Below are 72,089 nucleotides of genomic sequence, written 5' to 3'. Positions count from 1 at the left end.
ATGCCAGAATCTCATGTTAAACCTCACAAAATTTCAACAACCACCAAACAGCTAAGACAGTAAATGAGAGCAGGTACACGGATTCTGCACAAGGACGTAAACACACAGCGCGGACCAGAAGCAGTGAGATGTCGCCTTTCTCACCCGACGGGCGCTGCAGCTTTAAGCGGCTGCGCGGGCTCCCGCGGACAGCAATCACTTTCTGGCAGACAATCACTTTTTGGCACAACAACTGCACGGACACGGTCGGGGCTGAAAGCCGACAGCTCACTGATTCTGATGTTTCGGCAGGTCCGCGCTTTGTGTTCACGCCCTTTTTGCGCTGATTCTAAAGCTGTTAGTTTTGTCTCTCTCCAAACAATATTGACCGAACCAGCAGCAAAAGAAGATCCAAACTACGCTTCACATAAACATCGTCATGAAATCACTCTTTTACTGTTTTGCTTCCACCACGATAAAATCACACTTTATGCACAGCTCTCTCTCTCTCTCTCTCTCTCTCTCTCTCTCTCTGTACTTCAAGAACAGTTTCCTGTCTAAAAATCTGTTTTCTGCATTATTCACTTGCTTGTTACGCACAAGTCTACCGTTGTTTACAGCGCTGTCGGACGCTGTTTTTTTTGTTTTTGTTTTAAATACGTCCGAAAAGAAAACCTAATTTCTGCCGTTCAATACTGAACAATTAAACTTTTTAAAATTATGCAAAATGCAAAACGCTTAGCCGTGTCTCTAATAAAACCGCTGTAACGTCAGAGGTAACGTTCATATGTTGATTAATGGTTTTCTTTCGTTTTTGATGTACTGCAGAATATTTTTATAAAATCCCAGGCCAGGAAAACCACCTTCATGTTTTTCTGTGTTTTATCTTCAGCTACTTTGACACAAAGGCATCTGCTGTGACGCTCACACCTTTGATAAAGTCTTGCGTGTGTCAGCTTCCTTTTTATAGATATAAAAATATGTAAATGTACTGATCTGAATTATAATATTTCTGACTGTCAAAATTTCCCAGATTCAAATCGAATTTAATTGAATCGAATCGAATCGAATCAAATTGAATCGAATCGTGGATCGAATCAATTCGGGACCTTGTGAATCGAAACGAATCGATTCTAGAAATCAGTGACGATACCCAGCCCTAGTACTGAGGCAGTTTATTGGTCGGTAGTTGGAGGGGACCAGCCCCTTCTGGGGGTCCTTGAGGATCAGGACTGTCCCGTCTTCGGTTAGCCATTCCGTGTGTCTCTCGTCAACTATTAGTGCTGCCAGGCGCTTGTGGAGTGCAGTCAGCTTCTTCAGCCAGTAGGCATGAACCATGTCAGGGCCTGGTGCTGTCCAACTCTTCATACTGGAGACCCTTTCTTGGATATCTGCCACTGTGATGGTTACTGGACCCTGTTCAGGGAGGTCGCTGTGGTCTGCTCTCAGATCCACTAGCCACTGAGCATTGCCATTATGGGTTGCGTCCTTCTCCCATATGCTCTTCCAGTATTGCTCCGTTTCCAGCTTTGGTGGTGCTGTTCTCATATTGTCCCCCTGCCACTGAGAGAACACCTTGGCTGGTTCTGTGGAGAACAGCTGGTTTATTCTCTTGCCTTCTATCTCTCTGGTGTACCTCCTCAAGCGGGTGGCCAAGGTTGTGAGTCGTTGCTTGGCAGTTTCCAAGGCCTCAGGTATGGACAGCTTCCTGTACTTCTTAGGCACCTTCCTCATCGTGCCTTTCTGCAACTCCGATAGTTGGCTAACCTCCCTCCGTGCTACCTTGATCTTAGCCTCTAGCCTCCATCTCCATGGCTGTGGCTGTTCAACTTGTAGCCAAGCATCTCACTGATCACTGCTGCCATATTGTAGATCAGTCGGTAATCGTGGCTGTAGGTATCGTCCGTAGTGCTGCATTAACATCATCTAGCAGACCTTCATGTAATCTTGGTAACCGGCTACGGGGGGTCCAGGTTTCAAGCTTGGCCATGATCCTATCTTTCAGGTCAGTTCCTCTCGCACTCAACGATCCTTCTCCTATCGCACTTGGGGCTTGGTACCCAATCTCGGGTGATATCTCCCCCCCCCGACCTGGCATCCTGGCTTCCCCCTTGCCGTAGCATTTATGCTGTGTAAAACACAGCAGAAAATAAATAAAATCAAAGAATCAGTGGACTGGTTGCTCTATTTTTACCTGTATAGCAGGAGTGGGGCAGGCGGAGGTTTACCCTGGTGCAGGTGTGTCGAGGCCGTTATGGGCAGAAATCTGTGCCATCAGAAACTGAATTTGAATAAGTTAAATTTGAATTTGAATTACTTGGATTGAATATGAATTGTAACTTGAATGAAAGCTTTTGAAAACTGAATTTGAATTAGTCTAATTTGAAATTGAATTTATGGTTTGAAAATGAATTGATTTGCTTTGAAACTGCATTTTATCCTTTAAAAATTCAGCTCTCGAATAATTTCAGTTTCACTCTCACGATTCAGTTTCAGTTCTACAATTCAATTTCAGTTCCAAAATTCAGTTTTTTGGGACTTACATCCGGTTCCGGTTTGTTAAAATCTCCCAATTCTTTTAATCTTTGGGCTGAAGGAAGGACAATACTCGGTGTATAAATGCTCAATCAACAATTATTTATTTCCATACATTTCAACACTTAAGAGCATAAGAACCATCATGATGGGGAGACCTGCCTGCAGAGGGTCACAGCAAGTCTCAAAATGGTGACGGGTTACTCAGCCTTTTATAGCCTCTAGCAGCCCCCACCTAGTCGTAAACGCCTAAACATTCACATTCTTTCTCTCACACGGCGCCTAAGTTATGACCTCGGCTCCCTGTCTTTCTGCTCTCTGTAAAGGTGGGGGTATAGAATGTAGTCTGTTTCTCCCATTTATCAGTACAAGGTCTTCTGCACCCAACATTCTCTTCATGATTCAGCAGTATGAAATGTCAAGAAACAGTGTAACACATTCAACAGTGTTGAGTAATGCAGGTCAATCCAATAGATCTAATGATTTTCACACTCTTTTAGGTCAGAAGTATAATGCAAACTAAAACTACATACTGATCACACACTCTATATTAAGGGGTATAATATGATCTACAGCAGTATCATAATTCAACTACTTTGATTACATATATAAGGTAACGTATGATAACAGAATAATCTCACAGGTTCAAGCGCAGATTAATAGAACTACAGACCGAAAGTGTTACTGACGGGAATCTACAGCGTCTTGAGCTGAATTAAGACTTCAGAAGTCATTCGTCATGTCGAATGACCAGCGGATAAACTCTCAGGTTGGTAATAAATGTATTACATGTATAAGAACAAGCGTCATGTTAACAATTGATAGCCGTACAGTAACTTTTATGCTTATTGTAGCTGTTAGCTAAAAACGCTAATTTAGCCTAGTTTGCCCTGCTTTGACAAACAAATATGATCGACTGTTTCTAGTAGAATTCCAAAGTTGTCATCTTGTACCCTGTCAGAGCCCTGTATGCTTGCAGAGACCCCTACAGTAGGGAAACATGCAAAACAGTGTCCAAACCTTTGTATTTGAGCTTTATTTATGTCTTACACAGCATCCCAACTCTTTAGCTAACTTAATAACTTTAGCTAAAGTGAATAGTTAGTCTAATTCATTAGTGCAGCATTACTGGATCACCTCTGTTTGAAGTGATATAATATGATATACAACTATCACTGAAACAGCAAACTTTGTAAATAAACAACACTTCTCATTCTCTAAACGTTTGGCCACAGCTGTAAATTACACTATCAGTGCTTGTTCACTCTTGACAATAATTACATTTCTAAATTCTCTTTGTGCATTTACAGGTAAACAATATCTAATATTTTATCTAAATGACTGCTTTGTCTTTGAAAAGGTGAAGAGCCTGAGGCCGGTGACAGTCCAGTTCTAAGTACATCCTTATGGTGGCTCACAGGACAAGGCTACATTCCTGTCCTGCCAGAAGAGAAGAGAAACTTCAGAGTCTTCATGCAGTTCAACCACATCTGTCATATTCCGTATGACAGGGGTCTCAAACTCCAGTCCTCGAGGGCCAGTGTCATGCAACTTTTCCATGCCCTCGAGGACTGGAGTTTGAGACCCCTGCCGTATGGTGTTTATGCAGTTTTCTACCCCACAGTTACAGCATGTCTGACTGCCTGTTCAGCATATGCAAAAATATATGATGAGTTTAAGCATGTGATGACTAAGGCCTTCCATTATGGTGTTTGTCATCACATGTCACAGACATCTGGATGATCATTTGAAATAAACAAAAAACTAAAAACTTGTTACTTCATCTTTTATCTTTATTATTATTATTGTTCTTATTTTACATTTTTCATTGTTAGGCATTAGGTTTATTTATAATAGTCCTTTCCAACTTCATTCCCTCTTCCATGTTACTGTGTCAGCATCTATTTGGGGTTGGGAGTGGAACAGAAAGTAAGGAACAGAAAGTGCCATTTAAACCAGGAGAGGTTCTTATATTTCAGAAGAAGGGATTAATTTTAAAAAAAATGACCTCAATGCCATATTTTATTTAGGAACCCTAGAGAGCACTTTGCAAAATAACACATTCTTATAATTTCACCCTCAGATGAGCCAAGCTACAACTGTCAGGGAAGGTGATGTAGGTACAGAGCATGTGAGAGTGGTTAAGTTGATGTCTCTTGTCTAGATGAAGGCACAGGAGGGATCAATGGCACGGCGTAGAGATTCAGTATCTTCAGTCTTCAGTGGACACTCCATTTCTGGCACAAAACACCTGTAAAAGATGGTCGATTTAGGAGGTGACCCGACAACTTCAGCCTGTCAAACATAGCAATGGAGCAGTATGTTTTTAAAAAAAACAACTAATTAAGCATGCACTCAGTACCCTAAGAATTATTATGGTAGTTAAACACAGTGATAGTTGTATATCATATTATATCACTTCAAACAGAGGTGATCCAGTAATGCTGCACTAATGAATTAGACTAACTATTCACTTTAGCTAAAGTTATTAAGTTAGCTAAAGAGTTGGGATGCTGTGTAAGACATAAATAAAGCTCAAATACAAAGGTTTGGACACTGTTTTGCATGTTTCCCTACTGTAGGGGTCTCTGCAAGCATACAGGGCTCTGACAGGGTACAAGATGACAACTTTGGAATTCTACTAGAAACAGTCGATCATATTTGTTTGTCAAAGCTGAATTTAGGGCAAACTAGGCTAAATTAGCGTTTTTAGCTAACAGCAGGGGCGGATCTAGAAGGGTGGCATGGGGTGGCAAGTGCCACCCTAAAATGATCCCTTGCCACCCCAAGTGCCACCCCAGTTTTGCATATGACAGTGTTGTTTATTAAAATAAGATAGCATTAACAGTTTGAGCGTAGTTACAGTCAACAGTGAATATAAATGCTAAAATTGAATATATTGGATAGTGTTCCCCCCCTCCACCGTTAACAAATGGTTCAGCCCATAGCAGGACAGGCTTTTTTCTTGTTTTCAGCAAGCGATGCTTATGATTGTGCCAGAGCACATTTTGATAAACACCATGGGAATTTCAGATTTTATACAGGTGGTTGGATGTTACACTGTGGAAATGGAAGGAAGGTGAGTGTTATTAACCCTCTGTGGTCCACGGACACGCTGCACCTCCAAATCACATGACTATTTTAAGCTGACATAGCAACAAGCTGCAGCCATGCTGAGTCTCTATTTCTACCCACATTGAAAGTTCGGACTTCAAAGTTTTAAAATTTTAATTACAGGCCAGTAAATCCATAGTTATGATAATATATATAAGCCACACTTTTTTCTAAATACTGTCGTCACCTTTTGTGTGTGTGTGTTTTTAATCGTTTTCAGCGCAAAAACAGTAAAGAAAGAGAAAAAGCCACCTCTTTCCTATCGGTGGAAAAATGTACCATGGACCTTTTTTTTTTTTAAAAAAGTCAACACGTGGGATTTGGTTGTTTAGGAAGAGGGGAGAGTTTGGGAGTGACGATAACGGCAGCGAGACAGAGCGAGCGAGGGAGAGAGAGCGAGAGAGAGAGAGAGAGTTTTTTAGATGTGGGAGATTTGTGACGTTTAGTGTGGAGTGTATACTTAGTGTGTTGTGTTGTCTTGTGTAGTTGTTCTGTTGTGCAGTCATTGTTTTGTGTGTCAGTGAGGGCACTAATGAATGTCACTAAGGCACATTTGCAACGTAAACACTGTCACTAAGTAGAAAACCAGCGGAGTGATACACCTCCTGTTGTCAGGCCTGCAGGTTTATCCCTGTGCTGTTCTCCTCTGTCTTTTGGTGGACAAACTTTTTTTTTTACTGGCACACATCATTTGTGGGACATCTTATTGCGAAACCTGATTGTTCTCTCATTTTAGTTTCAGTAATATTTTTAAATGGTTGTAGAAAATGAAAAAAACGGCAGGTGTATTGGCTGCATTTTTAAATAAATAGTTGTATATGTTCACAAAATGTACTTTTTATATTTGCATTTCAAGTTATAAAAATTTACTCAACATGTCTGTGTGTTTTTTACAGTAAAAAAAATACTACTAGGGTTTAAAGTTCTTTGTGTGATTTCAGATCAGTAATACTAATGCAGTATGTCAGTGAAAAAAACAACTAAATTCAGTTGAGCTGAAAAGAATGACACCAAACAAGGCAAGGGGAAAAAAATAAAATGAAACAATTTGAGGGTGAAATACAAATGTAAACTCCTAACAAAAAACAGTGTGTAATTTAAGTTAGACTTGTGTTTGTAAATGAACCGCCCCATGTTGTGTAGTTTCTGGATTTTATACTTATTGGGCTACATATGTATTTGTTATACAGGCTATACAGTACATAAAATCAAAACTCACATGTTTTATGTAACTAAAGTGTGTAATTATGTGGGCTACAGACGATAATTAAGTTATAGACTATATTCATATGAAAAACGTGTATACTTACTGCATTTGAATAATTTTAACCATATGTAACCACCTGCATATGTGTTTGGGGGGAAAAAAGGCTTTGATTTTGCCACCCCATTTGATTTCTTTGCCACCCTTATGCCAACCTAAGAAAATTTCTCTAGATCCGCCCCTGGCTAACAGCTACAATAAGCTGTTAAAGGTTCAAAAGTTGGAGATAAAGGAGTACGAAGGGCTCACAGGCAAATAACAACTCTGGTCCAGAGGATGTGATCAAAGCGAAGATTTATTGATTACACGCGTGGAGTTCAAGCTGGGCAAAGTCAGCAATTGAACTGGACTTACAACAATTTAGACAAAGGTTTTTATATGGGGACAACAACAAAGCCCCCCTCTTTTGCAAAACAGACAATAGTACAGCTTACGTCAATCCAAACCACAAAATGTTCCGTTACCTTTTTACCATAGTTTTAAGAACATTACGTCTCATCTCCATCCCGGTGTCGCCCCATGTACGCATCCTTATCTCTTCAACATCAGGCGCACTTCCTATAAGCATCTGACAATATGCCGGCAGAACTTGCACTTGCAGCCAAAAATACATCTTGACTTTTTACCTACTCAAGTCAATCTACTATGGTGTGTACGTGTGTGCGTGAGTGTGTGTGTGCCTGGTGTGCAGGCTATGTCTGTGTCATGACCTCAGCTCACCTCACACCTCTCGTCTTAACCAGACCTAAGGCCCTGAGCTCATACAGGTTAAACTATGAATAACTTTTGACCTAAATGTCACACTCGAATGATACTCAAACCATGAAGGAAACTTACTTAAACTGAAGATAAATGAACCTTAAAACTTACTTAAAAGATATACGTGATAAATGATACAAACTTAAATCTTAGCTCTAAAGGATATAAGTAATAACTAATCAGGTGTGTTGCAATTCCTTTCAGAGCTCCTGTTCTTCTCACCTTGTATTGGCTGATCATAGCGCCTGCCAAGAGTTTCTGACCTTCACTTGACCAGGAGCCACAACTCTTTAATAAGCTCAAATGCAATCATGTATAAAAGATTAAAATCATTTTCATAACACAGGTTTTTTCCTTCTCAGATCTGCTAATATGTTTGCTCGTCTCTATTACAATTTTATCATTGACAATTACACTGATCAGCATACTATGTGGAAGTTACAGATTACATAATGGCAAAAGCATTTTGTCTGACCCCTCAAAGCATAAAGGTTACTGTACGGCTATCAATTGTTAACATGACGCTTGTTCTTATACATGTAATACATTTATTACCAACCTGAGAGTTTATCCGCTGGTCATTCGACATGACAAATGACTTCTGAAGTCTTAATTCAGCCCAAGACGCTGTCGATTCCCGTCAGTAACGCTATCAGTCTGTAGTTCTATTAATCTGCGCTTGAACCGGAACCGGATGTAAGTCCCAAAAAACTGAATCACATGACTTGGACTCGAGTCAGACTCGAGTCATTAATTTTATGACTTTAGACTTGAAAAAATGTTCTAAGACTGTGACTTGACTTGGACTTTTACACCAATGACCTGGGACTTGAATTGGACTTGAACCGGTTTACTTGAAAAGACTTGATATTTCACCCCCAATATTTAACACGCATATTAAAGTGTGCACAATTAATTCAATTCATTCATTCATTTATTCAAACCACACTCCGTATGTATGTGTGCGTGAGATGAAGCACAGCCAATCAAATTAACCAGATTTTTTTTTTAAAGAAAAAAAAACGCTCAAAAATGCTGCAAGGAGTTATTTTTTTCAGGTACATAAACTATGAAGTAGTCAACAAAAAAACGAAATGCAATATGCAAAACATGCAAGAAGAGAATCACAGACAGAGATGGAACAACTTCCAACTTTCTCCGACAGTTGAAGTTGCATAAAGAACGGTAGGTGGTGCTTCTCTTTTGCTACGATGAGATAGCTGACTTCATCTTACTAGCAAATGTTGTCCAGGCTCTGTTGGTGATACAGATTTTTTTAGTGTGTAGGATATTTTTGTCATGCAATTTTAAAGCTGGTCCTACAAGCGCATCCAAGAATAACATGCAGCTTATCTCAGAACTGTCGGTGAAAATTATTCTTGGAGCTAAGTTTAATTGAGCTGCATTTTATAGAGGTGCAATTTCACAATTTGTGTATATTTTCTAAGTTAAGGATTTCGTCATCTGTTGAGAAAAACACAGATTTAAAAATCACATGATCTAATATTTACATTTAGCATATAACTGCAACAAAGACTCGAAAGGACTTGAAATTCAATTTACTAAGACATTTACACCAGTGACTTGAGACTTGACTTGTGAGTTGAGGATAAAGACTTGAGACTTACTTGAGACTTGCAAAAAAAAATGTCTTGGTCCCACCTCTGGTAGGCTGTGAAAAGTATCTGGACATTGACAACTTTACATAATACATTTATGTATCCTCTTCTCTGCCTGACAGCTCGTCTGACTGTGAGTCCCAGCAGCTCTCAGTTCTTTATTAGAGACTTTGTGTCTCTGAGCTGTGAGGAGGACGACAGCTCTGCTGGATAGACTCTGAGGAGAAACACAAGCAAACAACAGAGGACTCAGTGTGGAGATGGGTGGGGAAGAGCAGCTGGTTGTTCCTGTAACATCACTGTGTTCCCATCAGACAGTGGGGTTTACTGGTGTGAGTCCAGAGAGGGTCCCATCAGTAACATGGTTAACCTGACAGTCACTGGTAAGCTGAGTGTGTGGAGTTAGTGTTGATGAAGCTGTGTGTAAATGGATGAAATGCTGTAGTTTGTCTCTGTGTTGAGGTGGATCAGTGATCCTGCAGAGTCCTGTCCTCCCTGTGATGGAGGGAGATGACGTCACTCTGCTCTGTAAAACAAAGACCACTCCCTCCAACCTCCCAGCTGCTTTCTATAAAGATGGCTCCCTCATCAGGAAGCAGCCTACAGGTCACATGACCATCCAGCATGTTTCCAGGTCTGATGAAGGCCTCTACAAGTGTGACATCAGCGGTCATGGAGCGTCTCCATCCAGCTGGATCACTGTCACAGGTGAGGAGCTTCACTCTGATTTCATCTCTTATTTCATCCACATATTCACCTGAACAGGTGGGATTCTGTCTGCAGGTAAACTTACAGCCGCAGTGATGCCCGCCACCTCTTCACTACCCCCTGACTGCACCTTTCTCCAGCTTGCGTTCAGTGGTCCTCCACCTGGTGGTGTTCAGTCCATACTTCATCTCCACTCACTTCATGATGTCTTTATATCGCCACAGAGCCAAAGGTAACACTCTGAATCATTCCCTCACCTGATATGCTGATGATGAACTCCTCTCCATCTCTGGTTCACATCTGATACTTTGTCGACTTTTAATTTTTGCAGGAAACAAACTTTGCATCTTGATCCCTCCCACTCATCCTGAGCATGGATTGGATGATGAGCACAATGATGTAACTACTGATGTCACCACAGAGCATCACTTCTGAAGCAAACTTCTGTTGTGTCTCTGTGGATCTCAATAACTTTGTCCTCTTCACCTCTGATGTTGAGATCATCTAAATAGATGGAGGAGGATATCTATCATTTACTACATGTGTTACCACAGCTCTGTACCTAAGGTATTCTTTGAAGACTTTGGATTGTTTCTATATGAAACCTGTAGTGAAATGTGAGAAATACCTAAAGCAGTTATAGATAAGGACTGTTTTATTTTGGTATTTCCTGTTTTGTGATTGAATTCAGTCCACAACCTGGTTGGTCCATCTGCCTTTTACTCACAGATACTGACATGGTACTTAAATTGATGTCCAATAGAGGGCAAAAATAAGATCATGTGACTGAGAGTGGCTTCATGGATCACTTCTCATCTGTTCCTGGCTGAGCACAAACCCTTGTGAGCCTTGAAGCTTAACCAGACAACAGACCTTAAAAATGTAAGATCTACTTCCATCTATAAGTCATGCTGATTACAGCTTTGCCCTTAATCCGTCACATGGGATGTTCCTATCATTGACCAACTTGTGTGATAGAGGATCCTATGTGGATATCATCTTAATAAAAACAAATGTGTGTGTAAATGTGACTCTGTGTGTGTGTGTGTGTGTGTGTGTGTAATGAGATTTTAAATGTGTAGAGGAATCAACAAAGTTAAATTAAGTAAGTATCCATGTTTTGTATTACCTCTGTGTTTTTAACCATTGTTATTTCAGATATAAAGATACCCATGTCACACTGTTTACTATGAACATGTCATGGTCCTGCATCATTTGCCCCATTGTTTTGAATTTTCTTGTGTTTTTGTCATTTTGTATTATGATTTGTGTTGAAGTCCACTTTGTTAGTCTTGTTTGTTCTGTATTGCCGAGGTTGTTCTCTTTAGATTTTCATTATTAGATTCACTCTCGTGTCTTTGCCCTCTGTGTGTCTCTGTGTGTCTGTGTTTATATATGTTGTGTGAGTTCTTGTGTTTTGTTTCCCTCCTCGTGTTTCAGTCTATGTTGTCATGTTTATCCATGTTTCACCAGTCTGTCATGTCTGTTCTCTCTTCCTCATGTTCCTTCATGTTCCTTCGCTTCCTCTCTGTATTTCCTCCACTCCTGTGTCATGTTCCTTTGTTTCCTGCTTTATTGTGAAGGTCTCGTGTTTCCATGTTCGGTGTGTTTGGTTTTTGCCTCCCCGTGGCATCATGTTAATTTGTAACAGCTGTGTCCCATGAATTCTCAATTCCCTCGTTATCCTTCTGTGTATATGTAGCCGCTAAAACTGGTGGATCTAAATCTTCACGATAAAGTCCATTCACATACAAGAAGAAGGGGAGTGAGTGGGTCAGCCCTCAGGGCACAGAGTCTAAGTTGGCCTTAAACACACCATTTATTTCCATGAAAAAAAGGTAAAACCAGAATTACAAATACAATTTTAAAATACCCCTATTCAATAAAAAGAGCGTTCTCAATACACTAAAAACCCTGCCGGCAGAAATAATTATACACTATCCAAAAAAAGCTACAATGTTTACCATACACTAAAATTTTCCTTATCTGAAAGGCAAACAGGAGAGGTATTTCTCTTCCGGAATGGAAATAACGGCGGCCAGAAAAAAAGGAGGGGGCTCCTGTCGCAGACCTGTCTCCTCCTGACGGCACGTCAACACACAGTCCCGCCCCACTCCACACCTGAACACGGCCTCCCTCGTAGCACCGCCAGATGCAGGCAAAGGGACACCCCTGCCCTGCTGTGGATTGCACGCATCGCCTCCCACTGTCGCTATTCCTGCCGTCGGGGCTGGATGGCCATGTTCCGCTGGCCAGTCCGTCGCTGAACGACTGGTGGCACCCCACAGTCAGGAAGCAGGTCCTTCGACACATATGCTGGCTTGCACGCGTTTCTTTTCCTCCGGCTCAGTTTTCGTGCGTCACTCCTCTTGTCTCTTCTTCTTCTTCTTCTTTTACGTATTATTGGCGGTTGGCAAACAACTGCATGGTGCATTACCGCCACCACTGGTATGGAGTGTGGACAGAAATCACTCTCAAAAAAAAGAAAAAAAAAACCCACTTCATATCCTCCCAAACAACCTTCCTTCTCTCAAAAACTGAAACAATGCCTGATAACATCTATCCCCCGACTCCGTCTGTAGCAACCCTACAAGATCAAGTTTCATAGCAATGCTACTGAGATTTTGGACCAACCGTCTCCTCTCTACCGTATAATTCCGACACTGCAAAATAACATGCTCCAAGGTTTCATCCGCTCCACAATGATCACATTTCCCTGAGGCATGTTTCCCTATCAAGAACAGTGTGGAATTCAAACCCGTATGCCCAAATCTCAGTCTTGACACCACCACCTCCTCTCGCCTACTCCTTCTTGTGGCTCTCCTCACTCCCACCCCCCTTTGAATTTTATATAACCACCTTCCCCTCCTGTCTTCTTCCACTGTTTCTGCCATCTACCCCTCATTTCTAGCTTAATAATACTCTTTACTTCCTCCTGACCAAAATTCACCGCCAGATCAACTGTCTCATACTCCTCATGTCTCTGCGCTTACCATCCCCTTTAACAGGTCAGGGAAAGCCCCCACCTCCACAAGTGCCTACTATTGTCCGCTTAGTCCACAGTGGATTAAAAAAATATTGTGCAACAACATTAAAACACACAATATAAATATCAGGATAAAACCATGCAATATAAATATCACAATAAAGTCATGCAAATAAAATCAATACTCTATGTACCAATACACAGTATGATCCAAAACAACATAAAACCTAAAAACACAAATTTCCACTGTGTGACATATATGTGACATATAGGCCATATATGTCAGCGTCTACTTCATGCCTCGCTGTATGTTCTGTTAATAGTTTAGTTTGTAGGTTTTCCAGTTTAGTTTTTGTATAAAATCGTGCCAGCTATAAAGCAGAGTTTTGGTTTTAAAATCCTGTCTGTGAGTCTGCATTTGGGTGCAAGCCTGCCTAAACACACAGTTTCCTGACAAAACCTTATGGGGAGATAATGTGTGACTCAGTGTTTTCAGTGCAGTTACATTAACACAGCTCGCTGTATGCAGCACATCTGCTTCACACCTTCACAAATGTTAGGTTGTTTGCTTTCTGACCACAAGTCAGTGGGTGGGACAGAGAGAAGCACAAAACCAACTAGGGGCGACCGTGGCTCAGGGGGTTGGGAAGCGTATCTGCAACCGGAAGGTCGCCGGTTCAATCCCTGGGCTCTCTGTCCTAGTTGCTGTGTCCTTGGGCAAGACACTTTACCCTACCGCCTACTGGTGTTGGCTAGAGGGGCTGATGGTGTGATATGGCAGCCTCGCCTCTGTCAGTCTGCCCCAGGGCAGCCGTGGCTACAACAGTAGCTTGCCTCCACCAGTGAGTGAATGAATAGTGGCATAGTTAAAGCTTTCTACCTTGCAGTCAACTACAAGAAGACACAGTTTGTTTGGCTCGATCTGCAATATTTTTAACTAAATCAATGCATTTACTTAAAATGTAATTGTCAAAAAAGAGCTCGTTCCCTCCAAGGAGTTCGGAGAGTCAGTGAAGACATCATACAGGTACTAATGTTGCATTCAGGCTCTACTGTCAGTCATAGATATTGTTGCTTTTCATCCTTTCTTCATGTTCAGTTGAAACTTTTAAAACTTTGGTTTTCAGGAATCAGAGAAATAAACACAGAAAGTTTTTCACACAAGGTTTTTTCTAGACAGAGAAAGAGGAAAAGGAGGGTTTTACTGAGTGTGATGTTGAACTGATCTCAGTGTTGGTCTGATATCATTGAGCAGCAGGATGGAGGAAACGTCTCTGCTGTGTCTGCTCTGTAAGTTCACTCTGTGTTTTTCATGCCTCTGCTGTCTTGTTGAATGTGAAACTCTGAACAAACCTGAGTTTAATTTCTCTTTAGTTCTGATCTCACTGCTGAGCTGCACCACAAACCAAGGTCAGTAACCTTCTTCTGTCACACTGTAAACCTGACTCACTCTTCCAGGAGACTGTGGGACACATTTATTAAGACCATGGTGCAGCCAACTGCAGACAGACTCCTCCTCATTCACGTCCATAATAACTCACTCTTTCTGACGGTTTAAAGGATTTCAGGTTTTATGTCATTCAAACACATATAACTCAGATTGTGTTATGAATAATACCCATTTTATTAAGCATTCAGCAGCTGATGTGAGGAAATCAACAGCTGTGAAAAATATCTAGATACTGAATAATATTGAATAATATATATAATATATCTTCTTCTTCACAGCTCGTCTGACTGTGAGTCCCAGCAGCTCTCAGTTCTTTAAAGGAGACTTTGTGTCTCTGAGCTGTGAGGAGGACGACAGCTCTGCTGGATGGACTCTGAGGAGAAACACAAGCAAAAAACAGAGGACTCAGTGTGGAGATCGGTGGGGGAAACCAGCTGGTTCTTCGTGTGATATCCATAACATTTTCCCATTGGACAGTGGAGTTTACTGGTGTGAGTCCAGAGAGGGTCCCATCAGTAACATGGTTAACCTGACAGTCACTGGTAAGCTGAGTGTGTGGAGTTAGTGTTGATGAAGCTGTGTGTAAATGGATGAAATGCTGTAGTTTGTCTCTGTGTTGAGGTGGATCAGTGATCCTGCAGAGTCCTGTCCTCCCTGTGATGGAGGGAGATGACGTCACTCTGCTCTGTAAAACAAAGACCACTCCCTCCAACCTCCCAGCTGCTTTCTATAAAGATGGCTCCCTGATCAGGAAGCAGCCTACAGGTCACATGACCATCCAGCATGTTTCCAGGTCTGATGAAGGCCTCTACAAGTGTGACATCAGCGGTCATGGAGAGTCTCCATCCAGCTGGATCACTGTCACAGGTGAGGAGCTTCACTCTAAACCTCTTATTATATCATCCACTCATTCACCTGAACAGGTGGGATTCTCTCTGCAGAAAAACATACAACCACAGTGATCCCCACCACCTCTTCACTGCCCCCTGACTGCACCTTTCTCCAGCTTGCATTCAGAGTGGCCCTCCAGCTGGTGGTGTTCAGTCCATACTTCATCTCCACTCACTTCATGATGCCTTTATATCGACACAGAGCCAAAGGTAACACTCTGAATCATTCCCTCACCTGATATGCTGATGATGAACTCCTCTCCATCTCTGGTTCACATCTGATACTTTTTGACTTTTAATTTTTGCTGGAAACAAACTTTGCATCTTGATCCCACCCACTCATCCTGAGCATGGATTGGATGATGAGCACGATGATGTAATTACTGATGTCACCACAGAGCATCACTTCTGAAGCAAACTTCTGTTGTGTCTCTGTGGATCTCAATAACTTTGTCCTCTTCACCTCTGATGTTGAGATCATCTGAATAGATGGAGGAGGATATCTATCATTTACCACGTGTGTTACCACAGCTCTGTACCTAAGGTATTCTTCGAAGACTTTGGATTGTTTCTATATAAAACCTGTAGTGAAATGTGAGAAATACCTAAAGCAGTTATAGATACAGCCTGTTTTATTTTGGCATTTCCTGTTTCCTGTTTTGTGATTGAATTCAGTCCACAACCTGGTTGGTCCATCTGTCTTTCACTCACAGACACTGACATGGTACTTAAATTGATGTCCAATAGAGGGCAAAAATAAGATCATGTGACTGAGAGTGGATTCATGGATCACTTCTCATCTGTTCCTGGCTGAGCACAAACCCTTGAGAGTCTTGAAGCTTAACCAGACAACAGACATTAAAAACTTAAGATCTGCTTCCATCTATAAGTCATGCTGATTACAGCTTTGCCCTTAATCCGTCACATGGGATGTTCCTATCATTGTCCCACTCGTGTGATAGAGGATCCTATGTGGATATTATCTTAATAAAAACAAATGTGTGTGTGTGTACTGATCCGTGCGTGTAATGAGATTTGTAAATGTGTAGAGGAATCAACAAATGCGTAAGTTAAATTAAGTAAGTATCCATGTTTTGTATTACCTCTGTGTTTTTAACCATTGTTATTTCAGATATAAAGATACCCATGTCACACTGTTTACTATGAACATCTCATGGTCCTGCATCATTTGCCCCAGTGTTTTGAATTTTCTTGTGTTTTTGTCATTTTGTATTATGATTTGTGTTGAAGTCCACTTTGTTAGTCTTGTGTTTGTTCTGTATTGCCGAGGTTGTTCTGTTTAGTTTGTGATTATTAGATTCACTCTCGTGTCTTTGCCCTCTGTGTGTCTCTGTGTGTCTGTGTTTATATATGTTGTGTGAGTTCTTGTGTTTTGTTTCCCTCCTCGTGTTTCAGTCTATGTTGTCATGTTTATCCATGTTTCACCAGTCTGTCATGTCTGTTCTCTCTTCCTCATGTTCCTTCATGTTCCTTCGCTTCCTCTCTGTATTTCCTCCACTCCTGTGTCATGTTCCTTTGTTTCCTGCTTTATTGTGAAGGTCTCGTGTTTCCATATTCGGTGTGTTTGGTTTTGCTTCCCTGTGGCATCATGTTAATTTGTGTCAGCTGTGTCCCATGAATTCTCAATTCCGTTATTATCCTTCTGTGTATATGTAGCCGCTAAAACTGGTGGATCTAAATCTTCACCACAAAGTCCGTTCGCATACAAGGATAAGCGGAGTGAGTGGGTCAGCGCTCAGGGAACAGAGTCTAAATTGGCCTTAAACACACCATTTATTTCCATGGAAAAAAGGTAAAACCAGAATTACAAATACAATTTTAAAATACCCCTATTCAATAAAAAGAGCGTTCTCAATACACTAAAAACCCTGCCGGCAGAAATAATTATACACTATCCAAAAAAAGCTACAATGTTTACCATACACTAAAATTTTCCCCACAGTCCCGTAATCCCACAGTCCAGCCACACTTGGGCAAATGTTCCTTATCTGAAAGAGAAACAGGAGAGGTATTCCTCTTCCGGGATGGAAATCACAGCGGCCAGAAGACCAAGGAGGGGGCTCCTGTCGCAGACCTGTCTCCTCCTGACGGCACGTCAACACAAAGTCCCGCCCCACTCCACACCTGAACACGGCCTCCCTCGTAGCACCGCCAGATTCAGGCAGAGGGACACCCCTGCCCTGCTGTGGATTGCACGCATCGCCTCCCACTGTCGCTATTCCTGCCGTCGGGGCTGGATGGCCGTGTTCCGCTGGCCGGTCCGTCGCCGAACGACTGGTGGCACCCCACAGTCAGGAAGCAGGTCCTTCGACACATATGCTGGCTTGCACGCGTTTCTTTTCCTCCGGCTCACTTTTCGTGTGTCTCAATCCCCTGTTTCTGCGCTTACCATCTCTTTTGACAGGTTGTTTGGCGGCTGATAGGCCGCCTCGGGGAACGCCCCCACCTCCACAGGTGCCTACTATTGTCCGCTTAGTCCACAGTGATTAAAAGAATATTGTGCAACAACATTAAAACACACAATATAAATATCAGGATAAAACCATGCAATATAAATATCACAATAAAGTTATGCTGTCCTCGCCCTGAGTCTCTTAGTTTCACCAGCTAGACAGCGAGATAACGATGCTCCAATAACCAGACTTATTTTCCTTTTTGCGCTGATTTATTGAAGAATGGCCTCTGACCATTGCCTTCTCTTTGACCATCATAAAACTGAAAGTACAAAATACTGTATTAGCTAACTAACATTGTAAACTAGCTTGTTACACTCTTACTGCAAGCTAACAAGATGAAACTTTCAAATGTACAAATTATCGTACCATTTTTACACAAAACAAAAGATAATAATTATTTTATCGACACTCATACTTACAGACATATCTTGTCCAAGGCAACAACATTTTAAGGTCCGTATCAGCTTAGAACGATAACATTACGGCATCACTTTCCGCCATCTTTGATTTCTTCTTCACGTTCTCATTTTTTCCCTTCCCAAAGTAACCAAACCCATATTACAAAGTAGCCACTAGAGGGAGCTCTAGGGCAGTTTACAACTATAATATCCAGTTTAAGTTATAAAAGGCAGAACACTCCCCGCCTGGTACAATACAATTGTGCCACTACAACAAACTTTTCTGATAAACAATTTGAACAGTTTACAGCTATTACAAACACACTTATGTATCACTTGATAAAAGCAAAACCATATCAGCGATGGGTCTCAAAAACACTTTTTCACTTCCATCTTTCACAGTCTTTACTTTTGCTTTTCGCACCTTATTGTCCTTGCTCTCAAATGTTTTTACAACTTTTCCCATGGACCAGTCATTTCTGTGTGCGAGAGCATCTTTCAATAACACAACATCCCCAACTTTTATGTTTGTTTTATCATCAGTCCATTTTCTCCTTTGCTGTAGTGTTGAAAGATATTCACTTTTCCACTGTTTCCAAAAAGAGTCTGCCAAACACTGTACTTGCTTCCATTGCTTTGAGTAGAGGTCTGGCGGTACAAAGCTTTCTGTTGGTGCAGATAACGCATTGACCTTTTGTGTAAGGAGCATTGCTGGAGTGAGAAGGTTTGGTTTGTCTGGATCTGCTGAGACTGGTACAAGTGGTCTTGCATTCATTATTGCCATTACTTCTGCCATGAATGTACTTAACACTTCATGCATTAGTTGGACATGTACGGCTTTCAACAGAATACCATCTAGGATGCGCCTTGCAACTCCAATAAGTCTCTCCCACAATCCACCCATGTGTGACGAGTGTGGAGGATTAAACAGCCATGTGCATCCTTTTTCTTGCAGGTATGAGTTTAGTTCTGTGTCCTTGTGATTAATTTGCAACTCATTGCATGCTCCAACAAAATTTGTACCTCTATCAGATCTGAGTATTTGAGCAGGTCCACGGATGCAGAAAAATCTCCTTAACGCATTGATGAAGCTGGATGTTGACATTGATTCAATGAGCTCAATGTGCACAGCTCTCGTGGACATGCAGGCGAAAAGCACAGCCCAGCGTTTACTGTCTGCACTTCCTCCTCTGGTGCGACGTGTGGTGACCGTCCAGGGTCCAAAGACATCCAGTCCTACACTAGTGAACGGTGGCATTGGTGTCAGCCTGTCCATGGGTAAATCTGCCATCTTTTGGATCTGAAGTCGTCCTCGAAGCTTTCGACAGAGAACACACTCGTAAATAACCGAAGAGACGAGCCGTTTACTGCCAATAATCCAAAATCCAGCACCTCTGAGCGCTCCTTCCGTTAGGTGACGCCCCTGATGTGCTACCTTCTCATGATAGTATCTAATAAGAAGGATGGCTATATGATGAGCATTTGGGATAATGAGTGGATGTTTCTCATCTTTTGTTAGGTTAGCAGGTGCCAATCGACCTCCTAGTCTGAGGAGCCCATTTTCATCAATAACTGGATTTAACCTTTGAAGACGGCTTTGTTTTGGAAGTGGCTGATTTTCTTTTATGCATCTGTACTCTTCTTTGAACGTTTCACTTTGTACTGTGTGAATGATGAACTTTGCTGCTTTAGACACTTCATCTGCAGTGTTAGTTTCACTGAAACACTTCCAGCCTTTACCTTCTGTGTTTGTTTTCTTGAATGATGCTGCCACACGTTTTAGTGATGCAATAGTGCGACACAATCTCACCCAATGAGAGAATCTTTCAAAACGGCATGGCTCTAGCTGTGTTACTGAGGCTTTGGTAACAAAACTCGTTATATCAGGTCTGATCTCTGCATCTGTGTCAGGATCGATCAGTGTGAAACTATCACAGTGAGACTTCTCTATGTCGTGTCGTGTCAAAAAGGAAGGACCACTAAACCAGTTCGTGGAAGCCAATGCAGAAGCTGCAATCGGTCTAGTGGCTGTGTCTGCTGGATTGTCACTAGTGGCTATGTAAAACCACTGTGCCGGATGTGTAGTCTTTCTGATTCTAATCACTCGGTTAGCCACGTAAGTGTAGAACCTCTTTGTGTTGTTGTGTATGTAACCAAGAACGATTTTACTGTCTGTGAAAAATCTGACAGTGTCTACTTCAATGTCAATCTCATCTCTAATGAGTTCGTACATCTCTACAGCTAACACTGCTGCACATAACTCCAATCTAAGAACAGTGTGAGCAGGTCTTGGGGCTACTTTGGACTTGCCCATGATGAAACCTGTGTGCCACTGACCTTCACCATCAAGAGCTCTCAGATATGCCACTGCTCCTATGGCCATGGTGGAGGCATCTGAAAATATGCACAGTTCTTTTTTCACAGCAATGGCCTGAGAGAACGGGAGGTAGCACCTCGGTATCTGTAGCCGCTCAAGATCCTTCAATGAGCTTCTCCATTTGCTCCATTCATCTTCTCTTTCTGCAGGAAGTGATTCATCCCAGTCCTTTTGCTCTGAGGTCAATTCACGGAGAAGAGCTTGTCCCTGCATTGTGATGGGTGACACGAAACCCAGCGGGTCATATAGACTGTTAACAGTGGCCAAGACACCTCTCCTGGTGAACGGCTTTTGTTCAGTGGTGACGTGAAAGGTAAAACAGTCATTTTTAAGATTCCACAGTACCCCCAAGCTCCTTTGCAGGGGTATGTCATCCAACTCTAAATCCAAGTCTTTTAGATCCTTGGCTCTCTCAGCAGCAGGAAACGCTTCCACTACTTTGTGGTCATTAGAGGCTATTTTATGTAGCCTTAAGTTTGACTGTGCCAGCATCTTTTGAGCGCTTGTGAGGATGCGAGACCATCATCAACATAAAAATGTCTCATTACAAACTGCTTTGCATCATGTCCGTGCTCTTCTTCTCCCTCGACTGCAGCACGCCTCATACAATAAATAGCCACAGCTGGGGAAGGGCTATTCCCAAAAACATGAACCCTCATTCTATAGTCACAAATACCTTGGTCGGGATCATTATCTTCATACGAAAGGAACCTCAGATAATCCCTATGATCCTCTCTCACTTCAAAACAATAAAACATTTGTTGCACATCAGCTGAAAATGCCCCAGGCTCTTTCCTAAAACGCATAAGGACACCTAGTAGTGTGTTATTTAGGTCGGGTCCACTTAATAAGACTTTGTTAAGGGACTGTCCTTCAAATTCTGCACTTGAGTCAAAGACTACTCTCAGCTGATTAGGTTTTTGTGGGTGGTACACACCGAAGGATGGCAAGTACCAGTGTTCTTTGTTTGAGTCCAAAGGTGGAGCGACTTCTGCATGGTCATTGTCCAGCATGTTTTGAATGAATTCGATATATTGTCTTTTCATTTCAGGGTTCCGGTCCAGTGTCTTTCTGAGAGATTGGAGGCGCTTGAATGCTTGCTCTCTGTTACTCGGAAGCTCTGGTCTTGGAGAGCGGAATGGCAAAGGCGCCACCCAGCTGTTATATTCGTTTTGATATACCTCCTTCTCCATGATGTCAATGAAGTCTTTGTCCTCTACTGACAGTGCTGGTTTGTCATCTTCCTTTGTCCTGTCAAAAACAGTTTCTCCCAGTTGATTGGTGTTTGTGTTTCCCCTGTCCTTTTTGGGGTTAGGTGTGGTGTTTAACTGGTCTTTGATTTGAAACGTGTTAGGACATGGGCAGAGGTAAGAAGCACGGCCATTCTGAAGAATATGTGTTTTGAGAACACTCACATTAGGGGGCGTATGCGCCTTCCCCATGCAGGCTTCCCCAACTATAACCCAGCCTAAATCCAAACGCTGTGCATAAGGTGTATTGTGTGGCCCATTGATTCTCTCTCTGACTTTGTGTACCTGTATAATGTCTCTTCCCAAAAGCAACAGAATAGGTACTTGTTCTTCTACAGGAGGTACTTTTTCCGCTATCTTCTGTAAGTGTGGGAACTTCATGGCAACTTGTGGAGAGGGAATCTCTCTCCTGTCATCTGGAATCATGTCACATTCAATCAGGTTTGGGAGTGGGAGCTTCACTTTACCATCCATTGACTCAATCATGAAGTTTACTGCTGTTCTGCCGACATTATCTGACAGTCCTGAGCATGTTTTGAGATTGTAAGTCTCTGAGCGTGTCTCAATATTAAAGAGCTCAAAAAACTGAGACTTAGCTAGTGACTTGTTACTTTGTTCATCAAGCACTGCATACATCTTTCTAGCCTGTTCTTTTCCGCCTTCTGGATAGACTAACACAGGACTTATTTTTGAGCATGAATGTGGGCTATCTGCATTAACACAGACTCCTGTGCATTTGGAAACAACTGAGGCAATTGCACTATCCTGTGTCTCCCCGCCATCATCTTTATCAGCTTCAGAGCTCTCAGCTGGAGCAGGGGGTGGACCTGGATGTAGCACTGCTAAATGCCTGTCGCTACCACAGTCCATGCATTTTATTTGAGCCCTGCAGTCCCTTGCTAGATGTTGAGTAGAGCCACAGCATTTAAAACAGATTCTGTTCTCTTTTAAAAATGACTTGCGCTCATCTATGGGCTTTGCTCTAAAACTCTTGCACTTTTTAAGAGGGTGAGGCTTCTTATGTATTGGGCATACCTTGTCAGGGCTTTCTATTGGCTTGCTGTAACTATTTTGAGGTGAACTAGTGTCTGTAGGAATGTCCGTTTTATGTACACTAATCACTTGCCTGTTACTGCCTCTGAAGCTTTTCTCCTTCTTGAAGCTTGTGTCGGCAGGAGGTGTGATGACAAAGCTTGGGTCGTTTCTTATTTTGGCTTGTTGTCTTACAAACTTTGAAAAGACACCGAAAGGGGGGAAAGCAACTTTATGTTCTTCTTTATATTATATTTAATTTATCTTTTTATTTGCCTCCTCCTCCTGAGCGTCGTGCTCTTAGCTCGCGCGTCTTAGATTCTTCTACTGCTGCTAAATTTTCTGACGTTTTTAATTTGGTTCTGCCTGCTTCTAATGATGTTGATTTATTAACAAATCTTTTTAATAATTACTGTCTTTCTATTATCGATAATATTTGTTCTATTAAAACTAGACTAGCCCCCGTTATAAAACCCTCGCCCTGGATAAACGACAGCATTCGCTGCTTAAAGCGTGTCTGTCGTAAAGCCGAGCGCTTATGGAGAAAGACTCGTTTACAGGTTCATCTCTTTCATTTAAAAGACCTTTTGGTTTCTTTTAACTCTTCAATTCGTGATGCAAGGGCTGCTTATTTTTCAAACCTAGTCTCTAGGAGCAGAGGTAACCCTAAGGTTCTATTTGACACAATTAGGGATATTGTTGCTCCGGCTTCTGCTGCTGTCCCTATTTCTTCGAATGAAGACTGTGAAAAATTTCTTTCCTTCTTTGTTGAAAAGGTTAGCAATGTAAGGAGCAACATCTCTCCCTCCATGTACCATTTGCCTGTTCCGATTTTAATTAAGCCTGTCATATTTGAAAGATTTTCACCAGTGTCTTTACCTGAGTTGTTGAAGCTGGTCTCTTCAATGAGATCATCCTCTTGCCCCCTTGATATTTTATCTGGGTCTTTACTTAAAAATGTTTCTGAGTCTATTGGTCCTAGTGTTCTTAAAATTCTTAATGCATCTCTACTCTCTGGTCAGGTCCCTGTTTACTGTAAAAGTGCTGTCATTCACCCACTTTTAAAAAAACCTAAACTTGATCCTTCTTTGCTTTCCAGTTACAGACCCATCTCAAAACTGCCTTTTATTGCCAAGATTTTAGAAAAGGTTGTGGCCAAGCAACTCACGGATTTTCTAGATGAACACAACGTTCTTGATAAATTTCAATCTGGCTTTCGTAAGGCTCACTCTACCGAAACTGCACTTCTTAGAGTGTCTAATGATATTTTGATGAATTATGATGCTGGAGAGTGCACTGTTTTGATGTTGCTGGATCTGACCTCTGCTTTTGACACCGTTGATCATCTTATTTTGTTAGATAGATTAAACCACTGGGTGGGTGTATCGGGTACCGCATTGGAATGGTTTAAATCCTATTTGTCTAATCGATCTTTCTTTGTGGCTCCCTCTAAGTTTAGATCCGCTGTCAGCTCTCTCGCCTATGGGGTGCCTCAGGGCTCTGTCTTGGGACCGTTATTGTTTTTGTTGTATTTACTCCCTCTTCTGCAACTTCTTAGCTCTTTCTCTGATATTTCATATCATTGTTATGCAGATGATATTCAGCTATATATCTCTTTTAGGCCACCTGATGTCTGTAAACTCCAAATCTTGCAGTCCTGCTTAGATTCCGTTAGAGATTGGCTGGCTGGTAACTACCTTCAACTAAATGCTGATAAAACGGAAATCATTGTCTTTGCTCCTGAGAAGTTTGTTCCCCACGTGGTTAAAAATCTAGGCCCTCTTGCTTCTTATTTTAAATCATCCATTAGGAACCTTGGTGTTACATTTGATGCAGCTCTGACGCTTGACACACACGTTAAATCTTTGGTTTGCTCTTGTTTTTACCATTTAAGAAATATCGCTAAGCTGAGTCCCATTGTGTCACGTTCTGAATTGGAAATGATTATTCATGCTTTTGTTTCATCCCGCTTAGACTATTGTAATTCCTTGTTTACTTGCTTAAGTAATGCCTCCCTGGAACGGCTGCAGGGCGTTCAGAATACTGCTGCTAGGCTTCTGACAAAGCATCACAAACACTCCCATGCCACTCCCCTCCTGATTCAGCTGCATTGGCTCCCTGTCAAGTTCAGGGTCCAATTTAAGATCATAATCATGACTTATAGGGCCCTGCACAGTGTAGCTCCAACTTACTTAAGTGATCTTCTTCTTTCTTATCACCCCAGCAGGTCCCTGAGGTCCTGTGACCAGGGGTTGCTGGTTGTCCCGTATACAAGGTTAAAAACAAAAGGTGACAGAGCGTTTGTATCAGTGGCTCCCAGACTCTGGAACTCGCTCCCTTTGAATTTGAGATCTGTGGACTCAGTCATGTCTTTTAAAAAGCAGTTAAAAACCTATCTGTTTAAACTCGCTTTTGGTTAATTTTGTCTTGTTTTGGATTTTAATGTCTGTTATCTGCCTCTGTAAAGCACTTTGTGATTTTTATCTTGAAAGGTGCTATATAAATAAAATTTTACTTACTTTACTTACTTTACTTTGTACTTTGCTCCTGTTGCAATCCATTTTTCTTGCAGTCCATAGGGTAACTTTTCCACAATGGGGTTGACTCCGCGAGCTGTGTCCAAATATGAGAGGCCTGGTAGGTATCCTCCATCTTTTGCACATTCTATTTCCTGCAGAACATCACCCAGCTCTCTTAACTTTGTGTTGTCTCTGTTGTTTAGTTTGGGAAACTGTTCAATCTTTTTTAACAGTGCATTTTCTACCACTTCTGGAGTTCCATAACATCCCTCGAGTCTTTGCCACACAAGGTTGAGAGCTGCAGCTGGATTAAAGACATGGACTGATCAGATTCTTTTGGCCTGCTGACCAGACTCAACTCCAAGCCATTTGACCATTAAATCTAGCTCCTCTTGAGCTGTAACATGAAAGTCTTTAATAGCACTTTGAAATGACGCCTTCCATGCCCAGTAGTTTTCTGGGTGGTCATCAAACTGCAAAAGTCCAGTACTTAACATTTCCCTCCGTGTCAGGTACCTTGTAATATCCTGGACACCCTGTATCTCTGTTGATGTTTGAAGAGTGTTGTACGGATAAGGTTTGGGGGAATCCAGTCTCTCTCTCTGTTGTGTTTGGAGTTCCACTTTAACATTAGCCTTTTGAGCACTGTGTGAGCCGTCATTGTCTATATCTGCATTCATAGCCATTTCGCATTGTTCACGTGCAGCTTTGTGACAGGCAAGTGGATCTACTTCAAGGCAAATATCTGAGTGTTTTTGTACATACTCTGCTATGCGTTGTTTTGGACTAACGGGTGGTCCCACCAATGGATAGCGCAGTTCACTTTTTGAGAGTCCCTCCTCCTCTTCTTCATAAACTGCAACCTCTGCTTCTGCAACTGCAACAGCCTTTTGACAACTCAAAACATGTAAATTAGCCTCAAGTTCAGTTTTTTGTTTCATTATAGCTGCTTCCCTTTCTGAATACACCAGCTGTGCACGTGCAGCCTCTGCTTTTGCTCGTGCTTTAAGGGCTGCAGAACTTGTGGATGAACGCTTGGATGTACGCAAGCGTCTAGACTCCGCCTGTGTGTCTGCGTTGCTTGCATTATCCTTGTTCTCCATATCCTCTGCGTTGTGCACTTGTTCTGTGTATTTTTGGTCTGGTGTTTCTTCCTCTTCTGGAAGATCCAGTTGATATTGCTTTCCTGACCGTAGGCTCATAACTGATGCGCTGAAAATAGCTCCTCGTGGTTGTGCCCGCTGCGCTAGTGTCTTTTTACTATGCTGTCCTCGCCCTGAGTCTCTTAGTTTCACCAGCTAGACAGCGAGATAACGATGCCCCAATAACCAGACTTATTTTCCTTTTTGCGCTGATTTATTGAAGAATGGCCTCTGACCATTGCCTTCTCTTTGACCATCGTAAAACTGAAAGTACAAAATACTGTATTAGCTAACTAACATTGTAAACTAGCTTGTTACACTCTTACTGCAAGCTAACAAGATGAAACTTTCAAATGTACAAATTATCATACCATTTTTACACAAAACAAAAGATAATAATTATTTTATCGACACTCATACTTACAGACATATCTTGTCCAAGGCAACAACATTTTAAGGTCCGTATCAGCTTAGAACGATAACATTACGGCATCACTTTCCGCCATCTTTGATTTCTTCTTCACGTTCTCATTTTTTCCCTTCCCAAAGTAACCAAAACGATATTACAAAGCAGCCACTAGAGGGAGCTCTAGGGCAGTTTACAACTATAATATCCAGTTTAAGTTATAAAAGGCAGAACAAAAGTCATGCAAATAAAATCAATACTCTATGGTACCAATACACAGTATGATCCAAAACAACATAAAACCTAAAATCACAAATTTCCACTGTGTGACATATATGTGACATATAGGCCATATATGTCAGCGTCTACTTCATGCCTCGCTGTATGTTCTGTTAATAGTTTAGTTTGTAGGTTTTCCAGTTTAGTTTTTGTATAAAATCGTGCCAGTGATAAAGCAGAGTTTTGGTTTTAAAATCCTGTCTGTGAGTCTGCATTTGGGTGCAAGTCTGCCTAAACACACAGTTTCCTGACAGAATCTTATGGGGAGATAATGTGTGACTCAGTGTTTTCAGTGCAGTTACATTAACACAGCTCGCTGTATGCAGCACGTCTACTTCACACCTTCACAAATGTTAACCAGGGCGTGACGTTTAGTCTGATATTGTGCAGCCACTCAGGTTGTTTGCTTTCTGATAGCAAGTCAGTGGGTGGGACAGAGAGAAGCACAAAACCAACTAAAGCTTTCTACCTTACAGTTAACGTGCAGTGAACTACAAGAAGACACAGTTTGTTTGGCTCGATCTGCAATATTTCTAACTAAATCAATGCATTTACTTAAAATGTAATTGTCAAAAAAGAGCTCGTTCCCTCCAAGGAGTTCGGAGAGTCAGTGAAGACATCATACAGGTACTGATGCTGCATTCAGGGTCTACTGTCAGTCATAGATATTGTTGCTTTTCATCCTTTCTTCATGTTCAGTTAAACTTTTAAAACTTTGATTTCAAGGAAACAGAGAAATAAACACAGAAAATTTTTCACACACGGTTTTTTCTAGACAGAGAAAGAGGAAAAGGAGGGTTTTACTGAGTGTGATGTTGAACTGATCTCAGTGTTGGTCTGATATCATTGAGCAGCAGGATGGAGGAAACGTCTCTGCTGTGTCTGCTCTGTAAGTTCACTCTGTGTTTTTCATGCCTCTGCTGTCTTGTTGAATGTGAAACTCTGAACTAACCTGAGTTTAATTTCTCTTTAGTTCTGATCTCACTGCTGAGCTGCACCACAAACCAAGGTCAGTAACCTTCTTCTGTCACTCTGTAAACCTGACTCACTCTTCCAGGAGACATTTATTAAAAACATGGTGCAGCTAACTGCAGACAGACTCCTCCTCATTCACGTCCATAATAACTGACTCTTTCTGACGGTTTAAAGGATTTCAGGTTTTATGTCATTCAAACACATATAACTCAGATTGTGTTATGAATAATACCCATTTTATTAAGCATTCAGCAGCTGATGTGAGGAAATCAACAGCTGTGAAAAATATCTGGATAGTGAAAAATTTAAAAAATATATTTATATATCTTCTTCCTCACAGCTCGTCTGACTGTGAGTCCCAGCAGCTCTCAGTTCTTTAAAAGAGACTTTGTGTCTCTGAGCTGTGAGGAGGACGACAGCTCTGCTGGATGGACTCTGAGGAGAAACACAAGCAAACAACAGAGGACTCAGTGTGGAGATGGGTGGGGAAAACCAGCTGGTTATTTGTGTAATATCAGTGTGCTGTTCATCCAGGACGCTGGAGTTTACTGGTGTGAGTCCAGAGAGGGTCCCATCAGTAACATGGTTAACCTGACAGTCACTGGTAAGCTGAGTGTGTGGAGTTAGTGTTGATGAAGCTGTGTGTAAATGGATGAAATGCTGTAGTTTGTCTCTGTCTTCAGATAAATCAGTGATCCTGCAGAGTCCTGTCCTCCCTGTGATGGAGGGAGATGACGTCACTCTGCTCTGTAAAACAAAGACCACTCCCTCCAACCTCCCAGCTGCTTTCTATAAAGATGGCTCCCTCATCAGGAAGCAGCCTACAGGTCACATGACCATCCAGCATGTTTCCAGGTCTGATGAAGGCCTCTACAAGTGTGACATCAGCGGTCATGGAGAGTCTCCATCCAGCTGGATCACTGTCACAGGTGAGGAGCTTCATTCTGATTTCACCTCTTATTTCATCCACATATTCACCAGAACAGGTGGGATTCTCTCTGCAGAAAAACCTACAACCACACCACCACCCACACCTACAGTGAAACCCAGCACTGCTGTGCCCACGTCTTCATCTGCACTACCCCCTGACTACGGCTCCTTCCAGCTTGCATTCAGAGTGGTCCTCCACCTGGTGGTGTTCTGCCCATACTTCATCTCCACTCTCCTCATGGTGTCTTTATATCGATGCAGAGCCAAAGGTAACACTCTGAATCATTCACTGATAAATTAAAATGCTGATTATTAAATCCTGTCTCTGTCTGAACTCTTCTAGAATTAACAGTGGATAGACGTTCTACATTTTTATTTGTTCTTTTTACAGGAAATGAAATCAGTGATTCAACCAAACCCACTTGGTCTGATCAGGGATTAAATGAGCGTGATGATGTCACCACAGAGTATCACTTCTAAATCAGAGCTCTGTTGTGTCTGTTGCAAGTCTCACCATCTTCGTCCTCTCCATCTCTGATGTGGAGATTATTTGAATAAATGGACTCTGATGTTCATCTCTGGATGTTTTATGTAGATATACAGTAAATATTCCTGCTCAGAGGAGTTTTTGTCTTTTCACCTCTTGCTGAATCAACACAAGCTGAAAATTTTCAGTGAGCCTTGAAATTGTTCTTATTGGTGCTTTTTTGATATTAAAGTCACATCCAGTGAAACATCTTAAACTGCTCCAGTTGTTCGTGTTGCTCTTTAGTATCTGTACGTACAGCTCATGTGGTTTTAGCTGTGATGGGCCCCTGCCCTCTTGTTATCATAGCTTTAAAAACTGGGTTGTGGGTGAGAGGTCCCAGGTCTGAATCCCAGGTGAGCCCCCACATTGTCACAGCCTGCCTCATCTTTCATACTGTCACAGACAGCATGAAAGATCGATTGATTATGGATGACTTAATTTGTAGCTTCAATTTTTTTACAACTGTTGTTTTTTGTTGCCAGAAGCGATCACTGAGTTATGAATTAATGAAAACTGGAATTAGCTGCAACATGCTATACTAATTGTAATTTTTTTCTGACAATGTAGTTTTTTATTCTTTTTATCTTATCCTATTCCGTTGTTTTTCTTAATTTTTGCTCCTGTAACTTTGCACTGTCCACTTTCTGCTGTGACACAACAATAGGGTGACCAACCGTCCTCTTTTGTTGCACTTGTTGGCTTGTAAAAGCCGATATGACCTTTTTTATTTTCACCATTCATTAACCGCACAGACAAAGCATCGATTAAATATGTTAAAGTTTACTTTAAACAAACAGTATTATTAAAGTTCTTCATGACTGGGACAAGTGTTCTCTTTTTTGGAAATCAAAATATGGTCCCCCTACACAACAACTTTCCCACGTGTGGGACCAATAAAGGTTTGTCTTATCGTATCTTATGCTACATCCATAGAAAGTATGAGTAAAAAATACAGACACCTGCAAAATAGTATAATGTTAGGATCATAATATAAACAAAAATAATGTACGAATCAAACTAAAATTACATCAATAAAAATCTGATTGCACCAGGACTGAAATTCTGATTTTTACTGTTCATGACTGTCAGACATTTCTAAGTAGGTCAGGATAAATGTTTCCATCTGCTGTATGTTCTTCAAGCAGGATGTCCTCATGTACATCACATTTATTTGATAACAATGTTTTAATTATCAAATCACTGATTAATGAACATTTCTACTTCAGATACAGTGGCAAAGTATTCGGCCCCCTTGAACTTTTCCACATTTTGTCACATTACAGCCACAAACATGAATCAGTTTTATTGGAATTCCACGTGAAAGACCAATACAAAGTGGTGTACACGTGAGAAGTGGAACGAAAATCATACATGATTCCAAACATTTTTTACAAATAAATAACTGAAAAGTGGGGTGTGTGTAATTATTCAGCCCCTGAGTCAGTCAATACTTTGTAGAACCACCTTTTGCTGCAATTACAGCTGCCAGTCTTTTAGGGTATGTCTCTACCAGCTTTGCACATCTACAGACTGAAATCCTTGCCCATTCTTCTTTGCAAAACAGCTCCACAACTGCCTCAGAGGTTGTCTCAGAGAATATTGGGAGCAACAACACCATGAAGTCCAAAGAACACACCAGACAGGTCAGAGATAAAGTTATTGAGAAATTTAAAGCAGGCTTAGGCTACAAAAAGATTTCCCAAGCCTTGAACATCCCACGGAGCACTATTCAAGCCATCATTCAGAAATGGAAGGAGTATGGCACAACTGTAAACCTACCAAGACAAGGCCGTCCACCTAAACTCACAGGCCGAACAAGGAGAGCGCTGATCAGAAATGCAGCCAAGAGGCCCATGGTGACTCTGGACGAGCTGCAGAGATCTACAGCTCAGGTGGGGGAATCTGTCCATAGGACAACTTTTAGTCGTGCACTGCACAAAGTTGGCCTTTATGGAAGAGTGGCAAGAAGAAAGCCATTGTTAACAGAAAACCATAAGAAGTCCCGTTTGCAGTTTGCCACAAGCCATGTGGGGGACACAGCAAACATGTGGAAGAAGGTGCTCTGGTCAGATGAGACCAAAATGGAACTTTCTGGCCAAAATGCAAAACACTATGTGTGGCGGAAAACTAACACTGCACATCACTCTGAACACACCATCCCCACTGTCAAATATGGTGGTGGCAGCATCATGCTCTGGGGGTGCTTCTCTTCAGCAGGGACAGGGAAGCTGGTCAGAGTTGATGGGAAGATGGATGGAGCCAAATACAGGGCAATCTTGGAAGAAAACCTCTTGGAGTCTGCAAAAGACTTGAGACTGGGACGGAGGTTCACCTTCCAGCAGGACAACGACCCTAAACATAAAGCCAGGGCAACAATGGAATGGTTTAAAACAAAACATATCCATGTGTTAGAATGGCCCAGTCAGAGTCCAGATCTAAATCCAATCGAGAATCTGTGGCAAGATCTGAAAACTGCTGTTCACAAACGCTGTCCATCTAATCTGACTGAGCTGGAGCTGTTTTGCAAAGAAGAATGGGCAAGGATTTCAGTCTGTAGATGTGCAAAGCTGGTAGAGACATACCCTAAAAGACTGGCAGCTGTAATTGCAGCAAAAGGTGGTTCTACAAAGTATTGACTCAGGGGGCTGAATAATTACGCACACCCCACTTTTCAGTTATTTATTTGTAGAAAATGTTTGGAATCATGTATGATTTTCGTTCCACTTCTCACGTGTACACCACTTTGTATTGGTCTTTCACGTGGAATTCCAATAAAACTGATTCATGTTTGTGGCTGTAATGTGACAAAATGTCGAAAAGTTCAAGGGGGCCGAATACTTTTGCAAGCCACTGTATAAAGAGACCCATATCACACTGTTTCTTTTAAACATTATGTGGAGATAAATACTGACTCTGTCTGTGTTTTCACTGTAGTTGTATTAACACAGCTCAGTTTGTGTGATGTGGTTTCTCTGCAACACATTCAGTTGGATTTCAGTGAGATCAGAGTTCTGACAACATGCAGAGTAAACACTTAGAGGATTTACAAAAAGTCTGTTAGTGTGAGAGCAGAAGTTGTCTGATAGCAGCTCAGCTCTGCTTCACATCTTTAATGTTTCTTTCAGTCTGATGTTGTGCAGCCAAACATTTATTTACTATCTTTCTGACCACAAGTCAGTGGTTGGCACAGAGAAGCTAAAGCCCACCTCCAACTCAGACCTCACAGTTGGCTTACATTCAGCTACAGGAAGATGTAACATGGTAGACTAATGTGCCTGTATTAATTCATGTCCATATTATTGTGTGAAGTTGCACTGGTTTGGGAGTGGTTGTGTGTCACAGTGAGCCAATGGCTGTAATGGGGTTGGACTAATTGGAGGCAGGTGTAATTGACTGCACTGATACACTAGTCTACTTAGAGCCCACACTACAAACACTGCTGTATTACTTTGTCTCTCTGTGCAAGTATGTAATGTGATGAAACCTAGGATGACCTGATGTGTTTGGGACGGATGGTTTGTTGCTCTGCATGTTGTATAATGAAATGGTGTTACTTCGTCTCTCTCCGCATGTCAGGGCATACTATATGACGCAGCCTGAAGGCAGTTGAGTTTCAGAGGCCAGGGTGATTACTGGCCGTCTACTTATAGGGTTGTGGGTCTCGGAGGACAACTGCTATCTCTGCTGAAGTGTTCGACATGTGGATTGCAACTGGCTTTGTGGCATAGCTGGCTCTGGCCTTGGACTGTTTTTTATTCTATACCCAGGTGGGAAACTGGACTGTTTTATCTTATTTTTGGATTATTGCATTAATAAATTACCGTTTAGAATTATATTGCCTGTCATCTTTTTGCCCACGGCTGAGACAGTTGATCAGACCTAGAAACCTTTGTGTGTTTTCAGCTGGTTTCTAACAATCTGCAAGAGGATTGATAAAATCATTGAATGTATTGTCAATAATGGATTAAACAATTTTAGTGAATTTTATTTTATTTGTTTAAAAAAACAGCATCAGAGGGTCAATGAGATCATCACACATGTCCTTATGTTGCCCTATGTTGCCTTCAGGTCCTGATGTCAGTTGTTGCTAATTGTTACTGTTCCAGTTTGAACCTTAAAACTTTATTTTTAGTTTCTCCTGATGCTAAATGATACATGAACCACAACACTCACAGCCAGTCACAGGGGAGGAAGAGGAGGGTTTTATTTGTTGTGACTGTGAACTGATGTCAATCATGATCTGATTATCAGGAAGCAGCAGGTAGAAGTAAACATGGTCTTTAGTTCTAGGAGACTGTGGGACACATTTGTTTTATCTTTTGAGATTCAGGTGAAGGTCAACATACATTCTAGTGTTCATTTTTTCAGTGTTTGTGTCAGCTTGCCGGTGTTTAGTTGTTTGTGGGTTTAACACTTGTATTCTCAGAGAAAAGCACATTGATCCTCTGACATGTAACAGTGCAGAAAGATGAAGAAAGATTTTTTTATCACGTTGCACCACCTGCTTAGTACAGTTAGGCTAGGTTTATAAAGTAGATTCGAGAGGAGTAAAAGGAATTTGAAAGAATTGAACTTTGAACACGTAGCAGGTTTAGGCGATTAGGTTATCATCCGAGCACCCCTTACACAACTGTTTCAAAAGCTGCCAATAGAAATCACTGACTGGGACTCCTCCCCCTTTTACATCTTTGTCAAGGGTAGTCTGGAGCCTGTGCACATAGGCTGAAGGTTTTTCTCTGGCATTTTGGTTTGTACTCAAGAATTTTGTGAACAGTTCATCAAGGACATCTACAGTTCTGTTAAAGGATTTTTATATGTATTCTGCTTTATTGTAGTTAAAAAACCCCTAGTTGTTTAGCTTCATTTAAAACTCCTATTTCACTGTGTTTCATGACAAAGCTTGCATGAGGAAATACCACAGGTGCCTCCACCTTTGCTGAGTTTGCTGAGATAAGCTTGACCGGTTACTATTTTTAACAGTTTGAACATATGTTTCATGCTTATCACCTTGTAAGGAGTTGTTTTACACACAAGGGGCGCCGACCCGACATATTTTAGGAAGGAGCAGTGTATAAATAAAGAGGTAACTGATGTCTCAGTGTGAGTCTCCACTGAGATCACCCATGTATATACATGTTTGCGTTGTGTCTTTCTTTGCTTGCTGGAAACGATTCTTTGACATAATTTTTGGTCCTTCGAGCCGGATTCGAAAATAACAACTGTTTTGTTGTGACTCCAAAGCAGAGATCTACACTGATTCCCGACGCCGTGGGGAGCCCGCACTGAAGTCTGTCGACAGCCCTCTCTAGGTAGAGGTGAAAGCCCAAGAGCGTAAAAAATTCGGGTCTTGGCCAGTGTTTTTATCAGTGGTCCACGGCGGTGGGATTCAGTGGAACGATCTAACGAAACCGGCTGCAGCGACGTTTCAGTAAGGTAAAGAAACCCACACGTATACACTCGCGTAAAAGAGTTCGCCTATAGCACGGGCAGGTAGAATAAAGTGCAGGAGTTCGCCTATCGCACGGGCAGGTAGAATAAAGTGCAAGGATTTGCCCACCTGAAGGGCCGGTAGACTGATCCACTAAAAGGATCTGCGCGACTGTATAATAAATGTTGTGTTTTTTGTGTGTGAAGAGTAAATCGTTTTTAACAGCACAGTACGCTGCTGGATTACTCTTTTGTTCTGTCATTTTGTTTCCTGTCAGTAGCCAAAGTACTGGTGAGTAGAGGAGAAAGGTTGTGTTCATCACGTAAAACTTACACCGCTCCACGAATAGCGAGGGAGTAGAAGGCGTGTTAGTTACCACTCCTGACTCTAATACCAGAGACGGCTCTGCAGTTTTGTTGTAATGGGTAATAAAGCTACAAAACTCACTGCTGACGAGCAGAGGCTAGAGAAAAAATGTCCAGGTGCCGGACAAATTAGTGCATGTAGATGGAGGAATCCAAAGAAAACTAAATGTCCCACGTGGGAAGGCAAATGTAGTCCCTCCGCACTAACGCAACTATAAGAAACCCTCCAAACAGAAATAAATACAAGAGGAATGAAGTGGAATAAACAAAAGGTTAAATTAAATCAGAGCTTATCTGATGTATTCAAACTAATAATAGGCAGGATAACAACCTATAAACTGGTATTAACAATGAAATATAGTTGGCATGACTTAACGTGCCTAGAATGAATAGAGTAAATGAAACCAGATAATTCACACGAAAGTATATCAAATAAAAAGAGAGATGCATAAGGTATATTAAGGCTGTGTCATTGTTCAGCCAAGGAAAGTGTGTCTCCAGCTTGGGTAAGGTGAAACTGCAGATCACTCCCAGCCCTGATGGATACATAATAAAATATATATGAAATATTATAATAGACTATTGTATATTTGTAGTATAGTAGTATATTGTAATATACCATTGATGTTATATAGAAATAAGAGAAAATAATATTAATAATAATATTAATAGTGACATAATATTAATGAGAAGAAGCATCTTATTCAGTTATGATGTAAGGTGGATAATTGTTAAAAGTAGTCTGAATCAAGCTTAAGGTTTGCTCAAACTCAGTTCAATGGTATATGAGATGAAGAAAATAAAGAAAATACCTAAACTAATCAGGTGCATAGAGGCGCTTGACCTGATTGAAATCCTGTCATCCTAGATGAGACTTTGTTAAGATGAAGAGCAAACCTATACTAACAACTTTGCAAACAAAGTAGCTGCAAAACAAAAAGTGGACACACTGACACTTGACACCCCCACACCAATTCCACTGGATGTTTTGAGAAATGAACAAAAATCGGCGTCATTATTAGAGCAAAAGAAATGGTTGAGGTGCGGAGCAATCCTACAGGATGATCTGATGATATGTGATGGGAAACCAATACTACCAAAGTCTTTACACAAAACAGCAGCTCTTGTGACACATAGAGTTACTCATGTGTCAACAGGAGGGAGTATAATTAGTTAAAAACACACTTCTATACATTAAATTTCGAAACTTTGGCAAAAGGATTTATAAGGACATGCATGATTTGTCAAAAACATAATACACAAGGTAACCTAAGACCAAAAAGAGGTCATTTTCCTGCACCACCTCACTCATTTCATACTATTCACATGGATTTCATTGAGCTAAATGAATGCCAAGGTTCAAAATACGCCTTAGTGATTATAGATGTGTTCTCAAAATGGCCAGAAATTTATCCTGTAAAAAAGGCAGATGCAATCTCTGTAGCAAAATGCCTATGCAACCATTTTGTCCCAACATATGGCATACCGTCCCTGATAAGATCAGACAATGGAACACATTTTGTAAATGATGTGATTAGCAAGATCTCAGAAGCACTAGGATTTAATATTAAAAATCACTGTGCCTACCATCCATAAAGTGCAGGGCTAGTGGAAAGAACAAATGGCACTATCAAACAAAGATTAAGGAAGTGCATGGAAGAAACAGGGAGACCATGGCCTGAATGTATAGGTCTAGTGAAAATGTGGATGAGATTAACACGAGGTTCCCAAAACTTGATGCCGTTTGAAATAATTCATGGAAGACCTTTCCCCCTACCAATACTGAGTGAACCAGTAAACAAATCAGTTAGAGAGACCACTCTAGCAGAGTGGATGGCAAAGCTACTAGAAAATAAAGAAATTGTGTTAAACAACAAATTGCCGTGTGACTCTTCTCCAGTATCTTGCAGGGCCATACCAGGTGCTCCTAACCACGCCTACTGCATGCAAGATTTCTGAAAGACCATCCTGGATCCACCAAAGCCACTGTAAGAAAGTGAGTGAGACCATAGATTAACTAGACGCCGACGTCCCTGCCCTCTGGTGACCCGAAAGGTGGAGGAAGGGCTGATCGGGTATATCCCGCCCTTTGCTTCTTGCCTTTGGTCTACTTATCAGAGGGGTCAGGTGCGCCAGGTCATCATGAAGCTGCTCCTAGTCTCACTAACCCTAGCGGTGCTGGCTGCAGGATGCTTCCTACTATTCAATATGGACCAAAAGCATCACCAGAAGAAAGCTTGGACGCATGATAACTCACACCACTACACAATGACATTTCCAATGGCACCTATTGGGTGCAGGGAATGGCCTGGCTATGTGGACAGCGGGCCTATTTCACTCTCCCCCAGAACTGGACGGGTATGTGTGCTCCAATCTTCATATCTGATCACATGTTTAAGATAACTACCGACGATACATCACTTAAAAGAGGGAAAAGATCAGTTGACACTCCAGATCCGAAACCACATGACCCAATATGGGGCTCTGATGTCCCACAGGAATTCAAGCTTTGGACTACAGGACAGAAAGTGCTGCACTCACTCTTTCCGTGGGTGGGCACAAGGAAAATGCACTGAGGATCGAGACATTGAACTATCGATTTGGATTGTTCCTGGATACATCATGTCGAGTCAATGACCAGCAAAACGAGGAGATAGATGCCCTGCGAATAATGATCATGCAACATCAAGTAGCACTTGATATTGTGCTGGCTGAAAAAGGAGGATTATGTGTGCTTTTTAACACCACCTGTTGCACTTACATACCTGACAACATACATTCTAGTAACATGACGGATGCATTAAAAGTTCTAAAACGGCTTCAGAATGTGCAGTCAAAGGAATATGTAGACGGGGGTACAGATTGGGTGAGATGGTTGCTAAGTGGCCCATGGACTGTTTTGCTGTATAAAGGTCTAATATTCATAGGACTCTTACTTGTATTATTCTGTGTATTCTCCACATGTATTCTCCCTTGTCTCAGGAAGATGATTTCTAAAATGATTTCCACATCATTGACAGCTTATGTTACTGTACAGATGGATGACAAAAATGATCTGAGTAACAGTGAAGATAACTTTGAAGATGAAGATGTTTATGTGTGGGAAGAAAATCTTAAAGACGACCTGTAAAGCTAGATTGCAATATAAGTAACACATAATGATGACATGTTTGAAAATGCTAGATGCAAGAGAACATGTTCTGAAACAAAGTGTGAAACATGTTTAAATGAGCTAAAACAGGAGGGAATGTTAAAGGATTTTTATATGTATTCTGCTTTATTGTAGTTAAAAAACCCCTAGTTGTTTAGCTTCATTTAAAACTCCTATTTCACTGTGTTTCATGACAAAGCTTGCATGAGGAAATACCACAGGTGCCTCCACCTTTGCTGAGTTTGCTGAGATAAGCTTGACCGGTTACTATTTTTAACAGTTTGAACATATGTTTCATGCTTATCACCTTGTAAGGAGTTGTTTTACACACAAGGGGCGCCGACCTGACATATTTTAGGAAGGAGCAGTGTATAAATAAAGAGGTAACTGATGTCTCAGTGTGAGTCTCCACTGAGATCACCCATGTATATACATGTTTGAGTTGTGTCTTTCTTTGCTTGCTGGAAACGATTCTTTGCCAAGTTCCATATACAGAATCAAGCAAGCTAAAAACGTCTTTGCTGCTGGACAAAGGACCCAGTTGTTTAACAATGTTGGCAGCTGGTGGTGAGAGCATCCATGCCAACCCTCCCAATTTTTCCAGGAGAATCCCGAATTTCAGTGCCCCACCCAAAAATCTCCCGGAGCCACCATTCTCCCAATTTTCTTCCGATTTTCCACCCGGACAAAAAAATTGAAAAACCATATCCCAGATTGGCCCAGCCAATTCCAACAATGGCTACTACTACTGCAGCTACTTAGTTTTAATATTACTCTTTGTGGGTCGCAAAATAAACTTTTAACATATTTTCAGGAGAATGTAGCTGTGTAAACTTCAAATGTCTGAGCTGGCGAGAACAGCGGACTCCCGGCACATCGTTTCCAAACCGCTGCGGTCTTTCGCTACTCAGGTTAAACATGATATATAAGTCACTTACATAACTTAAACATGTTATTGTTTGGCCTTTTTCAGTGTTTTATTTGTTCCTTAATTAAATAGGTTTGGCTGAGATTAAAGTTATTAGATTAGATTAGATTAAATAAAACATTATTAATCCCTCGGGAGGATTCTTCCGGGGTTTTCACGCAGCTGAATAAACGTCAAACAGAAAACTGATTAAACAGAAGTGTGAGATGGTCAAAAATTTATGCTGCTTCTTGCTATTTAGATAGCAAGATTGGCCCAGCTACACAGTCTCTGTATACTACTCCCCCCCAACAGTCCTTTTGAATGTCTCCCTAATTCTGAGGTCTCAAGGTTGTCAAGTATGGGTGAGAGGCTTTCAATGAACTTCCGTACTAGTTGTCTTCCAGGAACAGATCTGCAAGTTAAACTCAACATGACTTTGCCAAATGTCATAGTCAGCTTCCATATTAGGACATGGAGTTTTTCCAGAAAAGGAGCTGAACTTTGCAGAGCTTGGATAAGTTTGGAACATGTCAGTACTTTTGACAATGTGCTCCACAGTGATCCTCTGGACTTCAGTGTGTTCAGGGTACAAAACTGGAACTGGTCTGTCAGTAGTGGGAGGACTGATGTTATTAGAGGTTGAAGTGGGTGTGATAGTTTCACTGCTTGGTCGTCTTAAAACAAAACCAGGTGTTAAAGGGGCCGGGTCATCTACAGAAATGACCTCAGAGGGGGCTGTACCCTCTTTCACCAGCAGAGGCCTGAAGTTTGTTGTTTGCAGGAAAACTTCCAACCAAATCCCCTTCTCATCTTTAATTCATTCTGTTTTTATGTTGACACAGGGCCACAGGTAACACTTGGAATCATTCACTGATCAGTCAGTATGCTGAGGATTAACACCTCTGTCTGTGTAAACTCTTCAGTTTTTCACATCTGATACATTTTTAATACTTTTGGTTTTTTTACAAGAAATTCCCTTTGTGTCTCGATCCCGCCCACCCTGAGCACGGATTGAATGATAAACATGATGATGTCATCAGTGATGTCACCACAGAGTATAATTTCTGAAACACAGCTCTATTGTGTCTCTGCCATGACTCACTAACTTTGTCCTCTCCATCATTTTTTCTCCTCTCTCATTATGTACTTTCACTCACAGATACTGACATGGTACTTAAATTGGTGTCCAATAGATGGTAAAAAAAAGGATCATGTGACTGACAGTTGATCCATGGATCACTTCACATCTTCTCATCTGTTCCTGGCTGAGCACAAACCCCTGAGAGCCTTGAAGCTAAACATAAAATGTAAAAACTTAAGATCTGCTGCCATTGATTGGTAATGCTGATATTTTACAGCTTTCCCCTTAATCTGTCACATGGGACGTTCCTATCATTGTCCAACTCATATGATAGAGGATTCTATGTGGATATTATTGTAGTAAAAGCATGTGTGTGTATACTGATCTGTGTGTGTAATGAGAATTGTAAATGTGTGTAGGAATCTGCAAATGCGTAAGTTAAAGTAAGTGTTTTGTATTACCTCTGTGTTTCTTTTTTAGGCAGATTTTATTTCAGATATAAAGAGACACATGTAACACTGTCTCCTACAAATATTATGAAGATAATGTCTGTTTCTGTTTTCACTGCAGCTGCATGAACACAGCTCGCCTGTATGCAGCACGTCTGCTTCACACCTTCACAAACATTAACCAGAGTGTGACGTGTAGTCTGATGTTGTGCAGCCACTCAGGTTATTTACTCGTTCTGACAGAGAAGCACAAAAGCAACTAAAGATTTCTACCTTAATGTTAATTTGCAGACAGTTACAGGAAGACACACGTTGTTTGCCTTAACCTGTGATTTTATTAATATAATCAATAATTACATTATCATACTAAATACATTTAGATAAAATTTTGTTGTGAAGAAAGAGCTCTTTCCCTCAAAGGAGGTCGGAGAGTCAGTGAAAGCATCATACAGGTACTGATGTTGCATTCATGGTCTATTGTCAGTTGTAGATTTTGTAGCTTTTGATCTTTACTTCATGTTTTAAAACTATAGTTTCAGAGTAGCAGACAAATAAACACAAAGTTTTTTCACACACGTTTTTTTTCTAACCGCAAGTCTGAAACCCAGACACAGAGAAAAAGGGAAGAACAGAAAGAGGAGGAGGAGGGTTTTACTTGACGTGAGCTGATCTCAGTGTTGGTCTGATATCACTGAGCAGCAGGATGGAGGAAACGTCTCTGCTCTGTCTGCTCTGTAAGTTCACTCTGTGTTTTTCATGCCTCTGCTGTCTTGTTGAATGTTAAACTCTGAATTAACCTGAGTTTAATTTCTCTTTAGTTCTGATCTCACTGCTGAGCTGCATCACAAACCAAGGTCAGTGAGTTTATCATGTCACAAGCTACAGTCGTTAAAGCCATTAGTATTACTACTGCAGCCAATGAGGAAGCAGGACCAGAATGTTTTCAAATTTATCTCTGAGCTGAAGTTATGAAATATCAGTACAATGAAGGTTTACAGTTGAAAAAGACTAACTTGACAGATCATTAATTTAATCAGCCTTTCACAAAGACGGACTGACAGATGTGTTGTAACTTTCAACAAATGACATGATAAAATGTAGATGAAGACATATAAGCATAAATTAATGTCCCGATAAGATAAACTCAATGAAATACTGTTGACCACTCTGTGATTTCTGTGCTGCAATCTCAATGACCTGAGGTGAAGTAAAAACGCATTTCATGTTTATCTGCCCTTTACACAACTAACTGAAAAATGTGATTATTAAATGTATGGAGTTTATTGAATTAAAAAATATCATTCATTAAATTATTATGTTAAAGACAAATGTATTGTAAATACTGTACTGTATTACTTATGGTAATGTCTTCTCGTTGATAACACTGACAGATTGTAAAACTCAGTAGGTCATTTTACTTTAGTCACAATGAACTGAATTCCTCACAGCTCGTCTGACTGTGAGTCCCAGCAGCTCTGAATTCTTTGAAGGAGACTTTGTGTCTCTGAGCTGTGAGGAGGACGACAGCTCTGCTGGATGGACTCTGAGGAGAAACACAAGCAAACAACAGAGGACTCGGTGTGGAGATGTGTGGGGAAAACCAGCTGGTTCTTTCTGTAACATCACTTTGATGGTGCCTCATGACAGTGGAGTTTACTGGTGTGAGTCCAGAGAGGGTCCCATCAGTAACATGGTTAACCTGACAGTCACTGGTAAGCTGAGTGTGTGGAGTTAGTGTTGATGAAGCTGTGTGTAAATGGATGAAATGCTGTAGTTTGTCTCTGTGTTGAGGTGGATCAGTGATCCTGCAGAGTCCTGTCCTCCCTGTGATGGAGGGAGATGACGTCACTCTGCTCTGTAAAACAAAGACCACTCCCTCCAACCTCCCAGCTGCTTTCTATAAAGATGGCTCCCTCATCACGAATGAGACTACAGGTCACATGACCATCCAGCATGTTTCCAGGTCTGATGAAGGCCTCTACAAGTGTGACATCAGCGGTCATGGAGAGTCTCCATCCAGCTGGATCACTGTCACAGGTGAGGAGCTTCACTCTGATGTCACCTCTTATTTCATCCACATATTCACCTGAACAGGTGGGATTCTCTCTGCAGAAAAACCTACAACCACAGTGCTGCCCGCCACCTCAGCTCTTCCCTCTTCCACAACACTGCCCTCTCACTCCTCCACCCTCCAGCTTGGCATCAGAGTGTTCCTCACCCTGGTGGTGTTCTGTCCATACTTCATCTCCACTCTCCTCATGGTGTCTTTATATCGACACAGAGCTAAAGGTAAAACTGAATAATTTCCTCACCTAATATGCTGATGATTAACTCATTTTTTTCTGAACTCTTCATTGGTTCACATCTGATACATTTTCATATTTTGTATGTGCAGGGAACAAACTTCCCATCTTGAACCTGCACACTCATCCTGAGCAGGGATTAGATGATGTACATGAGGATGTAATTACTGATGTCACCACAGAGCATCACTTCTGAAACAAACTTCTGTTGTGTCTCTGTGGGTCTCACTAACTTTGTCCTCTTCACCTCTTACGTCATTGGAGTAAATGGACTCTGATGTTCATCTCTGGATATTTTCATCTCGATAAACAACAAATATTCATTCTAAGAGGAGGATTTCCATGATGTACTGTGTGTGTTACTGCACCTTTGTATCTAAGGTATTTTTCACAAAGTATTCAGATTATTTCTGAATCAAACCTGCAGATGTTTTCAGATCTGATATTGGAGGAAAACCTAAAAACTGTTACATAGATAATGTTCATGTTTTATGTTGATATTTCCTCTGTCCCTGTCCTGCATGATTAAATGGCCGGACTGTTCATGGGCCGGGGTCTTTCCCCCAGCATGTTTTAACTTGAAATTTAAGTTATTTATATTATTGTGTTTTGTGTTTGGTATGTTGTTTTTTTATTTTTTTCTCATGTTCTGTTTTGTATTCTGCCTTAACTCTCCTTGTTCATGTGTTTACCACTGCAGCTCTGTAACTACTGTATTGTAGGAAGCATTCAACTCATTTCTAAATGAAACCTACAACTGTTTTCAGATCAGGTTTTAGAGGAAGATGTTATTCTACATCCTGTCTTATTTTGGTAATTCTTGTTTTCACCTCCTTTCTGATGAGGATATTAGACTCCTGATGTTTGACTGGAGTTATAACTACCAGGTGGTGACTCCATCTGAACCTTTTCCCCTGAAACTACCTGGACTTTGGTTCGCTGCTTTTTAAAAATGTAACCTTTGGAGTTAGTTGGATCGTTGCAACTTCATCCTCAATAAAGATTAACTTTGTTAATTCAGTCTGCCTTCGAGTCTGTATTTGATTTTTAATTTACATTGTATGTCAGAGCACTTGCCCAAGAAGTGAACCCAGGACTAGACTTGTAGTCAAGACCGCCTAATCCGAGACCAAGACGAGACCAAGACCACATAAAAGTGGTCTCGAGACATCCAGCTCTACCCAGGACTAATGGACTCCTTACTTGGCTAAAGGATTTTGTTGTTGTTACACTTCATGTCCCTTCACCTCCTTTGCTATGTTTCTTACCAGCTACTTCCTTGTGCTCCCCTCTTTCAAAGAGGAAACTGGACACTGCAGCTGCCTGAACCAGGGTAAGGTGATGCCAGACGTAAACTCACCCTCCCTTCGAGGACAATGGTCACTAGACCTCCACAGAGGTCTAACAAACCAGCAGACGACTCCAAGAAGGTCGTCTGCTGGTCGACCTTCTGAACTGTTTTCACCTTCAGACCATTCCCCTTCTGAACTGCTCCCTACAGCACTTGTTCCCCTGACATTTCTACAACTCAGTAACAGAGTTAAAGGAGATCAACATCCATGTTTTCTATCAGCTCTGTCGGATCTTTCGGCAGGATGTCCTTTATAAGTCTTCAAATCACTGATTTATGATCATTTGCATTTCATATATATAGAGACCTACACACTTTTTTTCTCTGAATATTACAGGGAGATGAAGGCCGATTCTGCATGTGTTTTCACTGCACTTATATTAACACAGCTCCTTGTGTCTGATGTGCTTTTCAGACGTGTAAAACCAAGTGGGATCATGACTAAAGGAACAAGGATTTTCAAAATGTACCAATGTGAAGGCAGAAAGAAGTAGGCAGCATCTTGATGCCTTGCAGGCACACAGTTTATTTCCTCTCTTTCTGACCACAAATCAGTGGTTGAAGCAGGGAGAAGTTGCCTTGGCCAAACCACATCTATCTCACTTATTGTAGATGAGTGAGATAGATGTGTAGTTATGTTGCCTTCAGTTTCTGCTGTTAGTCTGTTGTCTTTACTTTATGTTCTGGTTTAAAAGTTAAAACTTTATGTTTCTGGTTTATTTTGGTCAAACAAAGAAACTCTTCTCATGATATACAGTGGAGATGAAGTTATAACACTGACAGCCAGTCAAAGAAAGAGGAAGAGGGTTGTAGTTGAAGTGACAGTGAACTGATCTCAGAGCTGGTCTGATATCATTGAGCAGCAGGATGGAGGAAACGTCTCTGCTGTGTCTGCTCTGTAAGTTCACTCTGTGTTTTTCATGCCTCTGCTGTCTTGTTGAATGTTAAACTCTGAATTAACCTGAGTTTAATTTCTCTTTAGTTCTGATCTCACTGCTGAGCTGCACCACAAACCAAGGTCAGTAACTTTCTTCTGTCACACTGTAAACCTGACTCGCTCTTCCAGGACACTGTGGGACACATTAATCAAGAACATGGTGCAGCTAACTGCAGACAGACCTCTTTTTCGTTGAACTGAGTTGTTTGTATTATTTTCCTAAACCCCAGTCACTCCTTCCAGCAGTTAAAAGTCAAAGACTGGGTCAATTTACCTTTTTGAGCTTTTTGGACTTTCTTTGGACTTACTAGTTACACATACATGTATTTTTCCTGTTAGTGTGTAAGTTATGATTTGATTTCATAGTTGCATTTGTTTTGTTCCTCTTTCAGTTCCTCCCTTTGTCTTGTATGCTTTGATTTACTTCAGTTGTTTAGTTGTCTCATTCTCTCAAGTTTCCTTTCTGTGCTTATTGTCAAAGTGTCTGTACTCCCAATTATAATATGTCCAGCCTTAGCACAGGTTCCGGTTTTTAATTGTATTTTTTTGGTTTCATTAAGTTCATAATTTTTGCTTCATAATTTTGTACTTTATATTTTACCTTTTGTACTTCCTACCATCAGCCAAAATAAACGGCTTGCTTTCAGTTAAACTTAGCCTGCCTCGAGGCTTTGGGTCCTCACTCCTCACACTCAACCCCATGACACTAACTGACCATTTTGGACCCAGCAGATGCAGATGTAGTTTTTATGGAGGAGAATAAGGTGGAGTGTTCCAGGCTTTCAACCCTCTCACATAGAATAGACTAGAATAGAATAGAATAGAATAGAATTCAACTTTGTTGTCATTGCACATGTCACAGGTACAAGGCAATGAAATGCAGTTTGCATCCATCCAGAAGTGCTTTAGCCATAATATAGATATATTACAAAATATGTATTAGCAATAATATATATATGTAGATATACTACAGAAATGGGTCTATTATGGGTATGTTACAATGTACACGATATGAAGGTATGTTGTGAATATTCAATTTAATTGAATTGAATTGAATTTAATTCAATTTTATTTAAATAGCGCCAAATCACAACAACAGTTGCCTCAAGTACCTTTATATTGTGCAGTAGATTGTACAGATCTGCTGTACTATAAGTATGTACAGGCTATGAAAATCATATAAATATGAAAACTATACAGAAATATGAAATATGAGCTATGCAAGTTATAAACAGTTGTAAACAGTTGTAGAATTATAACTATCTACTATTGTACAGAATGATTGTGTATACAGTATTTACAGTAGTGCAGTTTAGATCAGTGAGATATGTGGATAATTCCTACAGAGGCTATATAAAGTGCTAGTGGTTGTGAGTGGTGGTTTAGTCCATGTTATTATTGTGTGTATGAGGGTACAGTTGTCCATTTGTTTGTTTTGTTTCTAATGTCTTGTTTAGACTACTGCGGGAAATCTGTGTTGCAACCTGTGAAGTAACCGGAAAGTCTCATTTAACCTCAGTGTCCTAACTTTCCAACTAGCCCGATGGACACCTCCAGAGAACTGTGACTACAAGTCGGGTCAATGCAGCTCACGACTATTGTAATTGGCCAGTTTAGCACAGCTGACTGCTCCTGTGCTTTTCTGGCTACTTTTTTTCCTACAATTTTTGAATTTATGAAAATTATCAGAATTAGACTAGGAATGCTAAAAATGCTGCAGATGAAACAAACCAAAGGTCAGCAGAAATTATCTTCCATTTTTAGGAGGTTAAGGGTTGTAAAAGATAGTGAGGCTTTGAGAAATACTGAAACCAGCTAGCTAAAATTATACTGATCTGTAGAAACAACCTGAAACCCATCTTTGTGCAAACTGAGAAATCCCTGTACAACAAGGAAAGAAAACATTGAGACTGTTAAAGAAAACAAGCTGACAAAAACAATGTACTTCAGCAAATACATATGTGAGGCTGTTTCAGTTGCTTAGTAATCCAGTACAATACACAATAAACAAATGTATGAATATAGTGAGAAAAGATGGGCATGTCTGTGAAGGTTCTCAGTCATCCAGGTGATCGTAGTCTAAGGAGCTTGGAAAGAAAAGCGTCTGGATGTTTCACCTCTCATCCAAGAAGCTTCTTCAGATCATGACAGATTCAGATTGTGACCTACATCTGTTTTCACACCTTGGCTCGTGTGATTAGGTAGAGGATCATTAGGGGGTCCATGACCCTCTTGCGGGACACACCCACAGAGCTTAAATCTGGGACTCTCCACCCTTTGACCTTAGAACTGAAGAAGCTTCTCAGATAAGAGGCAAAGTGTCTTCAAGCAACTTAAAGAAGTTCAGACGCTTTTCTTTCCAAGGTCCTTAGTAAAGATGGTCATTTTTTTTAATAACCACAAACCTTTTTAGCTGTTTTGGGGCTGAGTCATTTGCCTGCCCAATCTTTGGTGTCAAAGTTAGGGTGTTTTTGTTTGGCCTTTCAACTTTCTGGTAGGTAGTGTCATCGGGTTTGTTGTACACACTGTCAAAGAAAGCTAGAAGCAACTGTGGCTTTGTGCATGGGCCTAGGTGCCAGAATCCAAACACTTAAGCAATGGGCCAATCAATTTTCTCATGTTTAATTTTAAAAAATAATATTTTTTTTAATAAAAATAGTTTTCCAAGAGTCTCTTTCTGTCCCACTATATGTCAGTAAATGTTTGATTAAAGCAACTTTTATTGAACACTTTTGATCTCAGTGTTTAAGTAAATGACAAGGGTATATTGATCTTCACAGCAAAAATAACAGTGAATCAGATATTATCCTCTTAATTTATTCATCCAAGTGTATGTGCTTCCACATAAACCATCGATTCGAAGGAGCTGTTCAACATAGTGTCAGAATTATTGAAAAATGGCTATAATATATTATATATCATCTCTTGTCCCTCACAGCTCATCTGACTGTGAGTCCCAGCAGCTCTCAGCTTTTTGAAGCAGACTTTGTGTCTCTGAGCTGTGAGGAGGACGACAGCTCTGCTGGATGGACTCTGAGGAGAAACACAAGCACAGACAAAAGAACAGCGTGTGGAGATGGGTGGGGAGATGGACCAGGATATTTCTGCAACATGACTGTTTTCCCTGAATGGGACACTGGAGTTTACTGGTGTGAGTCCAGAGAGGGTGGCATCAGCAACATGGTTAACCTGACAGTCACTGGTAAGCTGAGTGTGTGGAGTTAGTGTTGATGATGATTATGATGATGACAAAGCTTTTATTTGTCACTTGCAGTTGCCTGCAGTGAGATTGGACCTCTTCCAACATATATCACACAAAAATCACATTGGCGAGAACAGGTCAGAACAGGTAGCGGAAAGAAAACAAATGAATTGTACAACACAAGAGGGCAGTGGTGGAGAGAAAAAGAGAACAGACTGAGCTCCTGGTAGAAGATCAGTATGAGAACAGAAAACAAAAACCCCTCAGCACAAAAAGCACATGAATCTTCACACCATGAACGAAAACACATCACATCATCAGGAGGCAAAAGGGGTGGGTAAATGGGGTGAGAATTCGCCGGTGTAGACAGCAGCATCCGGTCCAGCGGCATGATGTTGCACCCTTCCCATCGCTTCGATCATAGTGGCCAGCCTTGTGGGATTTTGGATTGTAGATGGAATCCAATAGAATGACGCTCCCAGTGGTTACACACGTTCCAGCCATGCTTTGGGGCAGGAGTAGCTCAGTAGGTGTAGAGTGGTGTCACGCTAGTCGGAAGCTCGGGGGTTCGAATCCACTGAACGGCTACTCTGAGGTACTCCTGAGGAGTGTACTTTTCCTACACACTGCGCCCAATGGCTGCCCGCTGATTCATTGAGTGAATCAGTTAAAAGCAGAGAGGAATTTCCCCACGGGGATCAATAAAGTATACATTATTATTATTCCAACCATAACCTTATCCCTAACTTTAACAACAACCTTGATCGTGTTAGATACTGTTTTCCAAAACAATTCAGGATGAGAACGTAAAATAAATATACAAGTTTTTAACCAGTCCAAACGGTTCTCATGTTTCCTCCTGTTTCTGAACGTGTAGCATAGAGACGTGTTGTCACATAGCATAATAAGTTACGTTTCGGGATCGGGCACTAATGAACCCAGTTACCAGATTATCAAATCCATCTTCTTTAGGTTTTAGAGAACAAGACTGAAAGACTCTCTGAGGGTTAAAGTTACACGAGAGGAGACAAGGCCATCAGAAGCCAAGCTTTAAAGTGTTGATGAAGCTGTGTGTAAATGGATGAAATGCTGTAGTTTGTCTCTGTGTTGAGGTGGATCAGTGATCCTGCAGAGTCCTGTCCTCCCTGTGATGGAGGGAGATGACGTCACTCTGCTCTGTAAAACAGACACCACCTCCTCCAACCTCACAGCTGCTTTCTATAAAGATGGCTCCCTCATCAGGAAGCAGCCTACAGGTCACATGACCATCCAGCATGTTTCCAGGTCTGATGAAGGCCTCTACAAGTGTGACATCAGCGGTCATGGAGAGTCTCCATCCAGCTGGATCACTGTCACAGGTGAGGAACTTCACTCTTATGTTACCTCTTTTTTCATTATATATTCACATGTGGTTGAAATACCCACACATTTTCTCTGCAGAAAAACATATAACCACGCCCCCTGACTCGTCCTTACTCCACTTTGTGATTAGACTGCTCTTCCACCTGGTGATGTTCTGTCCATATGTCATCTCCACTCTCCTCATGGTGTCTTTGTATCGAAAGACAGCTAAAGGTAACTGAATCATTCACTGATTAATCAATATGCTGAATTCTCTATAAATTAATGGCTGAAACACTTCATACATTTTTACAGGAAAAATCTTCCGTGTCTCAATCCTGCCCATTCAGCCTGAGCAGGGACTGGACGATGAGCATTACGATGTCATCTCTGATGTCACCACAGAGTATCACTTCTGAATCAGAGCTCTGTTGCTTCTCTTTAGGTCTCACTAACTTTGTCCTCTCCACCTCTGTTGTGAATCTTATCTGAATAAAAGGACTCTGATGTTCATCTCTGGATATTTTTATGTAGATAAACAGCAAATGTTCCCAAGAAAATCTACTGGAGCTCTCAATAGAAATTATATTGACTTATGATTTTATGCCCCACACTCAGTCACTACAACCAATTTTAGAGTTTCTCCACCTGCTGAACCCACTTTAACCTCTGACTGTGCACATTTTACTGTTTGCAGGAAAAGTCATCGTCTACAATGACTGAAAATAGAGCTAATTTCGACTTTCTTACTTTGAGTACATCTCAGAGCCTGCACTTTTCTACTTATACTTGAGTGAGGAACTTGAATCAGTACTTCAACTTTTACTGGAGTATTTTTTTACAGTAGTGTTTGTATTTGTACTTAAGGACAGAATGTCTGAACTTTTGCCAACTCTGCTTGCTCTGCCTCCTTCGCGATCATCAGTTTGAACTACCTGGCGTCCTGTTGTTGATGTTTCTGACTGAATTCAGAAACATTAAGGTGTTGCTGCTGCTCACTCACAGATACTGACAGAGTGTAAAAGTGTTGAAATTGACTTTTTCCTTTTGGTGCTTTTGCTATTAAAATGATATCTTGTGAAACTCTTTAAACTGTTCCTCTCGTTCGTGTAGCTACAGCTCATTTGGTTTTAGCTGTGATACCCCCCTGCACTTATTCTCCATCTGTTTTTGTCATAGCCACGTATGACAGGTTGTGAGAGGTCCCAGGTCTGAATCCCACACAAGCCTTACATTGTCACAGCCTGGCTCATAAGACCCACAGTCAGTATGAACGATTAGTTGGTGTTGGATCATGCAATTTGTCGCTAGATACAGATAGATATATATTACATATACATATAGACATATACAGATAGAGATACCTGCAAAAAAGTAAAAAGTATTATGTTAGCTTCTTCATCTACAGAGGATGATACTTAGGCATTGGCCACTTTCATATATTGTTTTAGTAAGTATCCAAAACATACAAGTTTCATAATTTTTCAAGGGATCTTATATTTGTTTTCACTCTTGTATGCTTTTCATACAAGTTTCACACAAGACAGATACAAACTTTATAAGATTTATATATATCTTTTCCATATGGGATACCACACAGTGATGCAGCTGCTGAGGATACTCTCAACGGTGCCTCTGTAGAAGGTGCTCATAATGGGGGTTGAGGCTCTTGCTCTCCTCAGTTTGCAGAGGATGTAGAGTCACTGTTGGGCTTTACTGACCAGTGATACAATGTTTTTTGACCAGGAGAGATCTTCTGAGATGTGCACACCCAGAAACATGGTTGCTTCTTACCCTCTCCACAGCAGCACCGTTGATGGTTAGTGGGATGTGCAGGGTGTGAGTTCTCCTGAAATCTATGATGATCTCTTCCGTCTTTTCCACATTCAGGGGTTGGTTGTTGTTGCTGCACCACTCGGCCAGATGGTTAACTTCACTCCTGTAGTAGAAACCATCATTGTTGCTGATATGACATACCACAGTTGTGTCATCTGCAAATTTGATGAATAGGCTGGAGCTGTGTGATGGTGTGCAGTCATGGTCCAGCAGAGTGAAGAGAAATGGGCTCAACACAAATCCTTGGGGAGCCCCAGTATTCAGTGTTCATGTGCTGGAGATGTTGCTGCCGACCCATACTGTCTGCTATCTTCCTGTCAGGAAATGAGTCTCAGTGTAAGTCAATGTATGAGTCTCTAGTGTCCAGATGTGTGAGAGCTGAGTGAAGGGCAGTTGAAATTGCATCATTGGTTGAGCGGTTTTACTGGTATTTGAACTAAAATGGATCCAGGTTTGGAGGAAGATATGTCTTGATTTGGGGGATCACTAACTGTTCAGAGTACTTCATAATGACAGAGGCGAGTGCAACCGGATGGTAGTCTTCAAAGCAGGAGGGAGATGACTTCTTTGGAACAGGAATGATTGTGGAGGCTTTGAGGCATGTGGGAACGGCAGTGTGGCTTAGTGATGTATTAATGATGTCTGTGAAGACATCTGTGAGGTCCATAGCACAGTGCCTCAGTGCTCGTCTAGGGATGTTGTCAGGACCAGAGGCTTTGTGTGTGTTAATCCTGGCAAGGGATCTCCGCACACTGTCTGAGAATAATGTCACCAACCGATCGTTGGGAGGGGTGGAGTGTTCTGTGACTCAAAAAAACAAAGCGAAGAATTTGTTTAGTTCATCTGGTAAAGAGGTGAAACTGACTGCAGCCTGCAGAGTGGGCTTGTAGTCTGTGATGGTTTATATTCCTTGCCACAGCCTACGAGTATCTCTGCTGTCCCTGAAGCTTTGCAACTAGGGGTGGGTTTTTATAATCGATTTATCCATTAAAATCGATTCTGGCTTGGATAACGTGAAATCGATTCATTAAAATCCTGAATCGATTTTTTAATATAAATTTATTTTGCCCAAAACGCCAGAATCTCAGGTGAAACCTCACAAAATTTCAACAACCACCAAACAGCTAAGACAGTAAATGAGAGCAGGTACACGGATTCTGCACAAAGACGTAAACACACAGCCTGTAGCCTCCGACGGATCAGAATCAGTGAGATGTCGCCTTTCTCACCTGATGGGACGGACACGGTCGGGGCTGAAAGCCGACAGCTCGCTGATTCTGATCTGTTAGTTTTCTCTCTTTCCAAACAATATTGACTGAACCAGCAGCAAAAGAAGATCCAAACTGCGCTTCACATAAACATCGTCATGAATTCCCTCTGACTTTTGCTCTTTTGCTTCCACCACGATAAAATCACACTTCATGCACAGCTCTCTCTCTCTCTCTCTCTCTATCTCTCTGTACTTCAAGAACAGTTTCCCGTCTAAAAATCTGTTTTCTGTATTATTCGCTTGCTTGTTACGCACAAGTTGTTTACAGCGCTGTCGGACGCTGTTTTGTTTTGTTTTTTTCGTTTTACATACTTCCGAAAAGAAAACCTAATTTCTGCCGTTCAATACTGAACAAATTTAAACTTTTTAAAATTATGCAAAATGCAAAACGCTCAGCCGTGTCTCTAATAAAACCGCTGTAACGTCAGAGGTAATGTTCATGTGTTGGTTTTCTTTTGTTTTTGATGTACTGCAGAATATTCTTATAAAATCCCAGGCCAGGATAATCACCTTCACGTTTTTCTGTGTTTTATCTTCAGCTACTTTGACACAAAGGCCTCTGCTGTGATGCTCACACCTTTGATAAAGTCTTGCTTGTGTCAGCTTCCTTTTTATAGATACAAAAATATGTAAATGTACTGATCTGAATTATAATATTTCTGACTGTCAAAATTTCCCAGATTCAAATTGAATTGAATCGAATCGTGGATCGAATCGATTCTAGAAATCAGTGACGATACCCAGCCCTATTTGCAACCTCCTCCTGGAGTACTGCCTTTTTGCCTCTCTGATGCCATGTGACAGGTTTGTAATCTCCTCTCTGGGTGGTGGAAACATTATCCAAAATGGTGTTTCCTCCTGTGGGAAATTTAATGCATTCATGCAGTTTGGGAAGAACATACATTTGGTATGCATGATTGAAATGACCCACTAGGATGTGAACAGCATCTGGGTGGGCCATCTGCTGCTCACTGACCTGCTGATACAGTTGATTTGGTGCCTCACTCCTCCCTGCTCCTGTTGTTATTGGAGCAGGGAGGGATATAGACAGCAATAAATAGTATGACTGAAAATTCCCCCGGTTGGTAGAACGGTCTGCACTTGATGATCAAAAGCTCCAGCAATGGTAAACAGTGTTTGCGAGCCATAATAGCGTCACGACCCCAGGCATCGTTGATGTAAACACAGTCAACTACAGGAAGACACAGTTTGTTTAGCTCAATCTGTGATTTTATTAATATAATTGTTAGATTTGTATTGTTTATTGCCATTTATGCTTAGAAATATTTACTCATATATGCTTAGAAGTATATAATCATTTGTAGATTGAAAGAATGTTTCATCCCAGGAGGTCTGTAACAACTCTGTGTAGCATGAAGAGGGGAGTGTGTTCACTCCTCTTCAGAGTGTTCTGGCATAGATCACACACCTCCTAGGAGAGGTCGTATCTTCTCTTGCTGATATATGGTATAACAAACACACGTACATCTGTTTGAGTCTAAGAGCCTTTTGTTTAGATGGACCGCTAGACTCCTGGCACCAGCTTTGGGGAGTCTTCACGGGGTCACATTTTGACCCCACACATATATACACACACACACACACACACACACACACGGTATTCTTTGTTCACATATATACCTATATAAGATGTCATATGTTAATGAACCTATGCATATTCATGTAACCACAATAAAAGGAGTGCTATGGGGAACCTGGCTGAGAGTCTGACGGAGGTCAAGTGGGTGGAACGACACTTGGCTCCAGGCAGGCCTCCCTCATGCATGAGTACTACAAAGAACTTTGCCTACTTGTGTCTTGCTTTTGCTGTGTAGCAAATTGTCCTGAACGTTCCAGCGAATAGGTTTATGCTACAAACCTATCATTAATCAATACTTACATTAATATGGTCAATATGATTAATTAAAATTCAATTGTCCCTCCAAGGAGGTCGGAGACTTTAGACAGGTACTTATGTTGCATTCAGGGTCTAATGTCAGTAGTAGATTTTGTTGCTTTTGATCTTTACTTTGTGTTTTACAACTATGGCTTCAGAGTAGCAGACAAATAAACACAAAAAGTTTTCACACAAGGTTTTTTATAACCGCAAGTCGGAAACCCAGAGACAGAGAAAAGGGAAGAACAGAAAAAGGAAGAGGAGGGTTTTACTTGATGAGAACTGATCTCAGAGCTGGTGTGATGTCATCAAGCAGCAGGATGGAGGAAACGTCTCTGCTGTGTCTGCTCTGTAAGTTCACTCTTTGTTTTTCATGCCTCTGCTGTCTCGTTGAATGTTGCAGAACAAAAGCCTAGCTGCAAGACGCTGCAGCTAGGCTTTTGACAAGATCCTCCAAGTACTCACATGTGACACCGTTGTTATCTCAGCTACACTGGCTTCCTGTTAAATTTAGAGTCGATTTTAAGATCCTGATCTTGACCTACAGAGCTGTGCACGGACTGGCACCTGCCTACATCTTTAATCAGCTACAGCCCGATGTCCCTAGCAGGTCTTTGAGGTCATCTGATCAGGGCTTACTTGCTATAAAAAATACTAAGAGGAGGACTTAGGGTGACAGAGCTTTTGCCACTGTGGCCCTGAGACTAGGGGACGCTCTCCCCCAATCATTAAGAACTGCAGACTCAGTGGCTGTTTTTAAAAAACAACTCAAAACTCACCTTTTTAAAACTGCTTTTGGTTAATTTTTTGCCTGTTTTATTTTCTCTTTTTAAATCTTTTTAGGACTTGTAATCTTATGTGCAGCACTTTCTGATTCTGTCTTGAAAGGTGCTATATAAATAAAAATTTATTTATTTATTAGGGCCCGAGCACAAAAGTGCGAAGGCCCTATTGTATCTGCTCTGTTTCTTATTATTATTATTAGGGCCCGAGCACAAAAGTGCGAAGGCCCTATTGTATCTGCTCTGTTTCTTATTATTATTATTATTATTATTATTATTATTATTATTAGGGGCCGAGCACAAAAGTGCGAAGGCCCTATTGTATCTGCTCTGTTTCTTATTATTATTATTATTATTATTATTATTATTATTATTAGGGCCCGAGCACTTCGAGTGCGAAGGCCCTATTGTATCTGCTCCGTTTCTTATTAGGGCCCGAGCACCGAGAGTGCGAAGGCCCTATTGTATCTGCTCTGTTTATTATTATTAGGGCCCGAGCACCGAGAGTGCGAAGGCCCTATTGTATCTGCTCCGTTTCTTATTATTATTATTATTATTATTATTATTCAGGCAAAACAAGGGCCTTTTTGAGGGCTTTAACATGCTCGAAAACTCTTGGAATTTTGCACACATGCCAGGTCTCGTGAAAAATTTTGTATTTTAATGGTTTTACATAGGAGCACTGGGAAATGGCTCTAGAGCGCCACCTATGCGCTGTTAAATGCAGCCTTACGACCACATCGTTTGGGCTACATCTATGAAATGTGGCACACATGTGTATCATGCCGAGACAAACAAAAAAGTCTGTGGCTACATATGACGCAAACCCAACAGGAAGTCCGCAATTTAGAAGTGAAGGTGACATTTTGGCTCTAATTTTGCCATTTCCATGCCTCGAACTTTTGCGAACTCCTCATTGGAATTTCATCGTACAAGCTTCATATTTGGTCAGTGTCAACTACACACCTGGGCCATGTTAAATTGCGGAGCTTTTGAGTTTTCGGGATACGGTGACGCCGTGGCGCCGTGGCGAATTTCGATGACTCGCCATGAAAATCTTATTGCCTCTCGTTCTGTCATACATTGTCCGACCTTGACCAAAGTGGACATATATGATAAGGCTCCACCCCTGAACATATTTCAACTGCCATATTTGACATCAGGGACAGCGCCACCTAGTGGGAACAGGAAATGTCATGTTTTACACTTTGGGTACACAGTATTGTAATGGGTGACATCTGCAGCCTCAAATTTCTCCAGGAAAGCCTTAAGGAGTTGGTCTTGGGTTACAGAGAAAACTGTGAGTTTTCGCTGAAGGGTGTGACCCCAGCAGCATGGCGAACATTGAGGTCTCGCCATGAAGAAACAAATTAGTGTAACTCAATGAAATCCAATGTGATCAGTACCAGATTTTACAGGGATGATGTCAGACCCGCCCTGAACAGATTGATATGCCCATTGTCAGGAATACGTAGAGCGCCACCTAGTGGCACCAGGAAATGTCATGTCTTTCATTTTGTTGTACTGATTTTCACAGGTTCATCGTGGCCACCTCAAAAGCGGTGAATATCACCATCAGTCCCTCTTGATGCTTCAGTGAGAAAATTGTGACTATAAACTGAACGGCGCACCCTGGTGGCAACGCAGTTCACCATGAAAGATGAAGTGGCTTTTGAGGGGCTCGAAAAGTTTAAAAAGTCTTGAAATTTGGCGCACACCTCTAATGTGATGAGGGATTTCTTTTTATATGTTCCTTTTCCTTGAACAGCGCAAAATGGCTCCACAGCGCCCCTACAAAATTTCAAAACAACAGCCCCTGCTCTGTGTTTTATGTATGAGTTTGAAACCTGGCAAGCTTATTGGAGATATCAAGATGTACAAAAAGTCTCTTGGAGCAATATCCCAAATCCAACAGGAAGTCAGCCATTTTAAAATTAATGTGTAAATTTGGCGACATTTTCCCTCTTTTCAGGCCTCATACTTTGACGAACTCCTCCAAGGGATTTCATTAGATTTACGCGATCTCCTGTGTGTGGAATCTAAAGACCTTTGTGATGTTAAATTGCGAAGCTTTTACGTTCAGGGAAACGGGTGGTCATGGCGGCACGTGGAGTTTCAATCACTTGCCAAAAAGCAGTAACCTGCTGTCGCTCAAAAACACAATGTCGAATCTCTCCCAGAGGTCGCAGGCGTGATGAGACTCGAGCTCGGAAATGTTTGTTATGCCATTTGTCAGTAATGGTTAGAGCGCCACCTAGTGGGACGACTATAATAATGGTTGAATGAGATGAAATTTTAGCTGGTGGTTAAATGCATGAATTCCATCAATGTGACATCAGATCGGAAGCGCTGGTTTTAGGTGTTGGGCTTGGCTCGACGCGCCGGGGGTGCGAGGGCCCTCATATCGCTGCTTGCAGCTTTAATTAGGGCCCGAGCACCGAGAGTGCGAAGGCCCTATTGTATCTGCTCCGTTTCTTCTTATTATTATTATTATTATTATTATTCAGGCAAAACAAGGGCCTTTTTGAGGGCTTTAACATGCTCGAAAACTCATGAAATTTTGCACACATGCGAGGTCTGGTGAAAAATTTCGTATTTTAATGGTTTTACATATGAGCACTGGGAAATGGCTCTAGAGCGCCACCTATGCCTTGTTAAATGCAGCCTTACGACCACATCATTTGGGCTACATCTATGAAATCTGGCACACATGTGTATCATGCCGAGACAAACAAAAAAGTCTGTGGACACATATGACGCAAACCCAACAGGAAGTCCGCAATTTAGAAGTGAAGGTGACATTTTGGCTCTAATTTTGCCATTTCCATGCCTCGAACTTTTGCGAACTCCTCATTGGAATTTCATCATTACAAGCTTCATATTTGGTCAGTGTCAACTACACACCTGGGCCATGTTAAATTGCGGAGCTTTTGAGTTTTCGGGATACGGTGAGGGCGTGGCGCCACGGCGAATTTCGATGACTCGCCATGAAAATCTTATTGCCTCTCATTCTGTCATACATTGTCCGACCTTGACCAAAGTGAACACATATGATAAGGCTCCACCCCTGAACATATTTCAACTGCCATATTTGACATCAGGTACAGCGCCACCTAGTGGGAACAGGAAATGTCATGTTTTACACTTTGGGGTACAGTATTGTAATGGGTGACATCTGCAGCCTCAAATTTCTCCAGGAAAGCCTTAAGGAGTTGGTCTTGGGTTACAGAGAAAACTGTGAGTTTTCGCTGAAGGGTGTGACCCAGCAGCATGGCGAACATTGAGGTCTCGCCATGAAGAAACAAATTAGTGTAACTCAATGAAATCCAGTTTGATCAGTACCAGATTTTACAGGGATGATGTCAGACCCGCCCTGAACAGATTGATATGCCCATTGTCAGGAATACGTAGAGCGCCACCTAGTGGCACCAGGAAATGTCATGTCTTTCATTTTGTTGTACTGATTTTCACAGGTTCATCGTGGCCACCTCAAAAGCGGTGAGTATCACCATCAGTCCCTCATGATGCTTCTGTGCGAAAATTGTGACTTTAAACTGAACGGCGCACCCTGGTGGCAACGCAGTTCACCATGAAAGACTAAGTGGCTTTTGAGGGGCTTGGAAAGTTTCAAAAGTCTTGAAAATTGGCCCACACCTCCAATGTGATGAGGGCTTTCTTGTTATGTGATCATTTTCCTTGAATAGTGCAAAATGGCTCCACAGCGCCCCCTACAAAATTTCAAAACATCAGCCCCTGCTCTGTGTTTTATTTATAAGTCTGAAACCTGGTAAGCTTATGGAGGATATCAAGATGTACAAAAAGTCTCTTGGAGCAATATCCCAAATCCAACAGGAAGTCAGCCATTTTAAAATTAAGGTGTAATTTTAGCCACTTTTTTTGCGTCTTTTCAGGCCTCATACTTTGACGAACTCCTCTAAGAGATTTCATCAGATTAACCCGATCTCCTGTGTGTGGAATCTAAAGACCTTTGTGATGTTAAATTGCGAAGCTTTTACGTTCAGGGAAACGGGTGGCCATGGCGGCACGTGGAGTTTCAATCCTCGCCAAAAGCAGTAATCTGCTGTCACCAAAAACACAATGTCCAATCTCTCCCAACGTTCGCAAGCGTGATGAGACTCAAGGTCGGAAATGTTTGTTATCCCATTTGTCAGTAATGGTTAGAGCGCCACCTAGTGGGACGACTATAATAATGATTGAATGAGATGAATCGTTAGCTGGTGGTTCTAGGCATGAATTCCATCAATGTGACATCAGATCGGACGTGCTGGTTGTAGGTGTTGGGCGTGGCCCGACGTGCCGGGGTGCGAGGGCCCTCATAACGCTGCTTGCAGCTTTAATTATTATTATTATTATTATTTCGGCAAATGAATCGGCCTTTTGAGGGCCTAAACATGCTCGAAAACTCATGAAATTTTGCAGACGCGTCAGGTCTGGTGAAAATTTACGTATTTTAATGTCCCTAGACATGTCCAGGGAAAATTGGCTCAGTAGCGCCACCTAGAAAAATGAGAAACGCGAGCCCCCGAGATGGGTATGACCTACATGTATAAAACTCGGAACACATATCTAACGTTCGGAGACGCACGTAAAAGTCTATTATGGCCATGTCCTAAACCCAACAGGAAGTCCGCCATTTGGAAGTGAAGGTGACATTTTGGCTCTAATTTTGCCATTTCCATGCCTCGAACTTTTGCGAACTCCTCATTGGAATTTCATCGTACAAGCTTCATATTTGGTCAGTGTCAACTACACACCTGGGCCATGTTAAATTGCGGAGCTTTTGAGTTTTCGGGATACGGTGAGGGCGTGGCGCCACGGCGAATTTCGATGACTCGCCATGAAAATCTTATTGCCTCTCATTCTGTCATACATTGTCCGACCTTGACCAAAGTGAACACATATGATAAGGCTCCACCCCTGAACATATTTCAACTGCCATATTTGACATCAGGTACAGCGCCACCTAGTGGGAACAGGAAATGTCATGTTTTACACTTTGGGGTACAGTATTGTAATGGGTGACATCTGCAGCCTCAAATTTCTCCAGGAAAGCCTTAAGGAGTTGGTCTTGGGTTACAGAGAAAACTGTGAGTTTTCGCTGAAGGGTGTGACCCAGCAGCATGGCGAACATTGAGGTCTCGCCATGAAGAAACAAATTAGTGTAACTCAATGAAATCCAGTTTGATCAGTACCAGATTTTACAGGGATGATGTCAGACCCGCCCTGAACAGATTGATATGCCCATTGTCAGGAATACGTAGAGCGCCACCTAGTGGCACCAGGAAATGTCATGTCTTTCATTTTGTTGTACTGATTTTCACAGGTTCATCGTGGCCACCTCAAAAGCGGTGAGTATCACCATCAGTCCCTCATGATGCTTCTGTGCGAAAATTGTGACTTTAAACTGAACGGCGCACCCTGGTGGCAACGCGGTTCACCATGAAAGACGAAGTGGCTTTTGAGGGGCTTGGAAAGTTTCAAAAGTCTTGAAAATTGGCCCACACCTCCAATGTGATGAGGGCTTTCTTGTTATGTGATCATTTTCCTTGAATAGTGCAAAATGGCTCCACAGCGCCCCCTACAAAATTTCAAAACATCAGCCCCTGCTCTGTGTTTTATTTATAAGTCTGAAACCTGGTAAGCTTATGGAGGATATCAAGATGTACAAAAAAGTCTCTTGGAGCAATATCCCAAATCCAACAGGAAGTCAGCCATTTTAAAATTAAGGTGTAATTTTAGCCACTTTTTTGCGTCTTTTCAGGCCTCATACTTTGACGAACTCCTCTAAGAGATTTCATCAGATTAACCCGATCTCCTGTGTGTGGAATCTAAAGACCTTTGTGATGTTAAATTGCGAAGCTTTTTACGTTCAGGGAAACGGGGTGGCCATGGCGGCACGTGGAGTTTCAATCCCTCGCCAAAAGCAGTAATCTGCTGTCACCAAAAACACAATGTCCAATCTCTCCCAACGTCGCAAGCGTGATGAGACTCAAGGTCGGAAATGTTTGTTATCCCATTTGTCAGTAATGGTTAGAGCGCCACCTAGTGGGACGACTATAATAATGATTGAATGAGATGAATCGTTAGCTGGTGGTTCTAGGCATGAATTCCATCAATGTGACATCAGATCGGACGTGCTGGTTGTAGGTGTTGGGCGTGGCCCGGCGTGCCGGGTGCGAGGGCCCTCATAACGCTGCTTGCAGCTTTAATTATTATTATTATTATTATTTCGGCAAATGAATCGGCCTTTTGAGGGCCTAAACATGCTCGAAAACTCATGAAATTTTGCAGACGCGTCAGGTCTGGTGAAAATTTACGTATTTTAATGTCCCTAGACATGTCCAGGGAAAATTGGCTCAGTAGCGCCACCTAGAAAAATGAGAAACGCGAGCCCCGAGATGGGTATGACCTACATGTATAAAACTCGAACACATATCTAACGTTCGGAGACGCACGTAAAAGTCTATTATGGCCATGTCCTAAACCCAACAGGAAGTCCGCCATTTGGAAGTGAAGGTGACATTTTGGCTCTAATTTTGCCATTTCCATGCCTCGAACTTTTGCGAACTCCTCATTGGAATTTCATCGTACAAGCTTCATATTTGGTCAGTGTCAACTACACCCTGGGCCATGTTAAATTGCGGAGCTTTTGAGTTTTCGGGTTACTGTGAGGCCGTGGCGCCACGGCGAATTTCGATGACTCGCCATGAAAATCTTATTGCCTCTCGTTCTGTCATACATTGTCCGACCTTGACCAAAGTGGACACATATGATAAGGCTCCACCCTGAACATATTTCAACTGCCATATTTGACACCAGGGACAGCGCCACCTAGTGGGAACAGGAAATGTCATGTTTTACACTTTGGGGTACAGTATTGTAATGGGTGACATCTGCAGCCTCAAATTTCTCCAGGAAAGCCTTAAGGAGTTGGTCTTGGGTTACAGAGAAAACTGTGAGTTTTCGCTGAAGGGTGTGACCCCAGCAGCATGGCTTAACATTGAGGTCTCGCCATGAAGAAACAAATTAGTGTAACTCAATGAAATCCAATCTGATCAGTACCAGATTTTACAGGGATGATGTCAGACCCGCCCTGAACAGATTGATATGCCCATTGTCAGGAATACGTAGAGCGCCACCTAGTGGCACCAGGAAATGTCATGTCTTTCATTTTGTTGTACTGATTTTCACAGGTTCATCGTGGCCACCTCAAAAGCGGTGAATATCACCATCAGTCCCTCTTGATGCTTCAGTGAGAAAATTGTGACTATAAACTGAACGGCGCACCCTGGTGGCAGCGCAGTTCACCATGAAAGATGAAGTGGCTTTTGAGGGGCTTGAAAAGTTTAAAAAGTCTTGAAATTTGGCGCACACCTCTAATGTGATGAGGATTTCTTTTTATATGTTCATTTTCCTTGAACAGCGCAAAATGGCTCCACAGCGCCCCTACAAAATTTCAAAACAACAGCCCCTGCTCTGTGTTTTATGTATGAGTTTGAAACCTGGCAAGCTTATTGGAGATATCAAGATGTACAAAAAGTCTCTTGGAGCAATATCCCAAATCCAACAGGAAGTCAGCCATTTTAAAATTAATGTGTAAATTTGGCGACATTTTCCCCTTTTCAGGCCTCATACTTTGACGAACTCCTCCAAGGGATTTCATTAGATTTACGCGATCTCCTGTGTGTGGAATCTAAAGACCTTTGTGATGTTAAATTGCGAAGCTTTTTACGCTCAGGGAAACGGGTGGTCATGGCGGCACGTGGAGTTTCAATCACCGCCAAAAAGCAGTAACCTGCTGTCGCTCAAAAACACAATGTCCAATCTCTCCCAAAGGTCGCAGGCGTGATGAGACTCGAGCTCGGAAATGTTTGTTATGCCATTTGTCAGTAATGGTTAGAGCGCCACCTAGTGGGACGACTATAATAATGGTTGAATGAGATGAAATTTTAGCTGGTGGTTAAATGCATGAATTCCATCAATGTGACATCAGATCGGAAGCGCTGGTTTTAGGTGTTGGGCTTGGCTCGACGCCGGGGGGTGCGAGGGCCCTCATATCGCTGCTTGCAGCTTTAATTAGGGCCCGAGCACCGAGAGTGCGAAGGCCCTATTGTATCTGCTCCGTTTCTTCTTATTATTATTATTATTATTATTATTCAGGCAAAACAAGGGCCTTTTTGAGGGCTTTAACATGCTCGAAAACTCATGAAATTTTGCACACATGCGAGGTCTGGTGAAAAATTTCGTATTTTAATGGTTTTACATATGAGCACTGGGAAATGGCTCTGTAGCGCCACCTATGCCTTGTTAAATGCAGCCCCACGAACACATCGTTTTAGCTACATGTATGAAATTTGGCACACATGTGTATCATGCCAAGACGAACAAAAAGTCAGTGGGACCATTGACGCAAACCCAACAGGAAGTCCGCCATTTGGAAGTGAAGGTGACATTTTGGCTCTAATTTTGCCATTTCCATGCCTCGAACTTTTGCGAACTCCTCATTGGAATTTCATCGTACAAGCTTCATATGTGGTCAGTGTCAACTACACACCTGGGCCATGTTAAATTGCGGAGCTTTTGAGTTTTCGGGATACGGTGAGGCCGTGGCGCCACGGCGAATTTCGATGACTCGCCATGAAAATCTTATTGCCTCTCGTTCTGTCATACATTGTCCGACCTTGACCAAAGTGGACACATATGATAAGGCTCGACCCCTGAACATATTTCAACTGCCATATTTGACATCAGGTACAGCGCCACCTAGTGGGAACAGGAAATGTCATGTTTTACACTTTGGGGTACAGTATTGTAATGGGTGACATCTGCAGCCTCAAATTTCTCCAGGAAAGCCTTAAGGAGTTGGTCTTGGGTTACAGACAAAACTGTGAGTTTTCGCTGAAGGGTGTGACCCCAGCAGCATGGCGAACATTGAGGTCTCGCCATGAAGAAACAAATTAGTGTAACTCAATGAAATCCAATGTGATCAGTACCAGATTTTACAGGGATGATGTCAGACCCGCCCTGAACAGATTGATATGCCCATTGTCAGGAATACGTAGAGCGCCACCTAGTGGCACCAGGAAATGTCATGTCTTTCATTTTGTTGTACTGATTTTCACAGGTTCATCGTGGCCACCTCAAAAGCGGTGAATATCACCATCAGTCCCTCTTGATGCTTCAGTGAGAAAATTGTGACTATAAACTGAACGGTGCACCCTGGTGGCAACGCAGTTCACCATGAAAGATGAAGTGGCTTTTGAGGGGCTTGAAAAGTTTAAAAGTCTTGAAATTTGGCGCACACCTCTAATGTGATGAGGGATTTTTTTTATATGTTCCTTTTCCTTGAACAGCGCAAAATGGCTCCACAGCGCCCCCTACAAAATTTCAAAACAACAGCCCCTGCTCTGTGTTTTATGTATGAGTTTGAAACCTGGCAAGCTTATTGGAGATATCAAGATGTACAAAAAGTCTCTTGGAGCAATATCCCAAATCCAACAGGAAGTCAGCCATTTTAAAATTAATGTGTAAATTTGGCGACATTTTCCCTCTTTTCAGGCCTCATACTTTGACGAACTCCTCCAAGGGATTTCATTAGATTTACGCGATCTCCTGTGTGTGGAATCTAAAGACCTTTGTGATGTTAAATTGCGAAGCTTTTTACATTCAGGGAAACGGGTGGTCATGGCGGCACGTGGAGTTTCAATCACCGCCAAAAGCGGTAACCTGCTGTCGCTCAAAAACACAATGTCCAATCTCTCCCAAAGGTCGCAGGCGTGATGAGACTCGAGCTCGGAAATGTTTGTTATGCCATTTGTCAGTAATGGTTAGAGCGCCACCTAGTGGGACGACTATAATAATGGTTGAATGAGATGAAATTTTAGCTGGTGGTTAAATGCATGAATTCCATCAATGTGACATCAGATCGGAAGCACTGGTTTTAGGTGTTGGGCTTGGCTCGACGCTACCGGGGTGCGAGGGCCCTCATATCGCTGCTTGCAGCTTTTAATTAGGGCCCGAGCACTGAGAGTGCGAAGGCCCTATTGTATCTGCTCTCTATTATTATTATTATTATTATTATTATTATTATTATTATTATTATTATTATTATTATTTTTCATTGAAATGAATTGCCTTTTTGAGGGCTTTAACATGCTCAAAACTCATGAAATTTTGCACACATGCCAGGTCTGGTGAAAAATTTTGTATTTTAATGGTTTTATATATGAGCACTGGGAAATGGCTCTGTAGCGCCACCTATGCGTTGTTAAATGCAGCCCCACGAACACATCTTTTGAGCTACATGTATGAAATTTGGCACACACGTGTATCATGCCAAAGACGAACAAAAAGTCAATGGGACCATTGACGCAGACCCAACAGGAAGTCCGCCATTTCAAGTGAAGGTGACATTTTGGCTCCAATTTTGCCATTTCCATGCCTCGAACTTTTTCGAACTCCTCCTTGGGATTTTGTCATGGAAACTTCATATTGGGACAGTGCCAACTACACACCTGGGCCATGTTAAATTGCGGAGCTTTTGAGTTTTCGGGATACGGTGAGGACGTGGCGCCATGGCGAATTTCGATGACTCGCCATGAAAATATTATTGCCTCTCATTCTGTCATACATGGTCCGACGTGGACCAAAGAGAACACATACGATAAGGCTCCTCCCCTGAACATATTTCAACTGCCATATTTGACACCAGGGACAGCGCCACCTAGTGGGAACAGGAAGTGTCATGTTTTACACTTTGGGGTACAGTATTGTTATGGTTGACATCTGCAGCCTCAAATTTGTCCAGGAAAGCCATAACCAGTTGGTCTTGGGTTACAGTGAAAACTGTGACTTTTCGTGAAAGGGTGTGACCCCAGCAGCATGGTGAACATTGATGTCTCGCCATGAAGAAACAATTTAGTATAACTCAATGAAATCCAGTCTGATCAGTACCAGACTTTAAAGGCATGATGTCAGACCTGCCCTGAAACGATTGATGTGCCCATTGTCAGGAATACGTAGAGCGCCACCTAGTGGGAAGAGGAAATGTCATGTCTTACATTTTGTTGTACTGATTTTCACAGGTTCATCGTGGCCACTTCAAAAGTGGTGAATATCACCATCAGTCCCTCATGATGCTTCAGTGAGATAATTGTGACTTTAAACTGAACGGCGCACCCTGGTGGCAACGCGGTTCACCATGAACAATGAAGTGGAGTTTGAGCGGCTTGGGAAGTTTAAAATGTCTTGAAATTTGGCGCACACCTCCAATGTCATGAGCCCTTTCTTGTTGTTTTACCATTTTCATTGAATAGTGCAAAATGGCTCAACAGCGCCCCCTACAATATTTCAAAACATCAGCCCCTGCTCTGTGTTTTATCTATGAGTCTGAAACCTGGTAACCTTATAGGAGGTTTGAAGATGTACAAAAAGTCTCTTGGAGCAATATCCCAAATCCAACAGGAAGTCAGCCATTTTAAATTTAAAGTGTAATTTTGGCGACATTTTCCCCTCTTTGCAGGCACCGTAGTTTGACGAACTCCTCCAAGGGATTTCATCAGATTGAACCATTCTCCTGTGTGTGGAATCTAAAGACCTTTGTGATGTTAAATTGCGAAGCTTTTTACATTTAAGGAAACAGGGTGGTCATGGCGGCATGTGGAGTTTCAATTACTCGCCAAGAAGCAGTAATCTGCTGTCACTCAAAAACACAATGTCCAATCTCTCCGAAACTTCACAGGCATGATAAGACTCGAGCTCGGTAATGTTTGTTATGCCATTTGTCAGTAATGGTTAGAGCGCCACCTAGTGGGACGACTATAATCATGATTGAATGAGATAAAATATTAGCTGGTGGTTAAACGCATGAATTCCATCAATGTGACATCAGATTGGACGTGCTGGTTTTGTGTGTTGGGCGTGGCTCGACGCGCTGGGGGTGCGAGGGCCCTCATAACGCTGCTTGCAGCTTTAATTATTATTATTATTATTATTATTTTTTACCGAAATGAATTGCCTTTTTGAGGGCTTTAACATGCTCAAAAACTCATGAAATTTTGCACACATGCCAGGTCTGGTGAAAAATTTTGTATTTTATTGGTTTTACATATGAGCACTGGGAAATGGCTCTAGAGCGCCACCTATGCCTTGTTAAATGCAGCCCTACGAACACATCGTTTGAGCTACATGTCTGAAATCTAGCACACATGTGTATCATGCAAAGACGAACAAAAAAGTCTGTGGGCCCATAGACGCAAACCCAACAGGAAGTCCGCCATTTGGAAGTGAAGGTGACATTTTGGCTCTAATTTTGCCATTTCCATGCCTCGAACTTTTGCGAACTCCTCATTGGAATTTCATCGTACAAGCTTCATATTTGGTTAGTGTCAACTACACACCTGGGCCATGTTAAATTGCGGAGCTTTTGAGTTTTCGGGATACGGTGAGGCCGTGGCGCCACGGCGAATTTCGATGACTCGCCATGAAAATCTTATTGCCTCTCGTTCTGTCATACATTGTCCGACCTTGACCAAAGTGGACACATATGATAAGGCTCCACCCCTGAACATATTTCAACTGCCATATTTGACATCAGGGACAGCGCCACCTAGTGGGAACAGGAAATGTCATGTTTTACACTTTGGGGTACAGTATTGTAATGGGTGACATCTGCAGCCTCAAATTTCTCCAGGAAAGCCTTAAGGAGTTGGTCTTGGGTTACAGAGAAAACTGTGAGTTTTCGCTGAAGGGTGTGACTTCAGCAGCATGGCTTAACATTGAGGTCTCGCCATGAAGAAACAAATTAGTGTAACTCAATGAAATCCAATCTGATCAGTACCAGATTTTACAGGGATGATGTCAGACCCGCCCTGAACAGATTGATATGCCCATTGTCAGGAATACGTAGAGCGCCACCTAGTGGCACCAGGAAATGTCATGTCTTTCATTTTGTTGTACTGATTTTCACAGGTTCATCGTGGCCACCTCAAAAGCGGTGAATATCACCATCAGTCCCTCTTGATGCTTCAGTGAGAAAATTGTGACTATAAACTGAACGGCGCACCCTGGTGGCAACGCAGTTCACCATGAAAGATGAAGTGGCTTTTGAGGGGCTTGAAAAGTTTTAAAAGTCTTGAAATTTGGCGCACACCTCTAATGTGATGAGGGATTTCTTTATATGTTCATTTTCCTTGAACAGCGCAAAATGGCTCCACAGCGCCCCCTACAAAATTTCAAAACAACAGCCCCTGCTCTGTGTTTTATGTATGAGTTTGAAACCTGGCAAGCTTATTGGAGATATCAAGATGTACAAAAAGTCTCTTGGAGCAATATCCCAAATCCAACAGGAAGTCAGCCATTTTAAAATTAATGTGTAAATTTGGCGACATTTTCCCTCTTTTCAGGCCTCATACTTTGACGAACTCCTCCAAGGGATTTCATTAGATTTACGCGATCTCCTGTGTGTGGAATCTAAAGACCTTTGTGATGTTAAATTGCGAAGCTTTTACGCTCAGGGAAACGGGTGGTCATGGCGGCACGCACGGAGTTTCAATCACCGCCAAAAGCAGTAACCTGCTGTCGCTCAAAAACACAATGTCCAATCTCTCCCAAAGGTCGCAGGCGTGATGAGACTCGAGCTCGGAAATGTTTGTTATGCCATTTGTCAGTAATGGTTAGAGCGCCACCTAGTGGGACGACTATAATAATGGTTGAATGAGATGAAATTTTAGCTGGTGGTTAAATGCATGAATTCCATCAATGTGACATCAGATCGGAAGCGCTGGTTTTAGGTGTTGGGCTTGGCTCGACGTTAAAAGTGCGAGGGCCCTCATATCGCTGCTTGCAGCTTTAATTAGGGCCCGAGCACAAAAGTGCGAAGGCCCTATTGTATCTGCTCTGTTTCTTATTATTATTATTATTATTATTATTATTATTATTATTATTATTATTATTATTATTATTATTATTATTATTATTATTTCGCAAATGAATCGGCTTTTTGAGGGCCTAAACATGCTCAAAAACTCATGAAATTTTTGCACACGTCAGGTCTGGTGAAAATTTACGTATTTTAATGTCCGTGAGACATGTCCAGGGAAAATTGGCTCAGTAGCGCCACCTAGAAAAATGAGAAACGCGAGCCCCCGAGATGGGTATGACCTACATGTATAAAACTCGGAACACATATCTAACGTTCGGAGACGCACAAAAAGTCTATTATGGCCATGTCCTAAACCCAACAGGAAGTCCGCCATTTGGAAGTGAATGTGACATTTTGGCTCTAATTTTGCCATTTCCATGCCTCGAACTTTTTCGAACTCCTCATTGGAATTTCATCGTACAAGCTTCATATTTGGTCAGTGTCAACTACACACCTGGGCCATGTTAAATTGCGGAGCTTTTGAGTTTTCGGGATACGGTGAGGTCGTGGCGCCACGGCGAATTTCGATGACTCGCCATGAAAATCTTATTGCCTCTCGCTCTGTCATACATTGTCCGACCTTGACCAAAGTGGACACATATGATAAGGCTCCACCCCTGAACATATTTCAACTGCCATATTTGACATCAGGGACAGCGCCACCTAGTGGGAACAGGAAATGTCATGTTTTACACTTTGGGCTACAGTATTGTAATGGGTGACATCTGCAGCCTCAAATTTCTCCAGGAAAGCCTTAAGGAGTTGGTCTTGGGTTACAGAGAAAACTGTGAGTTTTCGCTGAAGGGTGTGACCCCAGCAGCATGGCTTAACATTGAGGTCTCGCCATGAAGAAACAAATTAGTGTAACTCAATGAAATCCAATGTGATCAGTACCAGATTTTACAGGGATGATGTCAGACCCACCCTGAACAGATTGATATGCCCATTGTCAGGAATACGTAGAGCGCCACCTAGTGGCACCAGGAAATGTCATGTCTTTCATTTTGTTGTACTGATTTTCACAGGTTCATCGTGGCCACCTCAAAAGCGGTGAATATCACCATCAGTCCCTCTTGATGCTTCAGTGAGAAAATTGTGACTATAAACTGAACGGCGCACCCTGGTGGCAACGCAGTTCACCATGAAAGATGAAGTGGCTTTTTTGGGGCTTGAAAAGTTTAAAAGTCTTGAAATTTGGCGCACACCTCTAATGTGATGAGGGATTTCTTTTTATATGTTCATTTTCCTTGAACAGCGCAAAATGGCTCCACAGCGCCCCCTACAAAATTTCAAAACAACAGCCCCTGCTCTGTGTTTTATGTATGAGTTTGAAACCTGGCAAGCTTATTGGAGATATCAAGATGTACAAAAAGTCTCTTGGAGCAATATCCCAAATCCAACAGGAAGTTAGCCATTTTAAAATTAATGTGTAAATTTGTCGACATTTTCCCTCTTTTCAGGCCTCATACTTTGACGAACTCCTCCAAGGGATTTCATTAGATTTACGCGATCTCCTGTGTGTGGAATCTAAAGACCTTTGTGATGTTAAATTGCGAAGCTTTTTACGCTCAGGGAAACGGGTGGTCATGGCGGCACGTGGAGTTTCAATCACCGCCAAAAGCAGTAACCTGCTGTCGCTCAAAAACACAATGTCCAATCTCTCCCAAAGGTCGCAGGCGTGATGAGACTCGAGCTCGGAAATGTTTGTTATGCCATTTGTCAGTAATGGTTAGAGCGCCACCTAGTGGGACGACTATAATAATGGTTGAATGAGATGAAATTTTAGCTGGTGGTTAAATGCATGAATTCCATCAATGTGACATCAGATCGGAAGCGCTGGTTTTAGGTGTTGGGCTTGGCTCGACGCGCCGGGGTGCGAGGGCCCTCATATCGCTGCTTGCAGCTTTAATTATTATTATTATTATTCAGGCAAAAGAAGGGCCTTTTTGAGGGCTTTAACATGCTCGAAAACTCTTGGAATTTTGCACACATGCCAGGTCTGGTGAAAAATTTTGTATTTTAATGGTTTTACATATGAGCACTGGGAAATGGCTCTGTAGCGCCACCTATGCCTTGTTAAATGCAGCCCTACGAACACATCGTTTTAGCTACATGTATGAAATTTGGCACACATGTGTATCATGCCAAGCCGAACAAAAAGTCAATGGGACCATTGACGCAAACCCAACAGGAAGTCCCCATTTGGAAGTGAAGGTGACATTTTGG

General features: G+C 41.7%; 1 long non-coding RNA gene across 1 annotated transcript; it reads left to right on the top strand.

Annotated features, from left to right (window-relative positions):
- Window positions 1-50,090: 50,090 nt before the first annotated feature.
- Window positions 50,091-51,068, top strand: LOC120435882. Its single transcript, XR_005609992.1, has 3 exons — window positions 50,091-50,153; window positions 50,236-50,370; window positions 50,452-51,068. It is a non-coding gene; the product is annotated as an uncharacterized LOC120435882 (long non-coding RNA).
- Window positions 51,069-72,089: the final 21,021 nt, after the last annotated feature.

This window comes from Oreochromis aureus, linkage group 3 (assembly GCF_013358895.1).
Source record: "Oreochromis aureus strain Israel breed Guangdong linkage group 3, ZZ_aureus, whole genome shotgun sequence".
Classification (NCBI taxonomy): Eukaryota; Metazoa; Chordata; class Actinopteri; order Cichliformes; family Cichlidae; genus Oreochromis; species Oreochromis aureus.
The sequence above is the reverse complement of the archived record's forward strand: the minus strand, read 5'-3'. Positions and strand labels throughout refer to the sequence as shown.